This window comes from Pinus tabuliformis, chromosome 6, assembly GCF_031772625.1.
Source record: "Pinus tabuliformis cultivar Carrire ecotype Pingquan chromosome 6, CPIR1, whole genome shotgun sequence".
Taxonomy (NCBI): Eukaryota; Viridiplantae; Streptophyta; class Pinopsida; order Pinales; family Pinaceae; genus Pinus; species Pinus tabuliformis.
In genome coordinates this window covers 1,445,755,665-1,445,827,753 of record NC_142292.1, presented here as the reverse complement: position 1 = coordinate 1,445,827,753, position 72,089 = coordinate 1,445,755,665, and the positions used below count along the sequence as shown (strand labels likewise).

The 72,089-nt window shown below is 37.2% G+C and overlaps 1 long non-coding RNA gene across 4 annotated transcripts; it reads right to left on the bottom strand.

Moving 5' to 3' along the window:
* Positions 1–22,804: 22,804 nt before the first annotated feature.
* LOC149264060 (uncharacterized) lies at positions 22,805–27,567 on the bottom strand. 4 transcript variants are annotated; one of them, XR_016250027.1, is made up of 3 exons: positions 25,603–27,567; positions 24,556–24,722; positions 22,805–23,642 (listed from the first exon to the last, which is right to left on the bottom strand). It is a non-coding gene; the product is annotated as an uncharacterized LOC149264060 (long non-coding RNA). The 4 variants fall into 4 exon arrangements; XR_016250026.1 differs by having other exon boundaries at positions 24,556–24,760; positions 25,603–27,560; XR_016250025.1 differs by having other exon boundaries at positions 24,556–25,735; positions 25,873–27,559.
* Positions 27,568–72,089: the final 44,522 nt, after the last annotated feature.

Sequence of the window (72,089 nt, the reverse complement as noted above, 5' to 3'; positions counted from 1 at the left end):
CTTTGAAATCATCTACAAAAAAGGGAAGCAAAATGTGGTGGCAGATGCACTCTCAAGAAAGGATGAGGATGTGGAAGCATTATTGTGTGCCATTTCTATTATCCAACCAGATTGGATAAATGAAGCAAGGGAGGAGTGGAAGAATGACGAAGAAGTGTGGGCACTTATTTGAAAGTTACAACAAGATTCCAGTACGTCTGATACATTTAGCTGGCAAAATGATTCATTATGGTACAAAGATCGCTTATACCTCTGCAAGAATTCCCAGCTAAAACAAAAGATTCTTATGGAATTGCACACTTGTCCCTTAGGAGGGCACTCAGGATTTTTAAAAACTTACCACAGGGTTAAGAAGGAATTTTTTTGGGATGGCCTTAAATCAGATATTCAAAAGTTTGTGGTGGAATGTTTGGTTTGCCAACAAAATAAAGTTGAAACAATTAAGACACCAGGTCTATTACAACCTTTATCCATTCCAAGCCAACATTGGGAGGAGGTTTCAATCGATTTTATCACAGGTTTACCCAAGTCTGAGGGAAAGAGTGTCATCATGGTGCTAGTTGAGAGACTTACCAAGTATGAACACTTTTGTGCATTATCACATCCATTTAAAGCCAGTATAGTTTCTACTGCATTTATGGAAACAATTCAAAAGCTACATGGAAACCCAAATATTATTGTAAGTGACAGATATCCCATTTTCACTAGAAATTTTTGGATAGAATTATTTTCTTGTCTTGGTACTCAGTTAGCTCATAACTCATCTTATCATCCCCTATCTGATGGGCAAAATGAGATAGTAAACAAATGTTTGGAAGGATATCTTCATTGCTTTGTATCTGATAAACAGACACAAGGGGTCAAATGGTTGCCTCTGGCTAAATGGTGGTATAACACTTCCTTCCATACAGCAACAAAAATGACCCCATTTATGGCACTTTATGGGTATCAACCACCATCCATCACATCATATTTAAGATAAAATTCTAAGGTTCAGGCAATGGAACATCACATTAAACATCAACAACAAGTCCTCCAACTCTTAAAGGATAACCTCATGTTGGCACAGAATAGAATGAAACAACAGGAAGATCAACATCGCAATGAAAGAAGTTTTGATGTAGGTGATTGGGTATTCCTACGGCTACAACCATATAAGCAAATGTCCCTCAAGAAAGCTAAGAAGGATAATAAATTATCACCAAAGTATTATGGTCCATACAAGGTGTTGCAAAATATTGGTACTATGGCATACAAATTGGAGCTTCCTGCAGCTTCTCGATTGCACCTAGTTTTCCATGTTTCATGTTTAAAGAAGGTTATAGGCGAAAAGATCCCAGTTCAAACAATATTTCCAAAACTTGATGAGGAAGGAAAAATTATATTGGAACCTGAAGCAGTCACAGAAACAAGAAATCGACAGCTATGAAATCAATCAATTTCAAAGTATCTTATCAAGTGGAAGAACTTATCCGCTGAAGATGCCACATGGGAGGATGAGAATTTTATGCAGAAGTATCCAGAACTACTCAAGCATTGAGGACAACACTTTTTTGAAGGAGAGGGGCATGTTGGGTCCCCATAATACTAGTGATTACCCCATTACTATTGTATTTGTACCCCTTACTAATATCGTTGTGCCCCTATTGCCCCCATATTGTTATTACTGTGCCCCATAGAATCCCTCTATTGTTACTTTTGTGGCTTTATGTTATCATTGTTAGGTCGGTTGGATTATATTTTGACTCCTTAGACTCCTATATATAGAAAGGAGGTTTTTTCATTTGAAGCATCCAAGAATTATTCATTTTATGTAATGTAAAGGAGGTTGCCCCCTCGAAGAGGCTGAATTCTAAGGCGTTGATCTATCTTTTCTATCTTTTCTTGAGCTAGTTTCATAACAAACTTCCTGAGTATCAGTATGTTTGTATCACGTCTTATCTTGACCATAATTTTATTTTATAATTGTTATCATAGAAACACGGGGTGAATCAAAAGTCAATTCGATGTTCAAAACATGGATTTTTTCCTATTGGGTTTAGTCAAATGTCCTTGGTCCTATGCCTATGATGAACTTCCATTTTATATGTCAAGTTTCTGTGGAGTCGATCGTTTATGTTCTTGTATCTACTGAACTACCATCATTTTCTATGTTATTTTTTCAATTAACATATCTTTTCCATGTCCAACAAACTACAACGCATCAGGCTGAATAGATTATGCTAGAAGTTGTTGTGATTACTAGGCTTTTTTTTGTCGACTCTTTTCTGTGGTATGCTAGAAATATTTTGATGCAATCGAGTGTATATTCTAATGTTGTTGTGGGTCTTACAGTTGGGTGCAAGGATTTCAAACCCATTGATTGTAGATGTTTATGTCCTCATTGTTTTTGAACTCCATGAATATTTGCTTTTCATATTTTTGGGAGATTATGTCACAAGTACGGAGAGGTCAAATGTAAAGGGCCTTCTAAAATTATGTTTCATTGTCTTCTTCTTGATCAACATATGGAAGGAGTAAAAGTATATCCCCTTGTTCTTCTCGATATCATGGGGAAAATGGGAATATTATGTTAGATTATTATCTGACTCTATAAATATCTGTTTAGTTGTAGGCTGATACAGAACCTCTTCCGGGTCCACATCTAAAGAGTCGACATACAAAACCTCAGATATTTTGAGGGACATATGAGTGTGAAACGATGGAGGAAACATGTTTTGTATGTGTTGAGGTACCCTCTATCTATTGGAATATTTCTAAATATTTCCTAGGGGCTAACTTGTCAATTTTCCTTCTTGGCTAGTGAAATTACTAAGGAGGGAAATGGAATGGAGTTATTTGAATTTTTACATCCATACCGATTCATATTCAACATGTCACCAATGTGTTTTGACCAGTTGTAGATTTTTGTCATCATGGTCATTTGACTAATTTATTCTAGCATAGTGAGTTTAATGTTAGAGACTCTGCTTATTCATGCAAAATGAGAATGGTAACCTATCCTTTTGAATGGAGGTTTATTTTAATGAGTTTTTTAATTATATTTATTAATTTGAAAGTATGAATGTAAATTCTTATTTTGATGTTAACATTTTATTTTCAATGGCATACCTAAAAACTTAATTGTTCACATTATGCTATAGAATTGTGAAAAAATAACAAAAAAACATAACATTGTTCCAATAAGCTTAATGGAGAAGTAATATTTATACTATCATCCCATTTTGTTGTATTTTGTTTCCTTTCAATTCCATTGGTAAATAAAGAAATGAGATTGCATACATGTTTTATATAATGTTATTAGAATAGATATCCCTACTAGTTGACATATCAGTGGAAGTAGTAGAACAACAAGCCTTCATCTTAGATTTGACTCAAAACTCAACATTTAATTTAATGCTCAGTAGGAAAAAAATTAGAAATAAGAAAAAAAAGTGAGATATGAAAAACTTATTTTAACAATATATGTTTAAACCAATAATATAAAGATAAATAAATAGAAATTGAATAGAGAATATGTATCATTCATATTGCATATAACACTGAAAATAGGAGAACACCATATAGAAATACATAATTTAGAAATTTAGAAATCTTTTAATTTTGAAAGAAATAAAAGTAAATTTAGAAACACTTATCTATACTTGGTTAATTTTAATGCATGGAAGGATAAAATAGAAAAAAAGTATAATTATTTATAAAATTAGATTGTGAAGAAATAATAGCTGAAATGAACTTCAACACTAACATTAAGACCTTAAATGGTCTAAAAAATGTACACCATCATTGTATCATGTAATGGGTTAAATATTAGTCAAGGTCATACCATATGTTGACTCTAATGATCTTGACTCACCAAAAATGCTTGTGTCAATATCAATAATCGAAATATTATCTCCAAAATTCTCAACATTTCTTAAATTCCTTCCTAATGGGATTGGATTTTGAATTACACTTCATTCATCTTTATCTTAAATATGTTAGGCCATTTAAGTACATACAAGCTATAGCTTTAATGTTATAGTTAATGTGTTCAATATTAAAATTGATGTGTGTTGTAACATTTCAAGAGTTACAATGTCTTGATCTTGAAGTGTAGTATGGGTCATACCTTTTAGAATTCATTGTGCTAAAGGTCATATGATTTAATTAATTTTAGGGTTAGTCCCTTGAGAATAATCAAGTGATCAATGTCATTTTTTCTTAATGGTAATAGTGCTTAGAGGTTGCATTATGGAAAGGTTTGTATTTCTCTAAGAGTATGAATGATCACAATAAGTTAGCCTTATGAGTCATATCAATGATTTGACATTGATAATGGTTTTTGGTTAAGTGAAACATATTGTATGAGATATTATAGTTTTCATAGTGTTCAAATGTTACATTAAATAAGGCGAACAATTTGTGGAGGCTAATATATAATGAAATATATAGAAATATCTAACAAAAAATTCATTAGAATTAGTGAATTTATAAATACATGTATTAATATATATTTTTTGAAACCAAAATATCAATGGGAAACCCAATTAGTGTTTCCTTATAATTGTCCTCATTGTTTTAATTCAATAACTAATTGGTTGTACTTAAAAAACCCCTTAGTGATTTCGTATCTAGAGTTTTTGAGATTACTAGAGTTTTGCAAAGCTCTTAAAAATATTGAAAAAATAGATTATTTGAAATTTTGAAATAAATATTTTATTTATTTATTTATCATTTAAAATTTCTTAAAAAAAATTATAAACTAGTTTTTTTAATTCCTATTAAAAAATAATTAGTGCATATAAATTCATTTATTAATAAAAAAATATTTAATGAGAAATTTTCTATGACTTTTATTAATGAAAGTTATTTTATTAATATAACTTTTATCTTATTAAATTTGCTTCTGAAATATAAATACAAATAACAACAAAACCTGAATGGCTATAGAGCATTCCATGTGCATTGTCGTAATGAACCAATACATTAGAAATACATCTTAGCCACAAAGGTATTGAAGGCATGGTGCTATTTTGGTAATCTTGTGTTTCAGCCACCCTAACCTGATTTGGTCCAATGACAAGAAAGATATTTGTAGTTCCATTTGAGAACACATGAAGCCATAGAATATGTGAGATTACATTATTATTATTATTACAGAATATGCATGGTGGTATTCCATCGTGATTATAATATTATTATTAGTATTATTATAGAATATGCGTGGTGGTATTCCATCGAGGTATTCTAAATTTTCGTTGTGTTTGTATGTTACTTATATTTGGGGTTTCCTAATTTTATTTGGTGTTTCCAGAAATTGTTTATGGTAATTGTGTGCTTTTGTTTATTTTATTTTGTAAAGGATTTAAATAATTTTATTTATTGATTTTAAAAATAGTTCTTGATATTAGGAATAAACACTGAATCTTGTACAATCTCTTTCAACTCACATAGTTCGATACTATTTTTATAAGGGGGATGAGAAGGCAGAGGTGCAGAGGTGGTGGGGGAAGTGGGGGAGGTGGAGGTGTGGGGGTGGTGGAGGAGAAGGAGGAGAAGGAGGAAGAGGGGGAAGGGGAGGTGGAGGAGGTGACAGAGGAAGAGGAGGAGGAGGTGGAGGTGGAGAAGGGGGAGGAAGAGGGGGTGGAGGAGGAGGGGGAGGAGGCGGAGGAGTTGAAAGGGGAGGAGGATGAGGTCGAGGTGGAGGCGAAGGAGATGGTGGTGGAGGTGGAGTTGGAGGAGGAGGAGGTGGTTGTGGAGGTGGAGTTGGAGGAGGATGTGTGGGTGGAGGAGGAGGAGGAGGTGGATGTGTAGGAGGAGGAGGAGGAGGAGGTGGTGGGTTAGTGGAGGAGGGGGTGGTGGAAGAGGAGGCAGTGGAGGCAGAGGTGGAGGGTGAGGAGGAGGAGAAGGGGGAGTGGCAGAGGTGGTAGAGAAGGTGGAGGAGGTGGAGGTACGAAGGTGGTGGAGGAGGTAGAGGAGGAGGAGGAAGAGGAGGAGGGGGAGGGTAGGGGGAATAGGAGTAAGAGGAGGTGCAGGCGGAGGAGGCAAACATGGGGGAAGTGGAGGTGAAGGAGGTGGTGTTTGAGGTGGAGGAGGAGGATGAGGAGGAGGTGGAGATAGAGGTGGAGGTGGTGGTATAGGAGGAGGTACTAGAAGACGAGGTGTCAGAGGAGGATGAGGTGGTGGAGGCAAAGGAGGAGGAAGAGGAGGAGGAAGAGGGAGAGCTAGTGGAGGAGGTGGAGGAGGAGATGGTTGTAAAGGTGGAGGTGGAAGTGGAGGAGGTGGTGGAAGTGGGGGGGAGGTGGAGTAGGTGGTGGAGGTGGAAGTGGAGGAGGAGGAATAGGGGAGGAAGCGGGGGTGGTGGAGAATGACGATGATGTTGAGGAGGAGGAGGAGGAAGAGGAGGAGGACGTGGTTGCCTAGGAGGTGGAGGCAAAAGCAGAGGAGGTGGAGCGTAGGTGGAGGCGGAGGAGGTGGTGGTGGAGGTGGTGGAGGTGGTGGAGGTGGAGGTGGAGGAGGTGATGGAGTTGGAGTCTCTCTCTCTCCCCTGCTCCTTTTTCCATCACTCCCTTTCCCACTATCTTCCCTCTCCAACTCCCATATCTCGCTCCTCTCCCTCTTTACTTCTCCCTACTCCCTCTGTTTCTCTTCCCTTCCCACCTTATCTCTCTCCTATGCTTCCTCCCTATCTCCACCTCTGTCTCCCTCTAGATTCCTCCCTCTCCCTCTTTCTCCATATCGCTCTATATTTGTCTCTCTATCTATATTTCTCCCTCCATTCCTCCCTCTCTCACCCTCTCCTTCACGCTCGTCCTCATCTTCTCACTCATTCTTTTCCACCCCCTTCTCTCTATCTCTAACAACATCATTTTATCTTATGAATATCACTATCTCTAAAAGGCATTCCCTTTCTTTGTCTCTTCCTTCCTCCTTTGTCACCCTCTCCTTCATGTCTTTCCCATCTACTTATCCCTCTCTTCCTCTTTTTGGATCTCTCTGTCTCTTAATTTCCCCTCTCTCTCCCTCTCTCACTCTCACTTTACCCATCACCAATGTTCTCTATCTCCCTCCCTCCCACCCTTCTCTCTTTCTCTATATTTGTTTCTACCTTTCTAAGTTTTCCTCTATCTCTCTCTCTCTCTCCCTCTATCTCTATATATTTGACACCTGATCTCTCATGTTATATTATTTCCCCCCCTATCTCTCCCTATCTCCCTCCCCCTCCCCCTCTATATCTCCCTCACTCTTCCCCCCCTACCTCTATCCCTCTTTCCATCCCTTCCCCCCTCCCTCTCTACCTATCACCCTCTCTCTCCCTCCCTTTTTTTCTCCCACCTCCCTGTTTCTCTCCCATACTCATTTCCCTTCCTTTATCTCTATCTCTTCCTCTCTCTCCCTCTCCCTTTATCTCCCCCTCCATACCTCCCTATCTCCTTATCTCTCCTTACATAACACTCTCACCCTCTCCCTCCCTCCCCTGGACCCCCTCCTCACCCTTCCTCCCTACTCTCTCCCTTCACCTCCATCCCCATATACCTCACTCTCTCATTGTTACTTTGTAACCTCTGTATCTCTTCTAAAATATGCATCTCTGAACCCCCTCCATTATTTTGTCTGCCCCCTCCTTCTATCACACTTTCTTGTTTATCCTTCCCTCTATCCCTTCCATTCATTGCCTTCCTTTTGATCACTCTCACTCTCTCCCTCTATCATTCTTTCTTGCTCCACCACTGTCCCCGCCATCTTTTTCTGTCTCCATTTACCTATTTTTATCTTTGACTTTGGCACTTTATACCTCCCTCCCTCTGTCCTCCCCTCTCTCTCTCTCTCTCTCTCTCTCTCTCTCTCTCCCCCTCCCTGCATCTCCCTCTTTCTACCGCTCCCACTTCCTCCGTCTGTCTCTCCCAACACCCCTTCTCCCTCTTTCTTCCCCTCTAAATTCCTCCCTCTCTTTCTATCCCTCTCCTACTCTCCCCCTCCCCCTCCTTATATGAATATCTCTCTCTCTCCATCTCTCAATCACTCTCTCTTTTATTGTTCTTGTTAACTTTTATGTTATGGTCTATTCTTGCAACAATTACTTCAATTTCTTATTAGCCCAATATGAAATTTACTTAAGATTACAATAACAAACACATTAAAACAACAATAGCATTCACTTTAGATCATCATTGACAGTAACTGTAGATAGAACGTCACAATAAGTATAATAAGTTATGAGATTTGATGGTAGGGTTAACCCCACCTATACCCACAATGGTTAAGGCCCTATCCATCAGTTCCTTTATGTCGGAACTCAATCAACCTGCGTAAACCTCCTATCGGGTCTTTAAACCTCCTCATAACCTTCATTATCCCTTTGACCACTTATATATGTAACCTTCCCTCTTTAAACATTGGCTACACATATATTTAACCCACAAAAGCTTTTATCGAGGCTATTTTCCTTATAAAACCATTTACAAAGGAAAACATATGCAAACACACATTTTTCCTTCTTGGTACAGCCTTTGCACAGATATCGATGCCACCTTTATCGCAATCGGGTATCGCTCCTTTGCGGCACACCACATATATATATCATCACCCCTTCCCCTCCGATATGTGACTATCAGAATGATAGTTTATGTTTTAGCCTTAAAAAGGCTCAACCAACACATCAATCGCAAATACATGGAAATACGTTGAATCCCGCTCCAAACACATACGGTGGATTTCAAATTCTATTTACCACATATATAATTATTGTCGGTTCCGTCTTCTACTTCCCCTCACACAACACTCTCCTCGAAAGTCTGATCGACCAGATCTCCTATCACCGATTTATCGCTATCACATTTTGGCTATCGCTTGATCTTTATGCTTGACTCCTCCACTTTAAAACTTCGATCTGACATATGTTTCGAACTCGATAGGGTTCTAGGCTACATTCGATAAGGTTTTGGGTCCATCTATCCATTACATATTGCAATCATACTTCGCTTCTTCCCTTTGAAAGATTGTTATGCGATCCCGATTATTCTACTCCTATGATTTACTCCTAGCCGTTGATCTATGAGATCTAATGGCTACTGTGAATTAATGCTCACTCCTCCACTACTCTGTTACTTATGTTTTTCTACCATTTTCAATGGCATTCTGTGGTTTATTTTTTGTTTGTTCAAAGGTTCTTCCCCCTTCACTGTTCCGCTATGACTCCCTCTTGAGCTTGACTTCTTTGATTTTTATCACTAACTCTGGACTTTACTTGATCTTTCGAATGGATTCAAAGATCCATTACGAGCCTTTGGCTCATTCTTCTCCTTTGTACTCTGCCTCGAATCTGCCTGCAACATCTGTTACAGAACCTATGAGTTCACACAATAATCAATCGTAAAATACTATATTCACACGTTGCACACTCGGAATCAAATTCATATGTATAAAAACATATAAACAGTTGATTACATAACAAGACTCTTTTTCTCGTGGCCTGATCTTCTACTATCAGTGCCCTCCTCCTTACACTCTGCCTGTAGGCTTACATTTATACCAGAAAGGTTCATTGAACTAATCCTGGTTCAACTCCTAAATCTACTGAGCTGACTCCTAAATCCTCTATCCTCTACGTCCACTTCTAATCTCCATTTAACTCCTAAGAGCTCTCGTTATTTCCTCAAATCATGGAATTGTTTTAAGAGTCGTAATTGACATTTAACTCTTTTGTCATTAATAACCACTCATGTTCTCGTTTATTCAAAAGCATTTACAAACATCTCATATTGTTTAATTAAATCACTTAAAAGCCTAAATACTACATTAAATTGAGACTTAGGAAACTAACTTCCTAAAAATACATGACCCCCTATGTCTACTTAATTACAATGACTTTCTCTTGGGTTGAATGCTCCTACATCAAACTGCCAAAGTAGAAAATATTCATGACCTCCTAATCATGTGTCTCCTAATCTTTGTCTTCCTGGATCCCATACTTTGTTTTCTAATTGCCCAAATGTCTTGTTTCTTTGCTATTGTTATACTTCGGCTATCTTCTACTCCATCTTCTTCTCCTTGTCAATCAGGTTCATACTCTGATTAATCATCCTTCCTGTTGTCATCAACTTTCTCCCTATGGCTTGTTTCATCATCAGCTACCACAAATCCTCAATTTCATTTTCCAGCATATCTTTGGGTTGGTCCATACGCTGCCACTTATTGTTACCTCTTTCTCTTACTTTAGGTTGTTGCTATTGTCTACTAACTCTTCAAATTACTATTTATTTTCTTCTACTTTTTCTCTTGCTATCATTGTAGACATTGCCTCCACCCAAACTTACTGAACATATTTAAGGATATATCCCTCTACAACATCTAATTTCTACATTGAATTCTAACTTTCTAGCATTCTCTCCAACAATTGAACATTTCATTTCCATGGATTAAATACTTCCACTGAATCTTCTTCTTTCATTTTTATTTGTCTGCTCATCTGTGCCAAATTTCCTCCAGCATCTATAACTAAACCTACACTCACAAAACAATCGTTAAAATCATAAACATAAGGCTTCTATGCCTTATTTTCCTTTGGAAACAATTTAGTTTGTTGCTCTGTTTCTTTCACCTCTGTTAGCACATCACTATGTTGTTTTGAATTTTCAACAAAATTCATGAGACTGTCAGCTAATCTCTTCTCCAAACCATCTTCTTCAATGATATCTCTCTGCTTTTGTTCATAGTAGTGAACTTCTTCTTCCTTAGCCTGTTGTTGGTTAACTCTTCTTTGAAATTGTTTGATTCTTACTGCCTCCCTTTCATCCTTACCCTTTTGTTCTTTAAGAACCTCCATATCATCTTTAAAAATCTTTGTCCTTCGCCAATTACATTCATTGGATCATTTCTTTGGGACAACATTTCTTTAGTCTTCATTGAAATAAGACTGCCATCCTCCTCCTCTATGACAGCTCTATCATTCTGCTGCCTACTCCCAGGTGATTCTTCTGTCTCCTTCTGATTCTGAGATCTTGCCATCTCAGTCTTGATTTGAACAGATTTTAGATTCTGCTCCTTCTCTCTGACAAACTCTAAAGTTTGTTCATTCTCCTGTGATATACCTGCAATCATCCACAAATTATTAATTCTAAAATCATAAGACCTAGTGGTCTTTCTTGACTCTTCAGTCATCACATTTCCTTGTTGCTCGAAATATTCTACGTGATTCAACTCCTCAGGATGAACTTCATATCCTTCATTCCCAAGGAATCGTTCTTGTCTTGTAAGAGCTCCAATTATTAATTTGTCAATGAGTTCTTTTTGCTGTAACAACTCAATACTTTCCTCATTTCAGAGGTATTCTTCATCATAATCTGCTTCTTTAGAGTACCTTTTATCCCCTAAAACACATTTCTCATCATACTTCAGTTTAAAACCTCTATTCAACATCACTTCAGAGTATTCATCTTCTGTAAGATACTCCTCCATTCTTTCAACAGCTTCACAATATTGTCTACCCTCTCCTATGCATCTCGCAAGTACACCAAAACTATTAGGTTCAAAAAAACAAGGCTTGATGGCCTTATACATCAACTCTTCATCTTAAGTCAACATCTCTTCATGTTGTTTTGAACTATTCCAATAGTGGCATAGTCCATGAGATATTCACTTGTTCTCCATTCTTTATCTTTAGTGTAGTCTTCACATTCTCCCAGAATTTCTCGCTATTCTGGTTCACAAATGTACTCTTTCATTTCCAACTCAATTTCCTTGAGTTTTTCCCTCAGCCACTTTACCTGCTTTTGTTGTAGCCTTCTCTGCATCTCATTCCATTCCACTAGCTTCTTCCTTAATACCCAACCTTATCTCTAGATTTCCTCAAGTATTTTCTTTAATTCATCAAGCTGTTCTTTTAACTCAGAAATATCATTGTCAATTTCCTCTTGACTCATCCTCTTGCCATTTTCCTTGGCATCCTCTTTCTTCATCTTTCTTCTAATGTGGCTTCTCTCTAAACCTCTGCTATGAGTACTAGTAGTCATCTTATTCTTCTCTTCTTTGATGAGCTCCTCACTCATTTGCAACAAGCCTCTGCAATAGATAGTACTCCTCGCTACAATCTTACCTCACTAAGCTCTCCTCACTCAGTCTTTTCGTAAGCACGGGTCCTTTGTATGGAACCTCCTTTTGAGCAACACCTTTTCTCCTTCTAGGCTTCTGTAATCTCTTACTCTCTCTTGAGAACACTTTGGTTGTCCTCTCTGTCCAACCTCTTGTTGGATTCATTAGGTTCTCTACCACTTCTCCTTCAGAGTGTTTTCCTTACTCTGCCTTCAATAACACATCTTTTTCTCCTCTCACAGCTTCTCTTGCTATCCTTTGCTGAGATGTTTCATCTACAACAACAATATTCAATTTCAATTTGAAATAAAACAAACTATTTTACCTCCAAGATCTATGTATGATCTTGTTCTCCCATTCTTCTGCACTTTGAATTGATTGTCCTTTGTTTGGTCTCCAAATCCTTTTTCCTTCAGAACTTGTACTAATTAATCTTGCTCTCACTTTTCTTCAAGGAATCCTTTGTTCCTGTCTACTCCAAGCCTCTGCTAGAACTTCTACAATTTCCCAGGAACTTCAAAAGTTCCCCTACAATCCTTTGTTGTAGCCTTTATCATTCATCAATTAACTTATTCGGACTACCTTCTTCTATGTGTAAACTCATTTTCATAGGAAATCTTTCCCCGCTCTGATTACAATTCTACTCTGATACCACTAATGATGGCAGGGTTAACCCTGCCTACACCCACAATATGCATGTACAATGCATAAACACATCAATCCCAGGTGTTCAACTCTCAAAGGAGTTAAAAATTCAACCATAAGTGGTTAAGGCCCTATTCATTAGCTCCTTTATATCGGAACTCAATCACCCTACTTAAACCTCCTATCATATCTTTAAACCTCCTCATAACCTTCATTATCCCTTTGACCACTTATATATGTAACCTTACCTCTTTAAACATTGGCTACACATATATTTAACCCGCAAAACCTTTTATCAGCGCTATTTTCCTTATAAAACCTCTTATAAAGGAAAACACACACAAACACATCTTTTTCCTCCTCAGTATGGCCTCTGCACAGATATTGGTGCCACCTTTATTGTAATCAGGTATCGCTCCTCTGTAGCACATCAGATATATATATCATCACCCCTTCCCCTGTGATATACGATTATCGAAATGATAATATACGTTCTAGCCTTAAAAAGGCTCAGCTAACACATCTATCGCAAATATGTGGAAATACATTGAAATCCTACTCAGAACACATTGGGTGGATTTCAAATTCTATGCATCGCATATATAATTATCTTTGGTTTTGTCTTCTACTTCCCCTTCCACAACACTCTCCTCTGAAATCCGATCGGCCCGATCTCTGATCACCGATTTATCGCTATCGAGTATCGGTTATTGCTTGATCTTTATGCTTGACTCCTCCTCTTTAAAACTCTGATCCAACATATGTTTCAGACCTGATGGAGTTCTAGGCTACATTCGATAAGGTTTTGAGTCTGGATATCCATTACATGTCGTAATCATACTTCGCTTCTTCCCTTTAAAGGATTTTGATGCGATCCCAATTCTTCCATTCTTGTGATTTAATCCTGGCCATTCATATATGAGATCTAACAGCTTCTGTGCATTAACACATACTCCTCCGCTACTCTGTGACTTATCTATTTCCACCATTTTCAATGGTTTTGTATGGTTTTTTCTTCAAAGGTTCCTCCCCCTAAGTTGTTCTACTACAACTCCCTCCTGAGCTTGACTTCTATGATTTTCATCACTAACTCTAGACTTTACTTGACCTCTCGAATGGATTCAAAGATCCATTACGAACCTCTGGCTCATTCTTCTCCTCTGTACTCCACTTGGACTCTGCTTGCAACCTCTGTTACAGAACCTACGAGTTCACACAATAATCAATCATAAAATACTCGATTCACACATTGCACACTCTAAATCAAATTCCTCTATATATAAACATATAAATAGTTGATTACATAACAGGACTCTCTGTCTCATGGCCTGATCTTCTGCTACCAGTGGCCTCCTCCTCGCACTCTACCCATAGGCTTACATTTATACCATAGAGGTTCGTTGAACTAATCCCGGTTCAACTCCTAAATCTATTGAACTAACTCCTAAATCCTCTATCCTTTATGTCTGCTTCTAATCTCCATTTAATTCCTAAGAGCTCTCTTTAGTTCTTCGAATCATGGAACTGTTTTAAGAGTCCTAATTGACTTTTAACTCTTTTTTCATTAATAACCACTCATGTTCTCATTTATTCGAGAGCATTTACAAAAATCTCACATTGTCTAATTAAATCACTTAAAAGCCTAAATATTACATTAACTTGAGACTTAGGAAAATAACTTCCTAAAAATACATAACCCCCTATTTCTACTTAATTACAATGATTTTCTCTTGGGTTGAATGCTCCTACATCAAGATTATATGTGAATTGTGTAAAATGAAAAGTTTTTTGTGAATTTTATACTCAAGATACCCAAGTGACATGTTTCTTTGTAAACTGGATCACATATATTTGTAAATTAAATTTCAGTAAATTTTCACATTTACATTTTTACCCATTTTTATTAAAGTGTTAAAGAACATGTAAATAATAGTGGAAAATAAAATATAATTATTTACATCTTTTTCCTTATCCCATCTTTTATGAAAATACTTTCTTAAATTATGGTGAATAATAACTTATGGTAAATATGTTATTTACAGGAGTATGATCTACTTTCAATGAATGGTCATGTCCTTAGAGACATTACTCCCCAACACTAATTATTAGTTTATTATTCATTGTATATATATATATATATATATATATATATATATATATATATATATATATATATAAGGCTTCTAGGAAGTGGAATTAGCCCCTAGTTGTACTCTTTAATAATTCTCCCCCCTCTTTCTGTCACGTCACACTTTCTCCCTACCCTTGTCCCATACCTCTAATATATCTCCCCCTATCTACCATCTTTCCCTCTCTCCGGCCCTTCACTCTACCTCTCCCTCTCACCCGAACTTTGGCTCCCTCTCCTCCCTCTATCTCTCTCTATTTCACTCACTCTCTCCATCTCTTCATCTTCCTCTCTCTATACCATCTCCCTCTCCAACTAGCCATTCTATTTGTCCCCCCCTTCTGCATCCCTCTCCTCTATTTCCATCTCTCACTCTCATTTGGCCCCTCAATATCTCACTCTCTGCCTCCATTTATCTATCAATATTTATTTATTTGTCACACATTCTCTCTCTCTCTCTCTCTCTCTCCCACTCCTACTCTCTCTCCCTCTCCCATTCCTACACTCTCTCTCCCTCTCTCCATCACGCCTTCTTGCATTCCTACCCTCTTTCTCTTCCTCCCTCTCCTCTCTCTCTCTCTCTCTCTCTCTCTAACCCCTTCCTCCCTCTTCATCCCCCTCTCTCTATCATTTCATCTCTCTATCCCACTCCCTCTCTGCGCTTCTCTCTCTCCCTCTATCTATCTATATCCCCATTATCTATCTTTCTTTGTATATCCTCTCTCTCTCTCTCCCTCTATATCTCTATATCCCCATTATCTATCTTTCTTTGTCTATCCTCCCTCTCTCTCCCCTACTCTCTTGCACTCTTCCCCTCTGTGTCATTCCTTCACACTCCCCCCTCTCTCCCCCTTCCCTACTTACTCTCCTTCCTTTTATCCCTATCTCTTTCCCTCTCACTCCCTCCCTCTCTTTCCATTTCTCATACTACCTCCCTCTCTCTCCTTTTCTCACATTCACTACCACTCTCTCCCCCGCCCTCTCCCTCCATATTTTTCTTCTCCATATCTCTCTCTCCCCATCCCCCTCCCCCTCTCTCTTATCCCCCCGCTCTTTATATCTCCCTCCATCCCTCCTTCTCTCTCACCCTCCCTAACCCCTTCTCCCTCCCCTAACATCCACTTGCCTCCTCTCTCTCTCCCTCCCAACCTCTTTCCCCTCCTACACACCTCTCTCTCTCTCTCTCGCCTTGTCTATAACTCTATCTCCATGACTCACACCCACTCCCTGTTCCTGCCCCCCTATCTTTCTCCCAATCCATCCTCTTATTTGTCTCTCCCATTCTCCCTAGCCCTCTATTTCTCTCCCCTTCTCTCCCGTCCCCATTTCTCTCCCTCCATGTCACCCTCTAGTAATATCCCTCACTCTCTCCCTCCCCCTGTATTTTTCTTTCTCCCTCACCCTATCCTCTTACTCTATTTAACCTCCCTCTCTCTCTCACTCTCCCTCCCTTCCTCTCTCACTCTTTTCCTCACTCTCTCCACCTCACTCCATCTCCCCCCCCCCCTCTCTCTCTCTCTCTCTCTCTCTCTCCTCCTCCTCCTCCTCCTCCTCCTCCCCTTTCACCACCCACCTCCTCCACCTACTCACATCCTCCCCCCACCTCTAGCTCCTCCCCCTTTGCCTCCTCCTCTTGTTCCTCCTCCCCTCCCCGCTTCCTCCACTCCAACCTCCTCCTCCACCCCTTCCTCCCCCACCTCCTCTCCCTCCTCTACCACTCTACAACCTCCTCCCCCCTCCCTCCCCTACCTACACCCCTCCTTTGTCTCCTCCTCCACCTCCTCCTCCTTCTACTCCTCCCCCTCATCTCCCACCCTCCCTGCATCTTCCCCCTCCTCCTCTGCCTCCCCATATTACCTACCCCACTCGTCGCCCATCCTTCACCTCCTACCCTCCTCCCTTCTCCTCTGCCTCCTCCCATTCTCCTCTCCCTCACACTCTCCCTCCCTCTTTCCTTTTTCCCTCTCTTTCTTCCTCTCCCCTACTCACCCTCTCTCCCTTACTCAACCACCCCTACCCAACTCTCCTTCTCCCTCCCTTTGCAACTCCCTTCCTCTATCCCTCTTTATCTCCTCCTCCCTCCTCCTCTCACCTCCCACACCCTGTAACTCCATCTACATCTCTCTACATCTCCCTTGCTACGTCTTCCCCCTATCTACCTCTCCCTCCTCTCTTCCCATTCCTCGCCCCCTCTCCATCTCTTAGTCTCACTCTCACCATTATCTCTCTTTCTATCTCCCTCCCACTCTCTCCCCCATCTCCACTATCCCTCTCCTCCTCCCTTTCTATCCCTCTCCCTCACTCCCTCCCCCTCTTTCTCTCCCCCACTCTCTCTCTCCCTCATTTCCCCCTTACTTTTCTAGCCATCTCCTCCCTGCTTTCCCAACTACCCCCCTCATTCCCCACCCTCTCTCTCTCCCTTCCTCTCTCACTCCTCTCTCCTTCTCTAAATCTATCTCTATGTCTCTCTTTCTCTAAGTCTCTTTCTCTGCCTCCTTCCCTTGCCTCCTCCCCCCACCTCCTCCCCCTCACCTCTTCCTCCTCTGTCTCTTTCACCTCCTCCTCCACCTCCCCCTCTGACCTTCTTGACAGCCCCGGACCCTACGCTTCCTACCCTACCCCCCTCTCCTACGCCTCCTCCCCTTCTCCCCCTTCTCCCCCTCTCACACTCTGTCTCCCTCTTTCCCTCTCTTTCTTCCTCTCCCCACTCACCCTATCTCATTTCCTCAACCACCCCTTCTCCAACTCTACCCTACCCAATTCTTCCTCTCCCTCCCTTCGCAACTCCCTCCTTCTCTCCCCTCCCACGCCCTCTAACTCCCTCTACCTCTCTCTACATGTCCCTTGCTACCTATTCCCCCTATCTCCCTCTCCCTCCTCTCTTCCCTTTCTTCCCCCCTCTCTCTATCTCTTACTCTCACTCTCGTCATTATCTCTCATTCTCTCTCCCTCCTACTGTCTCCCCCATCTCCGCTATCCCTCTCCTCCTTCCCTTTCTATTCCTCTCCTTCCCCAATCACTCTCCCTACCTCCCCCTCTTTCTCTCTCCCACTCTCTCTCGCCATCCTTTGCCCATCTACTTTTCTAGCAATTCCCTCCCCTCTCCCTCCTCTCCCCATTGCCCCCCCCCCCATTCCCCACTCTCTCTCTCTCTCTCTCTCTCGATCTCTTCTTTGCTTATTCCTTCCCTCTTTCCCTCTCTCTCTTTCTCCATTACTCCTATACCCACTCCTATCACCACATTCTCTCCCTTGCTCTCTCACTCCTCTCTCCTTCTCTAAGTCTAACTCTATGTCTCTTTTTCGCTAACTCTCTTTACTCTTACTCTCTCACTAACTGTATCTCTCTCTACTCTATATTTCTACCCTATCCCCTGCATTTAACCCTCTCCTACCACTCTGTATCCCTCGATCTCACTCTAACTCTCTCCTATACTGCCAACCATTATATTTCTACCACAAATTTCACCCCTTCTCTCTTTCTCTCTCTTTAGACTCTCTTCTTTTATTTTGCAATTAAATTTCTAAACATATTTATTGTAAAATAAAAAATTATTGTCATATATTATTAGTTGAAATAAGTGTAATTATAATTTTTTATTTTATTTTGAAAATATATTCACTTTAATGGCTAAAGTAAGAACAACTCACTTTGAAAAAAATCTATAATTTATAAAATTTGTAACGAGATATTTTAATAAATTTATGATAAGACACATTTTATATATATCATAATAAATTTTGATTTGACTTGACCTCACCATATGTATAAAAAATCATATATCATAAATTAAATCTAATTTAAATATAAACTTGTTAATTAAATAATGTTCGTCATATTTAAAATCATCTTTGCATGCATTGTTTTAATTAGATTATACTAGTCTATGTTTTGGTATAATTTATGTTTTCCTATAATTTATTATATTTTTTTTCTTCACATTGAAACATAAAATAGATTTGAATAAACTACCCGTTGCTAAAATCTAGTGTACATTTTAGTTTAAACATATAAAAACCTTATAAAAGAGTGGATAAAAGTCACACTTAATTGAGTTTAAAACTATAATAATATGTGCTTTTGGCCACGGGTAAAATGCTCTTAAACCGAACCATCTTCCAAAATATAATCTTATATTTTTATACTTATAGTTTTGCCACTTGTGCTAAGAGCGTTGAAGAGCTTTTCCGTGGTATTGGTGGACACATCTCACTAATCGATAGAAAGAAATGCAAATACAATGTGGAGAAATGTGAAAGGAAGATATTAGGAAGGTGGAGGGAGGGCATTAGTTGGAGCCCTGACCAATCCTTTGAGGGCTTTGTTTTATGTGCAAATTGATCAACCCCAGAGACAGTTGGAAAATTTCAAAATAGATATGGGTCGGATAGTTGGAAAATTTCAAAAAAAAATCAAATTGATCAACCCCAGAGAAGTTTGCGATTATTATCGGTCGGATAATGCTAGCGATATCATATCTAACGAAGCTTGTTATTTCATCTCCCCCAATAATATCGACCTACAAACAAGATCGCTGTCATTATTCATTTATCCGTTTCAATCCCAACTTCCATGAATTGCAGAGACCATATAGCTAGGGTCGACATCTTAACTTGAGATCCATTAAAATTATTACATACCATGCATACCAAGTTGGTTGTGGAAATAAAATTATTATGGATCGCGATAAAATGACTCTACCTTTTGACAGACGTAAATTTCAAAAGCAACCGATGGCAAAAGTAAATAAAAATGTAGGCATACGCAAATCCTCAACAAGATATATATCTTACATTGGTTTTCCAGAGCGAAAAAGGCTTCAACCAAGGACCTTAACCCGACCCAGAACCATGCACAATGACTTGGCTGAGAATATTTTAAATGACTCGGCTGAGAATATTAGTAGACAATTATCGTGTATGACCAAAGGAAGAATAGTGTGTGACAATTTTAGTGTGTCACCAAGCGAAAAACTGATCTCGTGTGGGTTTGACTGGAAACTAGACGAGTTATATGAAGATGGGAGTTTATGTCCAAAGATGAGATGAGGTGCCAAAATTGGTGGTCTACTGCAGTTTCCTTGAAATCTATCGAAAATGGCGATGAAGGATAGTATTGGACAGCCTCTCAAGTAATTGAAGCGTTTTCTCTTGATCTTGGGCTTCAGATTTCGATCCTTGGTCGTCTCGTTGAAATTGTTACGAAGAACTCAATGAATTTTACACTAAATGATATTAAAAGCAAGTGATATGGAAAAATGAGTTCCGGAAGCCGAGCCTCAAAATCCAAGTACAAATGATTCTTGTTGCAACCAACACAAATCTGAAAACGGACACGTAGAATCTGACAACCGACACATAGATGAAACCTAAATTGAACAGGATAAACTAATTATCAAAATCAACAACAACGGGAGGCAGGTTTAAAGAGACTAAATTAACGCGAGTTGTTAAAAAAAATAAAGAATAAATGAGAAGAAGAAGTGTATATTAAAAATAAATTACATTAAATTTAAATAAGCACAGCAGAAATAAACAGAGTACCTGGAACCAATTTGGAGTAGTCAAAGAAAATAGATGAACAAGGGTCAGGGTAGCAGCAGCAACAAGAGCGCATTGGAACATATCAACTGGCCCCTTCCTGTGCATGAAATCATAGCAAAAAGACAAGCACAAGGCGGAAGTGAATTTACTCAAAGATATAGAAAATGCAGTTACTCATCTCAAAGATATACAAAGAGACAGAGTGGATATCTAAATGATTAACGCAATACATACCTCAATAATTAACGCAATGCATACCATAAGTGATCGTTTCGAAAAGGCGAAAGAGAATTCATCAAAATTGCGTCCAATAGAGGATCTTCTGGAACGGACTAGAGGTCCAAATCCATCCTCCTCCTCTTCTGTCAACGGACAAATATTACATGGACAACATAATTTGAAAGATTAAATTTTGGACGGGGAAAATCTAATTTGAAACATTGAATTTTACACAGAAGGAAACCCAAAGACAAATGCACGAAAATCAGACACTCAGATGGAAGTCCTTCCCACAAAAACATAGCACAAACAAAGACTCAATCTGAAATTTATAGGTGTTCACGATGCCCTTTTGTTCAAAATAAAAGATATGCCTCATCCGTTCTCTTTGGCTTTTTCCAGATCAACGGATATACTTTAGTGACGTCTACCACTCCTGGCCAACTCATTCTTGATAATTATTTTTATTTTATGCACCTCTCTCACTCTCAATTCTTCCAACGGCTAGGTTTTTTCAGCCCACTTGTCAATAATTTCAAAAAATGTTTACCGCTTGCGCTTGTGTTACTGCCTTTTTCTAAGTGAAAAGATTAGGTACCAATCAAATTGTTTCCCATTTGAAATCCCATTATCCTGGAGTTAATTTGTTTGAATCATTTTAGTTTTAATTACATGGTAAGATTTTTAAAGCGCTATATGTAATAAGTAAGAATTCAAGATTCAAAATATAAAAAATAAAATAACATAAAAATTTATTAAAAATTTATACTTTATAGAAAATTCTTTTTAATATACATTAGTAGGGTAATCTTCATGTCTCATATGCAGTTGCCAATTATAGTATGTCATCAAACGAAGCAATCCCCTTTTCAATTGAAGTTCGCATGTTTACCCATAATTTGATTTGATTTCGTGGAAATCAACAAAGGGGCAGAGAGAATATCTAAAAAAAATAATCCAATCAAGAAATAGCATTGATCTCAATCAATTGCATGTAACAGAAGATCTTCTGGAAAGGCCATACGTAATGGAAATCCATTCTTCTGAAAATTGAGCTGGAAATTTTCAAAATCCAAATGCAAATGATTCTTGATTTCAGCCACACAAATCTGAAACGCAGTACAGAAATGAAACCTAAATGTAATAAGATACACTAATTATCAAAATCAACAAGGAGGGGAGACCGGTTTAAAAAGACTAAACTAACACAAGGGAGGTTAAACTAATTAAAGAATTCATCAAAATTGCATCCAACAGAGGATTATCGAGAACAGAAACGAAGGGAGACCGGTTTAAAAAGACTAAACTAAACTAACATGGAGGAGGTTAAACTAATTAAAGAATTCATCAAAATTGCATCCAACAAAGGATCATCGGGAACAGACTAAAAATCTAAATCCAGTGTCGTCCTCCTATCAACAGACAAATTCAGGACATTAAATTTTACACACAGTGTCTGATTTGGAACATTAATCTCTCCACAAAAGTACAAAAACCAGACACCCAAATTGAACTTCCCACAAAACATGCCACAGACAAATTGTGAATGTAGCAGGAACCCCAAAAAGCCAAATATTTGAAATTTACAGGTGTCTCTACCGGAAACTCCTATTCATAGACCATAGAAACTTAAATGCTGCCTGACATGCAAGGCAGATAGCTTTCGCCCTCTCTTTCTAGGCTGCTATCTCGATTCGCGTGCTGTCACTAAAAAGGCGAAAGCTATCTACCTTACATGTCGGGCAACATTTACTTTTCTATGGTCTATGAGTTGCGGTTTCTACCTCCTTTTCCTTTATCATTTAAAAAAAATACATGATTCTCTGTAACCTCTTCGGTTTTCTTTGGCTTTTCAGATCAACAGAAATAGTTTAGGCACACGCCCACTTCTTCCCATACATACGCGTTTCCGGCCTACTCATCCATTATAATTATGCCATAAGGCATTCCCTCTGAGAAAGACATCCCTAAAATGTGACGTGTGCGATCCTGAGCCACTGATTCTGTGTGTTAGATGATTGGAGTGTTTTCTGCCGTTTGTTTTATTTGTTTTTTCATAAGAAAATGGTTTTTTTCCATGGTAATGGGGCATGAAAGGCCAGGCCTGGCCTGCTGGCGATGAGACTCTTCTGCTGGCGATGAGACTGCCTGCTGGCAATGAGACTCTTCTACTGGCCATGATACTCTTCGCAGAGACTCTTCATGTCTTTCTTCCCTACTCTTTGTACCTATATTGTTAACGCTGTGGCTGCGTTATGTTTTGTATTTGAAGGCTATGTGGAAAATCTGATGCATTGTTTTTTCTTATTCCCACCGGCTCTCTCTCAACAAGGTCTCCGCTATCCTTGCATGCCTGACAAGCTGCCAGATCTGAGAGGTCGCCTTTGCAAGCAGAGTCCAGTTGAGTAATGCCCAGTTTGCGCATCCAGTCCTGCTTGGTTTGTATGCCAGCGCAAACATTTCAAGTTCTCAGGGTTACCTTGGGTATTCCAAAATTCCGTATATGTAATCAATGGTTACTGTTTTATTTCAATCGCTAAAGGTTTTCAGTTTACATGTTTTATTTCTTTTAATGATAAAATAAATTAGAAATTGATGTATATACAGACAAGCTTCTTACTCTGGTTCGGAATCCCACATCGTTTGACACACCACAACATCCTCGGATTCATCAGCATTTCAAGGTCTAAAATCCCCCAAGAATAGCGTTATCATCTACTAAAGTTCTGGAAAACATTCTTACTCAAGAAACATGATTTATTTTCATATTAGATTTTGAAAATACACGAAAGTCACTAATGCTATGATGATACAACAATAGTTCCAGTATCTGCTGCAATTCATTACATATGTTTCAGTTGATCTTTCAATTGAACTTGTTCTTATAAATGTGGTTGACAAGTTCCGTAACATCAGTCCCACAGCTTTGGAAATTTCTATTTTCAGGTCACCAACGCTTCGACGCCTTTACTTCTGCCAGTGTAAATGAGACCTTGATTCTTAGCCATACTGGCAAGGGCTTCAATTTTTTCTCCCTGTACAGTAATAACAATTTTTAGTTAGTAAGGGTAACAAATATCTAATGGTTTTAACAGATTTTAGAAATCAGGACATTGCCCAAACTGAATGCTATTTCCATATGTATTATAGAATCACTATTTCCATATGTATTATAGAATCACTGTAGGAAAAACGGTGTATTTTCTTAAAAGGAATGCTGTGATGTACCATTAAAGCTGTTACAACCAACATTATCTGAGCGAAAAACTTTGTTAAAAAAATAACAGAAACTCTCCATGAACAGTGATAACGTAATAGGAAAGCAAATCAACCACAGTATAGAATAAGTATAAGATTATCACTGAGTTGTTCCTCAGATCTCATTGACCAGTTCTTTTTCTTCACCAAATTCAGTGCCAAATAGGGAGATGAGGTGCTTATTTATATTAGTTCAATCCACCGTGAACCGTCATGACTATAGGAGGAGGTCAACTTGAGTTTAGTTTGAGCTGACTCCTGCAATTGATAGTAAATCCATGCTTTTGATATTGCTCTTCAAGGGTTACTGAGAGTCATTCCAAGTACATCACTCGACATCACTGGTTTGAGATCATCTTGCATGCAGTTTAATCTCTGTTCTGTTATTGAATTTGGATGCTATGCGTAATTTGGAAAAGGCTTACAAGGTAACATTTCCCCAATTTTTTTTGAAATCATGGTATATATTCTGAGATTTTGAGGAGCCATTTACCTGAGGCATTGTGGCTGTTTGTGTTCTTACTGTTACTGCTAATCTAGATAGTATCATAAGGAGAATCCTCACTAGTGCCTAATGAGTAAATAACCGATAAGAAACTGTAACCTTCAAAACATTTTAAACATCAGAAATAAATTTGCAGTATTGTCTTACACTAGAGAATTTAGTTCTAAAGGATATTGTGATGTTACCTTGGGGATTACTTGAGAAGGTTTCTCAATATCACTATCACATTTCTCAAATATTGGACTTGCTTCAGATGATATGAACTTCAATGATTGTGGCAGACTTTCAGGAGGTGCTCTTTTAACTAAATTGACGACTTCAATGGACTTCATATTGATACATATTTCAGGATCTGTAAAATTCATCTTGTGTGTCATGTTAATGTATTACCTGATGTTAAAGCAATTGCCACAACAGAACTTTTAGCAACAGTCATAACCAAAAGGTAAACTATATTTACCACCATAAAACAAGGATTGCTACAAAATTGCTGCATGAAACATTTGCTGCTAAAAGAAATCGGGAAACAGAAAAGACTATAATATCCCTACTAACAAAATAGTGATTGTGTAAACTGCAACATACAGGAACATCCCAGGACTTCGAAAAAGTTCAAAGCATTTTATTTATTTCCCTTTTAATTGTTAATTGCTAGTATTATCTCTCTGGTAGTGACCACAGTGGCCAATCTTATATGGTTACCGCCCATTTCAGTAGGTCCTCTCAGCCTCTCATGGTAGCCCTAGAGCAATCTCATTCTGATTTGCACATTGTAAGTCAGATAGTCTCATGAAGCTCTAAGAATGGACAAGCTTAATGGAATCATAATACAAAATTGCAAGCCATGGACAGGACAAGCCTCTATAACTAAGTGGCTATTGCCATAAATGCTGGTGTAAGAGAAAGGGCACTTGGACTAGGACTAACTGTAATAGCCACTCTCAAAGTTATCAACGAAGTTGGAGTTTTTATTTCCCTTGAGACTAGCTTTTCTCTGTTATCAAAGCATTCAAGAATTTGAATTATCTGACCAATAAGCTCGGAATGCAGAAATCCAAGTATGATTCTGAGTCTAGGATAATTTGCAGCAAGCTGAGAACCTCAGCAGTGACCCTTAGAAATATCCATGGAACACCCAACGGTGCAAGAATTGAGCAAAAATAAGAAACTGATAAGCCATATGAATTTGAGAAACAAAATTCCAAGGTAGCTTCTCCACTGTGGAACATTACATGGAGAATTTGGAAAATCAGTTGTTGAACTCTGTATTAAATTCAGAAAGAGAAATGGACTCCAATGGAGAGGTAGAATATCAAGATTCTCTCGCAATTGGATGGGTTAATACAACCCCAGCTTATGCCAAACCTGCAACACATGTACCACCATGTAGTGAAAGTCATAAAGCTTAGCAACTCGCAAGTCAGATAGTCTCATGAAGCTCTAAGAATGGACAAGCTTAATGGAATCATAATACAAAATGACAAACCATGGACAGGACAAACCTCTATAACTAAGTGGCTATTGCCATAAATGCTGGTGTAAGAAAAAGGGCACTTGGACTAGGACTAACTGTAATAGCCACTCTCAAAGTTATCAACGAAGTTGGAGTTTGGAGTTTTTATTTCTCTTGAGACTAGCTTTTCCCTGGTTATCAAAGCATTCAAGAATTTGAATTATCTGACCAATAAGCTCGCACTTCAGAAATCCGAGTGTGATCCAGAGTCTAGGATAATTTGCAGCAAGCTGAGAACCTCAGCAGTGATCCTTAGAAATATCCATGGAACACCCAACGGTGCAAGAATAGAGCAAAAATAAGAAACTGATAAGCCATATGAATTTGAGAAACAAGAATTCCAAGATAGCTTCTCCACAGTGGAACAGAACATGAAGAATTTGGCGAATCAGTTGTTGAACTCTGTATTAAAATCAGAAAGAGAAATGGACTCCAATGGAGAGGTAGAATATGAAGATTCTCCCACAATTGGATGGGTTAATACAACCCCAGCTTATGCCAAACCTGCAACGCATGTACCACCATGTAGTGAAAGTCATAAAGCTTAGCAACTTGTAAGTCAGATAGTCTCATGAAGCTCTAAGAATGGACAAGCTTAATGGAATCATAATACAAAATGACAAGCCATCAACAGGACAAGCCTCTATAACTAAGTGGCTATTGCCATAAATGCTGGTGTAAGAGAAAGGGCACTTGGACTAGGACTAACTGTAATAGCAGCACCTTCTAGGGGACAGTTTGTTCCTTTATACAAAAGATTGATATTACAAAGAGTTGAGAGCTGCATAAGAGCATCAGCCATAGGCCCCAAACCATTTTCATCAGCTGCAGATATATTGTCAGATTGTAGATTTTCCAATTCTTCATTTGCCACTGCTGTGATGCATTGGAAGATTGCAAGCAGCCTCTCCAGAGGGAAATTCCCTGGACCTTTAAGGAACTTTTCTTGCTCCTCATGTTCCTTTCTCTCTGAGGATTTTACACTCCTATTCACAAACCAACAAAAGAGAGTATACAATAATTACTCCCAAAGTGATGATTGGGATTGCATAATTATATGGAGGAAATGTTAACTTCTTGCTGCCATGAAATGGGAAAGAGGGCATAGTATTCAGATGAGCTGGAACTTCTAGATAAAAGAAATCAGATCCTTCCTTCTCTTGATATCGTTTTGCACACCTTTAGATTAGTCATCCTTTGGTGATTCACCAACATTCATTTTAACTAATTCCAGGAGCTTACTTCTCATTGAATCAAAATGTACAGTTTGGGCATAGTCTTGTACTATAAGCCTTGATCATTGTAAAAGAGGCATCTCTGTTTAGCTGGGAATTTTTTTTTGTTTATTTAGTTGCCTAATACCAAATATTCAATAAGAACTTTTCTTGCAAGGTGTGCTTCTAGTTAGTATAACTTGAATCCCCTGTTGTCAATTAATTTGCTGATTCATTGTGGTCAAAATTTTCTTGGGCAGAATTTGGCAAAAGAAATTGTAAGATTGAGGTAAGCTATTCAACGCCTTTATGAGAACAGGGCACACCTGAATTCAATATTCTACACACCTTGGAGGAAGTGTTGGTAATTTTTTCTTTACTACTTGTTCTCGGATCATCTTGCATGCAGTTTAATCTCTGTTCTGTTATTGAATTTGCAGTTGTTTCTCCCTACCTTTATTTGACAATAGCCATTTTTTACTCTATAGCACGCAGTTGCAAGCTAAATGTGATATTAACTAATTTGTAGTTGCTATTTTTTTTCCCTTTTACAATAGTTGGATGCTAAGTTAACACTATCACGATACATCTATGGGTTGTCTCGGAAACATTAGACAGAATGGAGTTTCATGTTTTCATGTTAGAATGTGTATCTAGCTCATAAGGTTAGCATTCTAGATCTTTTTTGCGTCTATGCTATATTTCATAACTTTTCAACCAAGCAAAATATATAAAAGTGGATAGAAGCTCTTCATTTGCTGATCAGAATTCTTGCATCACTTTAAAAATTGGGAAATTTCACCAAGTACTCCCTTAATGCTTTTCAACTATTATGATATAATAATCACTTCTTAATTTGCATAACACTGTGCAACTTATGTTGGTTAATCACTTCTTAATTTGCATAGCACGGTGCAGCTTATGTTGGTTACTCACACAGTAATGTTAAATACAGATACTTTGCCTTTGCCTACTCTATTTTCTCACTAGGCAATTCAACTTTCAGCATTGAAGGACATTTCTGGACGTTCTCTGTATTTCTTCGTCTCCGGTAATAGCCTTAATCTCCTTTCCGAGTTTTTGCTTCATTCCTATTTCATCCATGGACCATGATAGAAAATCCTCTTCCATCAATTGTACATTAGCCACTGAGTAGCTACAGAGCCTTATAAATTTGATTCAAAATTATTTCCTAGTTGAAATGATTTAGTTATATATATGCTTTCTTGATAATTTAAACTTTATCCCTTTCTGTTAAACTAATGCAAAGTGGTGCCATTGTGTCTGTCTTCTTTCTAGTGAACAAACTCTGGAAAATCTTAGATACAAACTTCAATAGCTTTGCTTATGTCTGTCAGAATTCTTGATTAGTCATATCCCTGTATTGATATTATATTCCACTTGGCAATTTTTTTGTCATGCACACATTAAGAAAGCGGAAAACAAATACATGCATGTACATTTACATTTAGAATGCATGCATAAATTGATTTATGGAACAATTTCACTTCTCTTTCCTTAGTAGCTAGGATTTTCACTGCAAAAAGAAAGTAAATGATTGTTTATCATCTTAGATTGCATATTTAGGAATTGTATATGTATATCACGTGATCAACCTTAAAGGCAAACTTCTTAAGAAAGATCAACTGTAAAATACATTTCAATAAACATAAAAACGCTTTGGAGCCTAACGCACACCATTTAGAAGTCTAGGCTAGAGACGTGTTCCGGCGTCATTAAGCCTGGTAACTATCACTTTCATCGTAGGTTGGGTGATTCCTCCTCTTTGAAATGACAAGTGCCAGTACGGACTTGTGCTCCCACGTACCGTCGAGTATATATTGGGAGACCACAGTAGGCTATATCCTTTATCCTTAGGAAGCCGTGTCTGCCACCCTATCGATCGCAATGCACTGAACACAGCATTCGGGAAGATTGACTGCCGTACCATAAAAAGTATTCTGCGGTTTTGCGATTGGTTTGGTAATCCCCTTGTCTAGATATCCAGAGTAGTCACTTTCGTTCCTTTTTGGACTCCTTAAAAGAAAAGGACCATCTGAGCACTTGTCACTTCAGGCTCATTAAAAATCGAAGGCGACTAGAGTCATCTTTAGCTTTTTTCTTGACTCTTAAAAAATGAAAAAGCAAATTGTGTCAAAGCGTCATAAAATTTATTTAAATCGAAATAAACTCACTTTTCCCTCGTTGGTCTTAGGGTGAGAAAATGGAGTCCGCCAATCAAGGATTTCCCCTTGGGAGAATCCTACTCCCTTTTCCTCTAGGGGGAGATGTTGGTGCACCTCATATGGCTACATTGTTCCTTCCAGGGCTTGCAATTGGCCTGCCAGTATCCCTTTTCTCGCCCTCTGCCGTTCAAAACACCGTGACTCTTGAACAGTCAACTTAGCAACCAGATAATACTAGAGTTACCCAAATCGAAGACGACTAGAGTCATCTTTAGCTTTTTCTTGACTCTTACAAGTTGAAAAAGCAAGTTGTGTCAAAGCATCATAAAATTTATTCTAATCAGAATAACATCATTCCTCCCTCATTGGTCTCAGTTTGAGAAAATGGAGTCCACCAACCAAGGATTTCCCCTTGGGGGAATACTACTCCCTTTTCCTCTAGGGGAGATGTTGTTGTATCTCATATGGCTACATTGTCCCTTCCAGGGCTTGCACTTCGCCCGCCGGTATTTCATTTGCTTCTCCCTCTCCTTCTTCCTCTTCCCTTGGTGGAACTATGCTTCAAAAAAAATGGCCATATAAAAGTTGTTGTAATAAATATCTTTTTTCATTATGTTTTCAACCTTAGATGGCCACTCATTTAGAAAAAAACTGAACATGCTTCTTTCCCTTTGCCCTTTAATTCATATTTTTTCAAGTAATGCTATAAGAATGTAATGAATTTTAAACATCTTACGCGAAGAATCCAACATTTTTTTTGTTTTGTTTTGTACCAGAAAATGACAACAAACCTTACTGAAAATGCAATTTCCTCAATGTTATCTGGACCAACTCATATTCAACCATACCTACAAATTGTTGAACTTGACCCAATACACTCAATCCAAATAACATTCTTCTTTTCCCCTCTCTTGCTATAGGTACCATAAATTTTGCGAATGGCTTCTTCTTCTAATAATGAATGTGCTCGGAGATACTATGCAACAAATAAAGAACGAATAAATGCACGGCGCCGTGAGCTTTACCAAGAAAAAAAAAACACCACAGAATGTCAAAAACACAAAAAACAAAAGGTTGACCAACCTTCCTCGTCTACAATGGCCCTCCCTGAAAACAATCCTCCCTTGCAATTATCAGACTCTTTATCTTCTCAACAAACCTCTCAAACAAATGCATCCATGCCTCATTGCCCTAACCCCTCCTTCGCACATGCTTTCAACAACGTTTATACTAATCAAGCACATCGAGATTTCCGTGCAAAGCTTGATAAACTTCCACCTAAATGCCCATGCTCCATTTGTCTTGAATCATATCCTGGAATACATATCCGCAATTCCAACCACATGTATTGTTGCTCCAGATGCGCCTCTGAAACAAAGGGTCATCGCTTCTCATTATCAAACAACATGGACCCTGGTCCTCAGCCAGCTGCCCTTACATCTCTTTCACAAATAGAAGAAATGCTCATTGCTAGGGTTAACCCTATACTGCAAGTAACACATGCACGCGGTGGCCAGTATAAATACAGTGGCCACACAATTTGTTTTCCTCAAGACATTACAAAAATCGCAGACATGTTGCCACGTCGTGTTGAACACTTGGACATCCTAATTGTCACGCGTCATAGTAATGACCATAAGGCTTATGATTTCATTGTCAGTAGACATCGCGTTCTCACTGCATTGGAATACAAATTGGCAAATGACCCATACTATAAGAATGTTCGTATTGATACCAACGCACTGGCATCCTTACCAGCGATCCCCACCGATGTCTCCTCCTCCCTTCACCATTCCAATACTACAGAAACCGCTGTCCGCCTTCCACTTGAGCCAGCCCATGAGCCCACCGAAGATTTCACAGACCCATCCGTAGACCAAACATCATCGTTCGTACCCATCATACCTAATACAAATACAGAAATCCAAGAAATCCGCCATTATTTGCATGCTTACAACCACCAATCTGATACTAGAATTGAGTGGCCGACAATTGGTTTATCGCCAGTCAATGAATACAACACAGAAGGTCTACTCTCTATGGCTTTCCCCGCCCTCTTCCCGACAGGCGCTGCAATGCCAAATCAGCCAAGAATGAAAGCAGTGCAGCTACATGAATATGCACTTCATCTCATATGTTACTACGACAACAGATTTGGAAACCACCCACGCTTTCGTTATTACATATATAATCTCATGATGCGGCATCACAGTCAAGCAACAACGTCATTTTTTGTGAAAAAAAACATCTCAGATAGCTTTCCAATATCTATTCAAGATTTGAACATCCGATTAGAACAATTTCCAGATGAACAACTGGCAGAGCAAGTCATGCGATTCGGTAGCTCTTTACGTGGAACAAGGTCATTTTGGCACAAAGCTAAAAATGAACTAACTGACATGATATCTCAACTCGGTTGCCCGACGTTCTTCTTCACATTAAGTGCAGCTGATACAAAATGGCCTGATCTTCATGCAATCATGCCCGGATGTCTTCCTTCTGATATTGCAAAACAACAAAAGTGGAGAAATGATAACATTTTCTCTAACCCACATTTAACATCACTATATATGCACCATAGATTCACAACATTTCATGAGATTATCTTAGAGAAACACTTGAATACAAAAGATTACTGGTACAGGTACGCATTCTACCGCATTCTTTTTTTCTCCAATAACTCTAAACAACATTCCTCACCTATTGCAAAATTATCTTACAAAAACGCATATTTGATAGGTATGAATGGCAACATAGGGGATCTGCGCACATCCATGGTTTCCTTTGGATAGAAAATGCACCTGATATGGAAAACCTCAACTGGGAAGACACAGAAGCAGTTGATATTGCAAGGCAGTTCTTCGACAAATATATTTCTGCTTGGAACCCTCGTGCTCCTGCGACTTCAAACCAGCCAAATGCTTGGACAAATCACGAAGACCCTTGTCTGTTGTCCACACCGCAAATCTTCAGAACCAATCCTTTCAGTGACTATGAACAACTCGTCAATTGTGTTGAACGTCACACAAAATGCTCAGAAAGCACGTGCCTAAGAAAAAATGGATCCTCACTCCAATGTCGTTATAAAGCACCGTTGGAATTACATCCAAAATCGGCCTTATTCATTGATTCCAAAGGCCAAAAAACATACACCCCTGCTCGCAACGACGATCGACTCAATAGCCATAACCCTACCATCCTATCTATTTGGCGTGCAAATGTTGACTGCCAACCAGTACTGTCCATACACGCTGTACAAAAATATATCGCCAAATATGCATCCAAAGCAGAAAAAAAATCTGAAAGCTTCCACGACATGCTATGTAGAATTGTCCTCGCTTCACCCATTGTTGACCCAGCAACATCCACCTTTCGAAAATTTCTTGCAGAAACCCTTGTTGATCGTGACATTGGAGCACAAGAAACCTGCCATATGCTGCAAAAATTACCATTAACATTATGTAGTCGGCCATTCATTTCTTTAAATGTAAACCAAAAAATTCTTATGCGCCTTCCACAAACGAACACCACCTCCACTACATCCCCGCACATCATTGATACATATATCCAACGCCCTTCTACCCTAGAGTCCACATCACTAATACAATTGGCAAGATCCTGGTCATATGATCCTCGTCGCAAAACAAACAAATGGAAAAAAAGGCCTACAGAAGCAATTGTCCGGGTCGTACCACGTTACTCCTCCATACCATCCACAACAGAACCTTGCTACGCTGACTTTTGCAGGGTTGAGCTTATGCTATACAAACCTTTTCGCGATATCGTACAGGATATAGGAAATTCTGCTGCAGAATTCATCGCAAATTGGCAAACATTTCGTCCATTCTACAATCCTTGGCATCAACACCGCACACTATCTGATATTGAATCTGCCACAAATGATCCCTCAACTATACATGAAACCAGTCCAACAGACACCATGGAAATAAATGAATGGGAATTTCTTTCCTAATTATATCCTACAAATGAGCTTCTCATAAATGACCTTGACATGCTTGGTCTTCGTGGCTTTGATGACACCCATAACTGGAATCATACCACTATCCCATTCGATCTACAAAATAGTGCAATACAATTCATTGAGAATAGCCGCTCCATCCACCGCATTCTTCAAACAAATCAACATATCCTGCCGACCCTTACTACATTGTCTCCAATGCAAAGAAAAGCTCTAAATATTATTTCTAATCATTTTGCTAGGAAGGATTATTTACCCGCTCTCAGAATGATAATACAAGGCACTGCTGGTACGAGAAATCCCTCCTTATAAATTGCATCAAAGATATGCTCATACGCCTTGCAAGCCTGGAACCTTCGCCGATCATGCTCCTCGCCCCTACAGGGGTTGCTGCCTTCAACATACAAGCATCAACAATCCATTCTGCTTTACACCTTCCTATAAAGGATCTTATGCCCTTAGAAGGTAATGCTCTTGCAAAATTCCAGGAAGAACTCAGGCATATAAGATACATACTAATCGATGAAATGAGCTTCATTGGGCCAAAGCTTCTCAGCCATATTGATGAACGTCTTCGCGAGGCATTTCCCCACCAAAGAAACACTCCTTTCGGTGGCTGTTCCATAATATTGGTTGGTGATCTCGGTCAGCTACCACCCGTCAAAGACATACCTCTATATGCAGGGACGAGCCACGGAAGCGCACTATGGAACACCTTCAACACAGTCATCACATTAGACACATTATTTTGTTAACAAGGCGACGATATCGCACAGGTTACTTTCAGGAACATTCTCCAGAACATTAGAGATGCACATCCAACAATCGCCGACTACAACATACTCATGTCGCGCACAGATTCCTTTTTATCAGAAGAAGAAATATGTTCATTCCATGATTCCATGCATCTATTTCCAACAAATGCTCAAACAATGGTCCATAATAAGCAAATGATGAAATCTCTAAACACTCCTATCGCACGGTCCATTGCTGAAGATGACAACACATATTCCAATAATTCCTTTGAAGACGAGCAACTTGAACGAATTGTATTACTATGCAATGGCGAAAAAGTTATGTTGACTTCCAACCTTTGGGTTTGAGCCGGCCTTGTTAATGGTTCCCTCGGAAAAATTGTGACCATCTTTTACAAAGATTCAACTGCACCACCCCAAATTCCAACATTTGTAGTTGTAGATTTCCCCAAATACATTGGGCCTCCTTGGGATGAAAGAAACCCCACTCACTTGCCTATTCCAGCAGTAAAAAGAAATGGTCGTACACAAATTCCACTGAAGATGGCTTGGACTTTAACCATACATAAATCTCAAGGTATGACGCTTCCAAAAGCAACAATTGACATTGGAAAAACAGAACGTCAAGGTCTCACATTCACAACTATTTCAAGAGTGCCTTCTCTACAAGATCTTCGGATTAACCCCGCATTCAGTTTCGATCGTTACAATAAAATGAAGGACAACAAAAACATTGCTCGCAGAAAAAACGCCGAAGAAATTCTCCGTTCAATGCCGCCCCCAGATAATCTGCTCCAGCCCATACTTTGACTTCACCAAAAGGTTTCCTCCATTTATTTACCTCATTCTATTTCATAACATACTTTTCATATCTCTTAACAACAACCAACTTTAATGAATATTAGTAAATAAGCAAATATTTGAATGTCTTTATATTGTCTGTACATCTCATTCTAGCCTTTTCTTTCTTTTGCAATAGGCCACATGGCCTCAGAAATAACATACCTGCACAACTACAGGTCGCCTGGCAAGCAAAAAAATTGCATCTCCAGCTACGCATTAACCTCCAATGGTGTTCAATATGCCATTATTCTCCATGCATCTTCCACTAACAATATATAAATCCCCATAGCAAAGGTAACTTCATTTCCATTCATTCCAGATTCATTTTAACACAACTCACCTGCAAAGTATTGCTAATAAATTTCCGCAACTGATTTACATATTGCTAATTCTAACTAAATATACATTTTGCAGGTCCATTACTGCTTCTTCAGGTCTTCACTACCTCCACCATTTTTTCATACAACTTCAAATATGGAATGACAAGCACAGTGTTCTTTAGACTATTATATTCCTTCTCGAACCTCTTTTGTTACAATTCACTATTTGTATTTTCCATTTCAAACTTGAAAAAGGATGTTCCGAACCTCTTTTGTTACAATTCACTGTTTGTATTTTCCATTTCAAGCTTGAAAAAGGATGTTTCAAGATCAAATACCATTTTCATGGTTTGTTTCCTCACAACTATTTGTGTTTTCCATTTCAAACTTTAAAAAGGATGTTACAATACACTATTTGTATTTTCCATTTCAAACTTTAAAAAGGATGTTACAATACACTATTTGTATTTTCCATTACACACTTAGAAAATGATGTTTCAACATCAAATACCATTTTCATAGTTTGTGTCTTCACAACTATTTCTGTTTTCCATTTCAAACTTAAGAAGGGATGTTTCAAGATCAATACCATTTTGATAGTTTATGTCCTCACAACCAATTCATTGTCAATGGGTTTTAACATATTTTGTTGACAAAGTCAATTCATTTTAACGAATATAATACATGTTTTCAATATATCTTCATATTAATTTAATTTTCCATTTGAATAATGATTTCTTAACTAGCCCTTTCCAAATCAATATGGCTTCCTGGTTGTTGTTCGCATATTAACTTAATTTCCCATTTGAATATTGATGCATATTTATGGCTACTTACATTCCATTTCAATGGTTTTGGGCATGGCTTCCTCAAATTAAAACTCGAAATCATCGACCCTTGCTTTCAAAAAAGCCCGCAAAAGCCTATTCACATTTCAATATTCTTCCACACGCTAAGCCTTACGGCGTCTCCTTTGCAACATTGGGTGCAAATGCTAGTTATTTCTGTTTTCATTATTCATAGTTATTCCTTTTTTACACACGTCTCGGTTCCCCACGCCGTCGCACGGATAGGCTTTTTCAGTCAACTCATCTTTATTATTTTAGTTTTTAATTATTTAAAAAGAGACTTAGCCTTATGTTTCCTGTCTTTTAAATAAGCGTCAACTTCTTTTACATTTGAATTTCCATTATTTCGTAATTATTTCTTGTGCTTTTTAATTATTATTAATAATTTTGCTATTCAGCCAGCCCTCCTTTCTTATTAATCAATCAATTATATTGTTAATTATTTCAGAAAGGAACTTACTTTTTTGAGTGTTTTTTTAAATGTAATTGTCAACTTCTTTCATATTTGAATTTCTATTATTTTGAAGTTTTTTTTGTTTTAATTGTTTTTTAATTATTATTATTAATTACATTTATTTTAGTTTTTTTATAGTTATTATCATTAATTAAAATTAATTATATGGCAAGATTTTTATTTAAGTTGGTTTTTTATTTGAATTATTATTATTAATTAAGTGTCATTAATAAAATATTTTTAAAATATTATTAATAAAAATAAAAATTTAAAAATCAAAATAGGAATATAGGGAAAATTTAAAATAAAAAATAACCTTACTTCAAAAAGCTTAAACTAGTCCCGAGCTACTGGGAAGGAGCTACAGGAGCCAGTAACTTATTTCCTAGAAGCATGAGATGAGGTTCAGCTTGACAAACATTTCCTAGAAGCATGAGGTGAGGTTCAACTTGACAGACACAGGGTTTATGACTAAGATAACATAAAAATTTAAGAAAATTTTATAAGCTAGAAATTTCTTTAATATTGTTTGCATTTCATATGTAGTTGCCAAAAAAATTGAGTGATAAAATTTGTAGTATTTATAGATATAATGATGATATATTAATTAAAATAGGGAGTTGAAAGTATTACATTTCAATTTCAAGCTAAAATTTAAAGATATATATAAAGATTATATATTGAATACACAATATTTATTTTTATATTTAAATTATTTTTTCTACAATATAATATAATTTTTGATATGATTAAATGATAATATTGAAAGTTTAAAAAATATATTTGATCTTAAATAGTGAGATATTATTTTCTTTTATGAAATTGAAACGTACTAAAAATAGTTTTATGAATTATTTCTTTTATACACAAAAGAAAAAAAAAACATTTTTAAAACATCTTTAACATACAATTTTTTTTGTAACTCTGTCAAGAGTATATCTTTATCGTTTCTTATGGCGACTTCACATCAAGGAGTGACTTCACAAAGCACCCCATCACCTTCTATCCAAGACCCCGTGAAAATTTTTAACATACAATTAACTTAAGTGTTTTTATCCTATATAAAATACTTTTTGTAACATAAAAATATATGACCATAATTAAAATTTAAGATACAATGTTAAAAGAAATGTTGACAATAATAAAAACGATTTTAATCATAATTATAAATAAAGTATGCACTCTTATTAACCATCAACAATGTAATTAGAGGGGTTGGTTTTCCTTCAATAATAGTTATGAGTCAACATGCATTAGGAGATGGCATTCAATAATGGTTGTCCACACTGTTGGTTTGACAACTAAAATATGATAAGTTATCCCACAATTTAACGAAATAGTTTTAATGTTTATTTTTAATAATGTGATTCGATATAAAAGAAAACAAAAATATTGATAGTAAAGAAAATCTATTTCATCTATAACTAATTTTTTTTGTCTTATAATTTTAAAGAAATGTACAATCCTTTTTATATGTTGATATAAAAATGACATTTAACATAGTAAAAAATATTTCAATGTTGATCATAAATAAATAATATATTGGTATCTTTTAGATAGGTATTAAAAAAGAAAAAGTAAATTTAAAAAAAAAAAAAAAAATATATATATATATATATATATATATATATATATATATATATATATATATATATATATATTTCCTTTTTTTGTTTTTTAATATAAATATATATATATATATATATAGAAAAGCATGTGAATTTTTTTATTCTTTCTATGTTCAATACAAAGCTCACATATGTCATTTTGAGAAATATTGTAAATTTATCTCGAATAAATATATCATGTTTTGGAAATATCAAAATTTGAGAAAACATTTGCACCTCTAATAAATATACATGTTTGGTAAAACCTTTTAATAATATGTGGCATAACATGAGGAAGAGGTATGCATCGTTTTGTGCTTGAAAGAGAATTGGCAGAAGGTATAAATCTATATTAACTCTAGATTTATTCTGCACTAAAAATGGTAAGGAGAATTGCAAACATTTCATATCCCTTTTAGCTCATAATAAATTTAAAGATAAAATATTTGTATACTAGTAATAATAATATTTTTAAAAAATGATATAGAATTATTCCATTATATTTATAACATCCTTTCCATCTGAAATAAATTTCATTTTTCTATCTAGTTTTAAATATATTATTTTTATTCTTGAAGACATCAAGCGGATATTTCTAATAATAATTTAATTATTTAATATAAACTTCAGAAGTATGATAGTTTTAATAATAGTGTGTTTAGATATTTTATGTTTATCTTTTTTATAACTATATTGTTACATTTCAAAAATTAATTTAGAATATAAATGTTTTTCTCTTTCCCGCTAGATTAGATCATATATTCTTAAGTAAGATTGAGATTTCTTCACTTTTAAAATGAATTTTTGAATATATAAGTGAATTAAACCATTCATATTGCATAAAATATTTATCATATTTCAATCAAAATTGACTTAAAATGTTCTAGGAAAACATACCAAAACGTGGTCCAATTATAATATATTTTAACATGTTAATTGATAATATATTCTCATAAAGATAGTTATTTGTTACCTAAAAAGCAAATTTGTTCTTTGCTAGCTAAATTCACCACAATAATCTTGAGGGTATTCCTAGCAAAATCTACCAAATTTGTTTTTACTTTAATAAGGACTATATACATCAATTCACTTATATGATGTCCATTAATATTACAAACAAAAATAATAAAATTATTTACATTTAACCAAAAAAACGTTAATAATGATGAAAAAATTAAATCTCATTTTACTAAAAAGGAAGATATGTAATTGGATGAAATTGAGACATGACATTTAAAATAATAATTATATTCTAATTATAAACAAACAAAATACTTCAATGTACATAATAATTAACATAATTTTTGTCAATTTGTGTGGTATAAAATAATTTGATAGAAATTATTATCTTTCTTCCTTCTTTTTTTTAAACTGAAACGATTGTGATTTTTATTTATTGCCAAAAGGGATGGTGGGTCTTTGCCGTAGCGACCCCTTTTACATAGTTGTTTTCCTTTTTTACAGCCTTTTAGCTATTACAATTTCACATTTTTTGGAAGAATCTTTCCCCATTTGTAGTTAAGCTCCCTTTCCTGAGAGTGCATCCAATGTTCGCCATCCGATCCGCTTCACTGTTGGAGTTTTTGAGTATGTGGTAGAGCTTGAATGAGTTGAATTCCTGTAATACTCTCTTCAATCTGTCCATAATTTTATTGAGACCAGCGTTGTTGAAGAGTTCCCCTTTTATTAAATTTTTAATTATAATTTCTGAGTCTCCGAAAACTTGGAGATCTTTGATGCCTTTCTCCCTTGCAATAAGACAAGCTTTGAGTAACCCAAGGATCTCAGCTTGATTGTTAGTTTTCAGGCCAAGTCCCCATGCAAATGAGTCTCTTTCTGTCCCATCCGTGGAATAGATGACCCCACCAACACCGGCTACTCCGGGGTTCCCTTTGGATGCCCCGTCAAAGAATATGGAAGTTAATTTTTGGGTCCTCCACCATTTCTGGAAGATGTCATCTGGTTTTCTTATTTGCCAGTCTGATTTAGCTTTCAGGGGAGGCAATAGATACTTTCAGGGGTGTGGTTCTAGGGCCAACCACCTCTTTTCTTCCAGCGTGAGCAGAGGATCATCTTTGTGGTATTGTTGTTGGGCCATTTCCAAGAGGAGAGACTTTGCTTTTGCTGCAACTTGAAGCGGGGAATGATGTATGTCTTTGAATATCTGCTGGTTACGCGCCAGCCAAAGCTGCCAGCAAACATATTTTGGTATCGCTATCCATACCATGCGCCAAAAAGACATGGGAGGGATACGCTGGGGGTAGCGAGCATTCCATGTGGCAATGAAGTCCGGGACAGAAATCTGTGATGGTATAGAGATCTGAAAATCTTACAGGATGAGTCCCCACACCTCTTCGACGAAGAGGCATTCCAGAAATAGGTGTTGGGCAGTTTCAAGGTTTCTTTGGCATAGATCGCATCTATGAGGCCCTTCAATCTTCCTCTTTACGAGATTATCTCCTGTTAAAAGTTTATTGTGTGCTAAAGTCCAGAAGAAAAAAATTATTTTTGGAAGTGCCAGCGGCTCCCAAAACTGCTTCCAAAACGTGGGCGGATGATTACTTTTCTTCGAACCTTGAAGTGCTCTATAGCCTTCAGCTGAAGTGTAGTTACCTGTCCGCCCCCATCCCCAACTATCTCCCGTGGTTCTGTTGATCGGCGTGGCCTCTTCGAGGAGCTCCTCCAGATAGTTTTGTTGGCCAGTTAAATGTGCAGGGGCTCTGTGGAAGTTCCAGCTTGCCCATTCATCGCGTCTGTCCTAGTTTGACAAGTCATGAACGTTGTTTATGTTTGCTCTTTCTAACCATTCCCTGAGCTCTGCGATTTCCTCATTCTCAGCTAAAGGTTCACACCCCATTATGTGATCTTGCCACAGGTGTGTGCGCTTGCCATTTCCAGGGATTCTGTACAAATGTTGCTTGAAAAAATTGATGCTTTTGCAGCAGAGTCTCCAGACCTGTGTGCATGGAATTGTGATGTCTAGATGCATTGTCTTGAGAGCAGCATTGTCTGTGTATTTTGACCGCAGAGTGATGCTGACGGGGTGAGAAGGGTCGTGGATCATTTTCCACAGAAGCTTGCCTCCCAACGCTGTGTTGACGAGGGAAGGGTCGCGAATTTGCAGTCCGCCCTCAGTGATCGGTCTCTTGACCAGATCCCAGTTTACAAGGTGAATTTTTTTTTCGTTTCCTTTCCCTCCTTGCCATAAAAAGTCCCTGAGGAGTGAAGAGGTCTATTCCATTACATGTTTAGAAGCCAAGAGGAAAGCTGCTTGATAAATAGGAAGAGCTGACAGCTGGGATTTGATAAGAATGGTTTTTCCACCTTTTGTTAACCAGTGACCTCCCAAATCTTTGATTTTAGATTTAATTTTACTGATGATGTCAGTCCAGAGTGACCTCTTGTTCATACCTAAGATTATTGGAAGTCCAAGATACCTGAACATGTCCCATTGTGCATGCTCTTTGAATCCTAAGATCTTCGTCATGTTGTTGATCTCCTGCTGATCTGTGTTCCAGCTGAAGATTTCACTTTTGTTCTCATTGACTAGAGCACCAGATACCCTGCAATAACTTCTCAGGACATTGTCAAAGGCTTTCGCTATTATGGAGGAAGCGCCTCCCAGGAATAGGGAGTCATCCGCAAAGAGAGCATGATTCAGGGGGGCTGATCCATGGGAAGGTTTGAGACCGGGAAGGGAGCCAACATTTCTTTCAGATGATAGTTTTCTGCTAAGGGAGTCCGCCATGAGGATGTACAGAAAGGGAGAGAGGGGGCATCCCTGCCGGATGCCTCTCCGAGCTTGGAAAAAATTGGTTGGGCGACCGTTGATAAGGGGAGCGATCCACGGGGAATCAATACATGCTTTTATGAGCTGAATAAATTGCTGAGAGAAGCCAAAAGACTGCAACACTTTGCAAAGGAACAAACGATTAACTCTATCAAATGCGTTTGCCATATCAAGTTTGATCAACATACCTTTCTCCCCACGCTGTTTGCTTGTATGGATGGTCTCCTGTACCTGTATGACATTGTCCAAAATGTTTCTGCCTTCCACAAATCCTCCTTGAGAGCTGGAGATCAATCTTTTGAGCAGAGGCTTGATTCGATTGGCTAAGATCTTGGCTATAATTTTGTAAGAAGCATTGCACAGCGAAATAGGCCTAAATCTTGCAAAAGATTCTGGGTTGGTTTCTTTGGGGATTAGGGCTAAATAGGTGGAGTTGGTTCCTCCTCCTATCTTAGCTTTTTTCATGAAGCCTCTTATCATTTTAAGGAGATCCACTTTTATAACTTCCCAACAAGCTTTATAAAAATGGATTGTGAATCCTTCTGGCTCAGGGGCCTTGTCAGCTTCCATGGACCATATTACATTGATGATCTCCTCCTCTGAGATCGGTCTGCAGAGAGCTATGTTATCTTCAGCGTTGACAAGGAGAGGGATTTTGGTGAGGAAGTCAACAGTTTCCTCATTGCTACCTTGGGTTCCATCGTTGAATAAGTTCCTGAAATGATTTTTAGCAGCGTCTTTAACCTTGTTGAACCCTTTGCAAACTTGGCCCTCCGTAGTTTTGATTTCAGCTATATAGTTATTATCTTTCTTGCTTTTGAATATTATGAAGATGTGTAATTTTTTTATCTAAAAGCATTTCAACACAAAAGATGATATATTTGAATATTCATATCAACTAATATATTTCAATATTAGTTGTATACATATTTATATTGAGATAGAAATAAATAAATTTAATGTTGATAATATATAACATATTTTAATGTGCACCTTATGTTATCAATCAGGTTGTCCTTAAGCTCCAGAAAAGGATACGGCCGAGGTAACCACAGACCAACTTTGGACTGCAGGTTCTAGCCTACCTGCAATCAGAGAGGGCTCTCTCTTTTAGATTTAGCTTTGTTGAAAAGGATCTTAGGCTAGTTATTGAGTTCAGGGGTTTTTGTTCTAATTTTGGTGGGAAAATTGATGTTCTCAGGTAGAGAGGTAGAGCATAGTTTGAAGTTTCAAACCATTGGGCATGGAGTCGAAAAGGAGGACTGCTGGTGCGTTTTCTTGGTCCCAAGAGAGAAAATGGAGCAAGGTAGCTGCAAATGAAACAATGTTTCAGGTTTAAAGGATGGGATGAATGCTAAGTAATGAGGGGCAGTTAAGAATCCCTCAATCAACTTAACAGTGGAAGATAACAGAGCTCTACCTCGGGGCAGTAAAGAATCCCTAGATAATCGGCACACACAGGTGAATCGGGGTAAATATGAGCCAAAGGAATTCATATTCATTACCAATTCATTCAGAGGAAAACATAAAGAAACAACAGAAATTGAGCATAGAGTGTATTTAAACAAATTCTAAGCTAATCTTTCTTTCTGCTATTTATATAATGGTAAACAGTAAACAGAGGTAAGAAGCACTTATTGTACCAGGTTGCAGCACAAGAATTCCACCTTCAGTCTCCAAAAAAACATTAACAACACATCAAACAGCCTCTTCTCAGAACTTTCGGCAATCTTTGATTACAGAAACAATTTCAAGTATACAGTGCGAGTCTCTAGTGAAAAATACCAATTTACCAACCCTTGAAACAATGCTGAGGGCGGTATATATAGGGAGAACTCTCTACAACTTGTTTATTACATCTTGACCTAAACAGGTCCTAGAGAATAATTAATTTGACCTAATCCTATCTGAAATAAATGCATGAAAATATCTTTGGCTGCGCTGAGGGCTGCCGTATCAAAATGAAGTGAATGTGCTTGTCCTCGGTGGCTTGGTGCAATTGCCTCTACAATAACTGTGCATGGGTTTTTGTTCTTTGCTGCTCGGTGGCCTTAAATGCTTCAACTGCGATTTGAGAGCTGGGATGGGCTTCCACTGCCTGATTTAACTTTGTTGGCGACCATTCAATGTTAACCTAGTTTGAGAACTGAAGGTTTCCATTAAACAATTTAACTGGTACACTTTGCTGCTTCTCTTTCCTCTGATACTCTCTGACAAATGAATTCGGTTGCTTTTCTCCTTTGCTGTGGGTCTAATCACAAGTTAATGGTCATTGTTTGGCCTCTATTTCATCTAGAACTATCTTATGCTCCTTTCTCCATGCTTCGCAAAGAAAATGGGTCATTTGGCGCCTTTCGGGCTTTCTGGGGGTTGCGCGATAAGAAGATTCCCCACTTTGGCCTAATTTATTCAAAAATTGCCTCAAAAACTAATTCCGGGGCTCCAGAGTGCGATTTTCGCCCTTCGCGCAAAAAATTGCTGATGACGTCAGCGTGATGACGTCAGCACGTACAGAGGTGACGTGGCAGTACGGTAGAGGGACACGGTGGCAGGGGTGACTTGGCGGTGCGGTGGCGGGGGGCCACGCAGGCAAGTGACATGGGGCTTACGTCATGGGGGGGGGGGGGGGGGGGTAAACGGTTTGTAGGTGCACCGCCTTTGAGGAAGGGTGGTTTTGTCGGGGGGGCTCCGCCACAGCCCAGGAGATGACGCGTGGCAGGAGTACAGCAGGAATACCACCCATCTCCTGGATGCTAACCTTCAAGCGCCTCGAAGATGGGACGGACCCGCCAACCATTGATCTGGGCGCAAAACGATCGGACGGCTGGCGGTAAGGATGAGTCAGCGGAGGGGTAAGGGGCGGGAATATACAAGGTATATTTTAAATTTAATAAAGCGCGGCAGGACTTCGAAACTTTGGTTTATGTGGGTTTTGGGGGTTATAAATGGGCGCGGGTTCATATATTTACACTTGGGACTTAGGCATAGGGGCGCAATATGGGTTTTTTGAAGGTTTTGGGGCTAGGGGAGAGGTTGTTAGCATGACCAGGTGTCATCTAACTCCTGCTATGACACGGATGGGCTAAAAAAAGCCCCAGATAGACTGCTTTTTCCCTGACTTAGAAGAAATATGGCTATATTGCCAGGGAGGGGATATTTACATAGGGGAGTATTATGTACATTGTTTAGTAGGGGAAGGGAAAAAATGATAGGGAGTTATATACTAGAGTTAGTAGTTAATATGGATATGATAAGCAGGTGCTAAGGTAGGGGACCTTAGCCTAATTTTTTAGGGAAAAGTGACTCATAGATGAGAAATAAAGGATCCTTGAGTGAAGCAGATCTTCACCAAGACAAATGACATGGAAAATGGTGAAAGTAAGAGGAATCAAACAGATCTTGACCTCTTTGGGGAAATTAGTAAGTGACTTAGGGAATTAGAAGAAGGGGGAGTTAGTGATGTCCAGCTTGAGCTCCTCCAGATGAAAATTGCCTAATAACTGTGATCTGGAAAGATAAAACACATTGTAACACAAAAACTGATCATGAATCATTCTGCAACCTCACAGCTACCTACCCAGCCTACCTTCCTAACATTTTTTCTTCTTTTTGGGTGTGTACACTTAGACTTGCAGACCCTGATTTACAATTTTTCTTTTGAATGCTTTCCTATCTAAATCTACACTTATTTCTGCCAAGGGCCCAGATTAAGCAGTTGGGTCCCTTTGATTCTCTACCTATCTACAAATCTGCCAAGATTAAACTGTTTGGAAAGATACATTCTCTATATTCTAAACAGGAAATTGAAACCTAGGGAGACCAACATTAGACTGTTTGGACCTCCCTTAAATGAAAACTCTTCAAAACTGGAACAACTCATAAAAATTGGAATAGAGCAGTGCCATTTGGACTAGCACAATTCATGGCATCTTGTGGAAATATGAAACACTGCAGCCTGCAAAGTATGACATATTTGGCATGTAAAAATGTCAATCATGAAAGATGAAACCCTGTTGCAGCAGGAAGCTAACAGTGGCTCCACTTGGGGATGGCTTTTCCTTGTGAAAAGCCAAGAACAGCAGGTCAGACTGCCTTGATTTTCTATTTTTTGTTGTAGACTGGGAACTCTTCTTTGTTCTGGCTGCTAAAAATGTGAAACTTTGAAATCTGAAACATTCTCTCCTCAACTGAGTTATTGTGAACTGTATAGCATCGCCTGCTTTCTTCTGCGTGCTTGATAACTATGTACAATGCTGTTGGAACATGCCTTTGACTGCAAATAGTTCTTTTCTACCATGTATTGCTTGTAATGTGACAGTTTTCCTCTTGCTGTTTTGTTGAAATTGGTGTAGAGACAGAGACTTTAAAAATGGAATACTCGCATTGGCTGTGTCTTCATAAAACTTATTGCTGTTCCTTAAGCAATCGGCCTGCTTGTAAAAAATAAAAACAGAATGCTAATATATACAAATATTACTGTACAAAGATATATACAAAGCAACATTATGTCCCTTAAAAGGGGTCATGGTAATGTTTCAGCATATGGCCATTAACAGGGCCTTCTTCAACAGTGTTGTCCTCTATAGACTTGAGAAAGTAAGTGTTATTTCCCTGAACAACAGAGACAACAAATGGCCCTTTCCATAAAAAATCAAACTTAGCATGTTTGCCCTTGTCTTCTCTTCTTGAATCCCACCTTAGAAATTTGTCACCAATACTGAAATCCTCAGCCTTAACTCTCTTATCAAACACCTTTTTGAGCTTTTCTTGCAAAATTTGAGCTCTGTCGTAAACTTGTTCTCTGGTTTGCTGAAGATGAATTGTCTGATTGATTCTTCTTTGAATGTCATTTGGTTCAGCCTGAATCTCCTGTAACATCTTGATAGTAGGAATGCCCAAGGATGAAGGAAATCTGGCCTCCATGCCGTATACCAGCTCATAAGGGCTCATCGCAATTGATCTTTTGCTTGAAAGTCTGTCTGCCCATAGGGCATTTATCAGTTTTGTGTGCCAGTTCTTCTTGTTTTCTTCTAGCACCTTCTTTATGATGTTGATGAGACTTTTGTTTGAAGATTCTACCAGGCCATTACCTTGAGGGTAATAGGCTGTACAGTGGCCTAGGGTGATATGAAACTTATGGCAGAAACTGATAATCTTTTTGGACTTAAAGGCAGCGGCATTATCAGTGATGATTTTCTCAGGGCAGCCAAATCTAGAAAGGATATTGCACTCAAGGAATTGGATAATGATAGTGTCATTGGCTTGTCTACAGGGAATGGCTTCAACCCACTTAGTGAAATAGTCGGTGGCTGTTAGGATCCATTTGTGTTGGCCTGAGGAAGAGGGATGGATTTCTCCAATGAAGTCAAGACCCCATTGTTGAAAAGGTTGTTCGGTTGAGATGGGTTTAAGGGGTAGGGGTAACAACTTTCTCTTGCCCTCAAAAATTTTCCATTTGTGACATGACATGGAAAACTTCTTTACATCTGCAAAAAGAGTGGGCCAATAGAAACCAGCCCTTAAAATTTTATCAGCAGTGGACTTCCAATATAGATGTCCTCCACAATCACCTGCATGGAATTATTTCATGACATTGTTAATTTCATTCATGGTTAAACAATTAAGCAATATACCTTCATGATTTTTCCAAAATAATGCACCATCTATAACACAAAACTTTAAAACCTTCATTTTCAAGAATCTTTTCTTGGTCCTCGAAAATCCTGGGGGAGCACACAGGTTTAACAATACAAAGCATATATCATCGTACCAGGGGCATTGCAGAAATATTTCACTGATCTGTGGAGTCGCCAGCTCCTGTTCATTGTCTAGTTGGTTAATGTCTAAGGCTTGAAAGTTTGTTTCGGACAGCAGTTTAGCTAAACCTTGTCCCTTTATCAGCTTGGTTGGTTTTATTTCTATGTCATATTGAAGGATGTTTGAAATCCACTTGCCTCTTTTGCCTTCTAATCCTTCTTGTGTCAATATGTCTTTTACAGCAACGTGTGGAACATAGGAATCACATGTGAATATAATATATAGATTCTGAGATCCTTGATGGCCTTAACAAGTGCGTAGGCCTGCTTTTCCATTATTGGGTACTTCAAAGGAGCGTCTCTTAAGGCTCAGCTAAAAAAAGCGATTGGCTTTCCAGCTCCCTGTTCATCCTTTTGCAAAAGGACATCAGCTATTGTGTGATCAGATGCAAAGGAAAATATGATAAAATCTTTGTCAAACTGCGGGCTGGTGAGGACAGGGGTTTGGGTTAATGCAGTTTTGATACTTTCAAATGCTTGCTTGGTTTCCAGGGACCATCTTACCTTGGCATCCTTCTTTAACATGTTGCTTAACAGTCGTATTAGTTCAGCTAGATTTGGAATAAATCTTCTTAGGAAGTTGATTTTCCCAAGGAATGCTTGTAGCTCTTTAATGTTTCTTGGAAATGGAATCTGGAGGATGGCTTGGATTCTTTCAGGATCAATTCTAATCCCATCTTTTGATATAATGTGGCCAAGTAACTTGCCTTCTTCTAGGCCAAACAGAGATTTCTTTGGATTCAAGGAAATGCCATATCTCCTACATGTCATGAAAATTTGCCTAAGATGCTTGAGGTGTTATTTATTAGATTTGGAAAATGGGGTTAAGTCATCAAGGTAGACAACTAGGAAATCATGTATTTCCTTGGCGAATGCAATATCCATTGCTCGTTGAAAGGTAGCACCAACGTTTTTAAGACCGAATGGCATCTTCACATACTTAAATGTTCCCCACGGTGTGGTAAAGGCCGTCTTGTCTTGGTCATCCGGGTGAACAAGTATTTGGTTGAAACCTGAAAAGCCATCTAGCAAAGAGATTCTAGATGACCCCACTACCCTTTGTAGGATGTGATCCATTTTGGGCAAAGGATAGTGGTCTTTTAAGGAGACTTGATTTAAATTTCTGAGATCTACACAAATTCTGATTTCACCTGTCTTTTTTCTTGTAGGAACAAGATTGGACACCCACTCAGAAAATTTGATAGGTGCTATGATGCCTGCTTCAAACATCCTCTTTACTTCCTTCTCAATCGGGGGAAGAAGCATAGGGTTAATTCTTCTAAGTTTCTGCTTGAAGGGTTTCTGGTTTGGTTTTAAAGGAATGGTGTGTTGGATCACTGTGGTATCATAGGATTTCAAATCCTCATAACTCCAAACGAATACATCTTGGAAATCTTTGAATAAATCAATGTACTTGGGCTTTTGATCAAGAGGCAAATTTTTGGACAGTTTGATCATTTTTGGATTTTCTGCTGTCCCAATGTTTTGTTCTTCTATATCAGTGTTTATGGGTTGCAATTTTGGTTTTTGGGAACATCATTGGTGTCAAACATGTCTTCTAGTGGGGTTAGGGCAGCAGGCATAAAGTTGTCTTTCAGTTCAATGATTTATGCCTCTGTTTTGTCTATTTCTTCCAAGTGCATTAGTTTCAGCTGTTTAATGTTTTCTTTGTCAAAAACTGTGGGTTTCAGGATTTGTTTGGCTATTGTAGCTGTTACAGCTTGCTGATCTTCATTTGTTTGTTGTTCTGAATCTTTCATAGCATCCATATCTATGTTAATATTTGAGAATTCATGTTCAAGGGTAAGAAAATTATTAATTTCGGCATCGTTTTCGAACACTTGCCAATCTCTGATGTTATTTGGGACAGCGGGCCTATGTTTTATTTTGACTGTGAAGTGGTGGTTTGGGTCAAAGGGAAGCTTACATGTACTTGCAAAAGTGGCTACGCTGTGAGCGTGAATGTTGTGATTTCTTGAAATCTTATCAAGCTTGAATTCTGTGAATGCATTGAGTATATCAGTGGCAATAGTCCTATAGGCTCTCATTCTATTGTTGTTTGTAACAAAATTACCTTTCATCTGTTGTATGATTAAATCAGAGTCACCTAGGATAGACACCTTTGCAGCTCCTAGAGCTTTGAGGAGTTTAAGGCCTAACAGCAGAGCCTCATACTCTGCCATGTTGTTGGTGCATTTGAAATTCAGTCTATAGGCATGGCCTTGTGCATGATTGTTATATGTATTGTGAATCCAAACACCTGCCCCTGCCCCTAACTTGTTGACAGAGCCATCAAACTCTAAATACCATGTGATTTCTTGCTTGTGGTTTGTGTTGAGAGTTTCAGCTACTGTAGGATTGGGCAGATTTCAAATTTTTGTTTGAGGAGGTTTTTCTAGTATGTTGGCTGTGTTGACTGTAGTGATAGTTTCATTAATATGTGCAACCGATTCTTCATTGATGTGGGCTTGTTGTTCTAGAGCCAAAGGCTCATCCTCAGTTGGAGAATTTGTGTCATCATTAAACAAAATAAAGGAATCCATGTCAGAATGTATTGAGTAAATGGGAAAATTTTCAGGCTTGCTCTCACTACTCACCACATATTTCATCAGCGTTTCTCTGTACAGTCTCTTTGGTTGCCCAAAGACAGAAATGGTGGCATAGGAGAGGTCCAGTTGAAGGGATCCTTGCAGCTTTGCTCCCCATGATCTTGATAGGAGCATACCGTACTTTGGTGGGATGTCAGCCACCACCACATCCATGAGGATGGTCTTATTGGGATATTGGACTAAGGAGACACACAAGTCTTTGATGAGGCCTAGACATTTCACTTGACTTGAGTCAAATGAGTATAAATCTTTGTACGGTCTTGTAACATCAAGATTCAGTTTTTCCATAACTGCTTTGAGCATAAGATTGTGTGATGCCCCTGAGTCAATGTTATGAAACCAGCTCAAGAAAAGATAGAAAAGATAGATCAACGCCTTAGAATTCAGCCTCTTCGAGGGGGCAACCTCCTTTACATTACATAAATGAACAATTCTTGGATGATTCAAATGACAAAACCTCCTTTCTATATATAGGAGTCTAAAGAGTCACAATATAATCCAGCCGACCTAACAATAATAATATAAAGCCACAAAAATAACAATAGAGGGATTCTATGGGGCACAGAAATAACAATATGGGGGTAATAGGGGCACAACAAAATAAATAACGGGTATAACTATAATAGTAATGGGGTAATCACTAGTATTATAGGGACCCAACATGCCCCTCTCCTTCAAAAAAGTGTTGTCCTCAACGCTTGAGTAATTCTGGATACTTATGTATAAAATTCTCATCCTCCCATGTGGAATCTTCAGCGGATAAGTTCTTCCACTTGATAAGATACTCTGAAATTGATCGATTTCGTAGCTGTCGAGTTCTTGTTTCTATGACTGCTTCCGGTTCCAATATAATTTTTCCTTCCTCGTCAAGTTCTGGAAATATTGTTTGAATTGGGAGCTTGTCGCCTATAACCTTCTTTAAACATGAAACATGGAAAACTGGGTGCAATCGAGAAGCTGCAGGAAGCTCCAATTTGTATGCCATAGTACCAATCTTTTGCAACACCTTGTACGGACCATAATACTTTGGTGATATTTTATTATCCTTCTTAACTTGCTTTAGGGACATTTGCTTATATGGTTGTAGCCGTAGGAATACCCAATCACCTACATCAAAACTTCTTTCACTGCGATGTTGATCTGCCTGTTGTTTCATTCTATTTTTTGCCAACACGAGGTTATCCTTTAAGAGTTGGAGGACTTGTTGTTGATGTTCGATGTGTTGTTCCACTGCCTGAACCTTAGAATTTTCTCGTAAATATGATGTGATGGATGGTGGTTGATACCCATAAAGTGCCATAAATGGGGTCATTTTTGTTGTTATATGGAAGGAAGTGTTATACCACCATTCAGCCATAGGCAACCATTTGACCCATTGTGTCTATTTATCAGATACAAAGCAATGAAGATATCCTTCCAAACATTTGTTTACTATCTCAGTTTGCCCATCAGATTGAGGATGATAAGATGAGCTATGAGCTAACTGAGTACCAAGACAAGATAATTTTGTCGAAAAATTTCCAGTGAAAATGGGATCTCTGTCACTTACAATAATCTTTGGGTTTCCATGTAGCTTTTGAACTGTTTCCATAAATGCAGTAGAAACTGTACTGGCTTTAAATGGGTGTGATAATGCACAAAAGTGTGCATACTTGGTAAGTCTGTCAACTACCACCATGATGACTGATGAGCCCCAATTTTTGGTAACAAATTGGGCTCATTTGGCCTACTTACCTTGCTCAACCCTTCATCTTTTATCACTTATGCATTCATTTCTTGGTATATTCGTGTTATTTGTAGGAAGAAGGGCAGGAATTATATCAATGTGGCTAATACATGATGATTTCAGGTTTTTTGGCATTAAAGGGAGCAAAGACCATGCAGAAGGAGACAAGGAGATAGCAAAGGTGGCATTGCAGGTTTATAGGGAGGTTGTCTACAGCCTTAAATAACCTCCCTCGTGATCTCCACCCAAACTCCGAGCTCCAACAACTCTCCCCACCGAGCTTAAAGGCAGCCAACATGATTCTACAGGGACAGCAGTTTACAGCAGTTTAACTCTTAGTTGGACAGTCGAGATCCATTAATTGAGGAAGCTAGCTTGATCCTCATCTTGTATAAATATTAAGGCCGTAGCCTTTGATAGGAGCTTTTTTGAACTTTTGAACTATTGTTGCAATTTCTAAGCACGAGCTACAGCTCGGTTTTTTCTCTTTGTAAGCCAGTTTTGGCATGTCATTAGACTCATGATTATTCAATAAAGATAGGCAGCTTTTGATCCAATTCTGAGTTTCTAAGGGAGCTATAGCTCTCAGGTTAGGGCCCAACCTGAGAGCAATAGACCTCCTCTTCTTTGTATTGTTACTTGTTTCCTTGCAGCACTTTATTTCCTCTGTTTTGACATGCATTTATAATTTACAGTCTGTTGATTTGATTTCTTGTATGTGATTGAGTAGGATTCATTTACAGTTCAAGTGCTTTCAGTTGCTTAGACTAGAGTAGGAGGATTGTAATTCATTAGAGCTCCAAAAAAGGTTGATAGTGCACTCGCTGCCATCTTTGTCTAGAGATTGGGGGTGTGGGCTGTACCAACCACCAAAAACGCAGTCTTATGCTTTCATGCAAGCTGCCACACAGTCATTGCAATTGTAGATCCATCCATGCATTTTGCTCCTGAGCATTACTGCTTCGTTCCAACACCATGCACGATTTTTCTCCACACTTTACATTGCTGATCATTGGTTTAATAACACAGTTAGAATAGGTTAATGGAATTCTCGGTTTTGTGCAAGATATAGAGGATTTGTTTCTTTTACACTGCATAGCATCACGTTATTGTGTTCTTCTTCTTCTCAACCATGCCTAAAGCCACCTGCTCGACCTCTTTTCAGCTCGTTAGCCTTCCAACCCTTCTACTTCTCACGTAGCTCCATCTTTTTAACTTTTCCTTGCTTCCACCCTTCTATTCACCAACCAACTGTACTCACTCTTTCCTCACCTTAGATCTCTGTCCCTGAGCCACCACAAACTCCTCCTTCACCTTACCCATCCACTCATACCACTCCTCCACTCTTCCATCACCCAAAACTCCAACTACAGCACATCCTGTAGAAGTTAGCAGACTTCCTGTAGAAATCCCAAGCTTCCTGTAGGATCCCCTGTAGACATCCTATAGAAACCTGTAACCTCGGTTGCCGAGCACCTGAACGTTGTGGACTTCTATGAAATGATGTTTTGGATCCTCTGGAACCTCTCCTAGCCCTCCTGACCTTTCCCAAGCTTTCTTTCCTTCGAACCACCTCTGCACAACCAAACCCTAATAAGAAACAAAATCATAATCACTCCATCCACTTAAGCAAAAATACAAAAACAATGTTCTTTTCAATGGAAGTAGTTTGAGTTCATGCATTTCACATCACTAGAAGTAATGGCATCATTTGTAGACATTTTCACTCTCACTATTGCATCATAGAGGTTAAACTAGTCAGATTAGGGTTTACTAGGGTTTCCATGTTTTGGTTGGCTTTCAGTTTATTTTTGCAAAGTAGATTAATTTCCTTTGAGATAGCCTTCATCCATCATTTAGAAAGCTTCTTCTGAGAACATATAGAAGTTGGCTTGAGCCCTAGCGGACTTGTGCCAGTTGACCAAGTGACAGCTGCGACAAGAGCTAGTACTTGTGCATACAGCACCGTCGCTTCCAAGTTTGTACGAACTACCAGTTGATAAAATTAGAGATAGGAAGCTCCAGGATTTGTAGCATTATTGCTACAATACTGGAGCCCACCAATGACACTCTTTCCCTCAGACTTCGGTAAACCTGTGATAAAATCCATTGAAACCTCCTCCCAACGTTGGCTTGGAATGGATAAAGGTTATAATAGACCCGGTGTCTTAATTGTTTCAACTTTATTTTGTTGGCAAACCAAACATTCCGCCACAAACTTTTGAATATCTGATTTAAGGCCATCCCAAAAAAATTCCTTCTTAACCTTGTGGTAAGTTTTTAAAAATCCTGAGTGCCCTCCTAAGGGAGAAGTGTGCAATTCCATAAGGATCTTTTGTTTTAGCTGGGAATTCTTACAGAGGTATAAGCGATCTTTGTACCACAACGAATCATTTTGCCAGCTAAATGTATAGAAGTACTGGAATCTTGTTGTAGCTTTCGAATAAGTGCCCACACTTCTTTGCCATTCTTCCATTCCTCCCTTGCTTCGATTATCCAATCTGGTTGGATAATAGAAATGGCACACAACAATGCTTCCACATCCTCATCCTTTCTTGAGAGTGCATCTGCCACCACATTTTGCTTCCCTTTTTTGTAGATGATTTCAAAGTCATAACCCAACATCTTTGTGACCCACTTTTGTTGCTCTTCAAAGGATAATCTTTGTTCTAAAAAGTATTTAAGGCTATCATGATCTGTTTTTACCTTGAAGTGTCTTCCCATTAGGTAGGGTCGCCATTTCTTAAGTGCATGGAGTATTGCCAACATTTCCTTCTCATAAATAGCTTTTCTTAAAAACTTTCCCTTGATTGGACGACTTTCAAAAGCAATGGGTCTTTCATCTTGCATTAGAATAGCACTAATTCCATTTCCCGAAGCATCACATTCCACAATAAAGGTTTTTGTGAAGTCCGGTGTAGCTAAGACCGATGCTTGGCACATTGCCTCTTTAAGATGTTCAAAGGCCTTTGTTGCTTCCGGAGTCCATGAAAATGAATCTTTCTTCAATAACGTTGTTAGAGGTGCTGCTATTCTCCCATAATTCTTAACAAACTTGCGATAATACCCTGTCAACCCAAGAAATCCTCGCAGATGCTTTATGGATGTGGGGATTTTCCATTCCTTAATGGCTTTAATTTTGCTAGGGTCTACCTTAACTCCTTCATGAGATACAATATGACCCAAATATTCCACCTCCTGGACTCCAAAGAAACATTTGGATCTTTTTGCATATAATTGTTTCTCCTCCAATAGTTGTAGCACCCTGTCAACATGTTCAACATGATCCTTCCAAGACTTGCTGTAGATTAGTATATCATCAAAAAATACTAACACAAATTTTCTAAGGAATGGTTTGAAAATTGAATTCATCAAACCTTGAAATGTTGAAGGTGCATTGGTAAGGCCAAAAGGCATGACCAAAAATTCATAATGACCCTCATGAGTTCTAAATGCCATTTTCGGAATGTCTTCAATCTTCATTCTGATTTGATGATATCCCGAACGAAGATCCAACTTGGTGAAGTAAATTGATCCATGCAATTCATCCAGTAATTCATCAATGACAGGAATGGGGAACTTATCTTTAATAGTGAGCTTGTTGAGCTCCCTATAATCCGAACACATGCGCCATGATCCATCCTTCTTGTGCACCAATACCACTGGAGCTAAGAAAGAACTTTGACTCGGTTGAATTATACCAGCCTCTAGCATTTCTACAACCATACGTTCAATTTCACTTTTTTGGACATAGGGATATCTGTACGGCCTGATGTTTGGAGGAACACTTCCTGGAATCAGATGAATAGCATGATCATGATCATGCATAGGTGGGAGACCTTTGGGAGTCTCAAATACCTTGGAATGATTGTCCAGGACTTTTTGGAGATCTAGAGAAATAGATGATTCCAATGTGGAAACATCTAGCGAACATAATTGTGCAATTACACCTCTTTGCTCCTTTTTTAGAAGCTTAGTCATGCCATTAGAGCTGATTATCTTTCCTGGTTTCCTTGCAATACCCCTTAATTCAACTTCCTTTCCTTCCGTAGAAAATTTGATGAAAAGTTCTTGAAAATTAAAAGCTATTGTACCCAAGGATTGTAGCCATTGGACTCCTAGTACAACATCGGCACCTCCCATTGGAATGGAAAGCATTGGGCTAGTCAAAACATATTCTCCCATGGATAGCTTGATATTATGGCACTTTCCAGAGCAATTTATTGTTCCTCCATTTGCAATCATCACTTGATACTCTGGTGCTGGATATAGGAAGCAATTCAATTCTTTTGCTACCCTACAATAAATAAAATTGTGGGTGCTTCCTGAATCAATCAACACTATTACCTTTTTCTTCTTGATTTGTCCTTCTATCTTGATGGTTTGAGGAGTGGTAATTTTCGCCAATGCATTACAAGATATGGTCGGATTTATTTGTTCTTCATCTAGGCTTTGTTCCTGGAATATATCATCTTCTTTTGACCTTTCTTGCTCCTTTTCTTCTTCCTCTTCACAATCTATGTAGAATAATTTCTTCTCAGCACACTTATGACCTTTTGTGTATTTGCTATCACAATTGTAACAATTGTTGTGGTGTCAACCTTGTAGGTTGTGGAAGACTATGGGCAACAACACTTCCGTCTTTATAGTTGTGAGTGGTATGCTTCCTAGTTGCCATAATTTTGCTTTCCATTTTTCTTGCTAACCTGAATGCCTTCTCTAATGAATCAGGTTCCCAAAGGCGAACATCATGTTGGATATTATCCTTTAAAGACCCTATGAACACATCAACCCTATGTTCCTCTGGAATTTCTTTTACCCTTATGTTCAATTTTTGGAACTCCTCAATGTGCTCCATTATTGAACCCTTTTGTTTGAGACTTATCAATTGGCTAAAAAAAGTGTTGCTTTTTGTATCCTCATAATGTGCTATCAATTCTTCCGTAAAAATTGCCCAAGTAATAAATTGTTTACAAGAACAAAGCCATTGATACCATACAAACTGATTTGGTTCCAAATATACAGTTGCCATACGTACCTTTTGTGCGTTTTGCACATTATTGAGATCGAAGAATTGCTCCATCTGTAATATCCATGTGGCGGGATCCTTGCCATCAAACTTCCTCATATCGATTTTTGGAATATGGTGATTCTTCGATCCAACATTAGCATCTATGGAATCATGATTAACATTTCTTTTGTTCTCATCATGAGTTTCGTTTACTACCTTTTCACCATTAGTAAGTATTTCTTGTAGAAAATTTGTCAAATCTGTCTTCAAATTTGCCATGCCTGTCTTCAAATTTGTGTTCAAATCTATCTTCAAAGTGTCCACCTTAGCTTCCATGCCATTTATCTTAGCTTCCACGCCATTTATCTTAGCATCTGTTAACTTTTGTGAGCGTGACATTTGTTGCACTTGTTCTTGTAATTTTGATATATCATGTAGCATTTCTTCCTCTTCTTCATGAGTCATGCTAGAGATTTCAGGTTCCTTACTAGGTGTTTGCATTTTCTTTCCTCGGGGCATCAGTTACCGATAATAATGCTCTACTATTCCCTTTGAATTCCTTCAAAATAAATTTTCCAACCAAGCTTAAGCAAACATTTAAAAAAATCTACACACCTTTTTTCACTTTGTAGGAGCTCGATATTGCCTCTGATGTATCTCTGTACTTTCCAATCATCTAGTTCTGAATTTGTGATCTGTAGTAGCTCTCTGTGTCCTCTTTCCAATGCCACCAGTCTGATCCAAATTGGATTCTCCAAGAAAGAGTTATGCACAATCTCCCAAGATGACCTGATTATAGACCTTTCCAGAAGAGCGAAGTTGTATGAAGTGCCACGTGTACAATTTTCGATATTTGGTTCTGCAAAAGATATACAAGAAACTGCAGTCCGTCCTCTTTATATACCTTCTTACAAAATTTCAATATGATTCCCATAGAGAAAGTTATGACAATTTTCCCTAGGTCACCTGTTTTGAATGTAATTCAGGAGTCTGCAAAAAGACCAACTTCCTCAGACCATATCTCCGAAAATATCATGCAAAAAGCTCTGAAATTTGGACCCAAGGTTCAGCACGATTTCTTCTCAAATGGGTTTTTTTTGCGACTTCTGAAACATCACAGAAAAAAATCTATAGCGAAAATTCCACGATGACCTGTTTGGAGCAGCGAAACCCTAGAATCCAAAGCTCCGATACCAAATGTTATGAAACCAGCTCAAGAAAAGATAGAAAAGATAGATCAACGCCTTAGAATTCAGCCTCTTCGAGGGGGCAACCTCCTTTACATTACATAAATGAACAATTCTTGGATGATTCAAATGACAAAACCTCCTTTCTATATATAGGAGTGTAAGGAGTCACAATATAATCCAGCCGACCTAACAATAATAATATAAAGCCACAAAAATAACAATAGAGGGATTCTATGGGGCACAGAAATAACAATATGGGGGTAATAGGGGCACAACAATATAAATAAGGGGTATAACTATAATAGTAATGGGGTAATCACTAGTATTATAGGGACCCAACAGTCAAACATAGCGTTGTGCAAAACTTTGTCATGTATATGCAAACTGACATAAAAGGGTGGAATAGGTCCATGTGTCGATTTTCCATTGACTTCTGGACCGAATAGCAGTTCAGGAGAATCATCCAAAACATTTACATCGTCTTTGTTTTCTGGAATCTGAAGCGACCTTTGAATTTGTTGCCTATATACATCGTGTTTGGGAAGTTCTGAAAGAGGAACAGGTATTTTCAATTTACCTATTTCTGCCTCTAAATTAAATGGTTTTTCCAATGGAATATTGGTGTTGATAATGGCAGTTTTTTCTGTTTCATTTGAATTATCAGCAGTTCGCTCTTATTTATCGGTGTTATGGGGATTGACTACTTGCGGTTTTACAGTTTCAGGAGGGCTTTTTGGAACACTGTTCGAATTTTCTTTTGAGGAAGGAGGTGATAGAGGCTGCTCAACAGAAGGCTGTGTGTCTGTTATGTCTTCTACAGTTACTTGTTGCGAGTTTGGGATAGTTGTATCAGCTGGTTCTGTCATGACAACTTTGTTTTTACTCTTGTTGGGTTGTTTGCCTTCCTTTGTTTTACCAGGTTCAGAGATGTCAATGGTCCTAGTTCTCAGCTTATATTGTTTGTGTACTTCATACATAGCGGTATCATAGCCTTGTTTGAAATCAAAAGACTCACCAGACTTAGTCTGAAACTGATTGTAATCAAGTTCATTTTGGTCTTCTTGGCTCAGGAAAGTCTGATGCTGACCCTTTAGATCAATCAAATTCATGTGAGTGTCTTTTGTGGGTTGACTAGAAGTGGATCCTTCAACATAGTTATCTTGAAAAGGAGGTCTTATGTCACGGTCTTGGCTAGACCTACCGGCATTTGTGTTCTGCGTTTTCCTGAAATTTGGGTTCCTCATGGTATTGGACTGCTGTCCTTCCCATGATTCTTTTCTTTCAACGTTTTCTACTCTTTCTCCCAATCTTTGCAGGCCATTGATAATATCATCAAGCTTCTAGTCAAAGGCTGAGGGTTCTTCCTTAAAGGTGGTTCTTCTTTCCATCCTAGCTCTGTTTCTTTTGGCAATTAAGTTGGCCTCAACGCTGACAACAACATTTTTCATGTCTGCAAGGGTCTGAGGAGCTCTTTCTTTTAACTGGTATGCCATATCCGGGTCAAATCCATCAGGGAATTTGTACATGGCAAGGTTAGGGGGAGGCCTCAGATTCTGTGGTATTGCATTGTAAACATTATTGAACCTTGCACAGTACTCCAAAACAATTTCTTGAGGACCTCTTTTAATTGTATCGTATTCAGCTAGTATGTGCAAGGGTTCTTTCTTTTTCTCCCACCTGTTGGTAAAAGATTGGTACAGCTCATATGGAGTGGTTATGGAATTTGCAGTGAGTGATTTGAACCAACTTCTTACATCACCTGTTAAACTTTGAACAAAAATTCTCATTCTCATGCTATCGTCATCTATCTCGTAGTTTTCAAAATAGTCTTGCATCTTTTTGGTATGCTGAAGGGCTGTGAAAGGACCGGTGCTGTCAAAATAGGTAATTTTAGATTGGTACTCCTGAGGTAAAGCCCGAGCATTAGCAGGTAATTGCAGGGGTGCATATCTGTTGGCCATATTGGCAGGGATAAGTGGAAAACGGGGATAAATGGAACAACTGGGATGATAGGGATCACAGGAGTAACTGGAATGCTGGAAACAACAGTAGTGGTACTGGGAATACGTGCAGCGACTGGAGGTGTGGAAGGAGTGCTATGAGATGTGGATGATGAACCAGGGGAAGCAGGAGTTGAACAGAATAAAACTTTGACAGGAGTTGGAACACAACTTGGGTAAGCTGTTTCAGGAGTTTTATCAGCGAAATCTTCTTGTCTTTCTTGCTTCCTAAGGATCTTTGGGATTAGGTTCGGATTTTCAAAAATAGCTGGGGGATTAGGGTCTGGATTTGACCTTGTATGTCGAGTTTTTCTTTTGGGAGCCAGCTTTCGAATTTGTTTTTGGTATTTTTCTGGGAATGTTTTTAGAAATAGCAAAGAACTAATCAAAATTTGGGACAACTATTTGTAACTTGAAACTAGCATGAAGATTGACTGAAGCATCATTTATTTAGTCTTGTTAATGCAAAGCAAAGAATAGTTCCAAAGGCTTCCTGGCTGACATTCAGGCTTCATTTGTAGTTTTAAGAGGTAAACAGCAATTGAAAAGATTGATTTATGGTCTCAACGGAGCTTTCTTACCTTCTTCGTGAAACTATTTGAGGAAGTTCCCCAGTGGAGTCGCCATTGTGTTATCACTCAGGTTGTCGTTAAGCTCCGGAAAAGGATACGGCTGAGGTAACCATAGACCAACTTTGGACTGCAGGTTCTAGCCCACCTACAATCAGAGAGGGCTCTATCTTTCAGATTTAGCTTTGTTGAAAAGGATCTTAGGCTAGTTATTGAGTTCAGGGGTTTTTGTTCTGATTTTGGTGGGAAAATTGATGTTCTCAGGTAGAGAGGCAGAGCATAGTCCGAAGTTTCAAACCATTGGGCATGGAGTAGAAAAGGAGGACTGCTGGTGCATTTTCTTGGTCCCAAGAGAGAAAATGGAGCAAGGTAGCTGCAAATGAAACAATGTTTCAGGTTTAAAGGATGGGATGAATGCTAAGTAATGAGGGACAGTTAAGAATCCCTCAATCAGCTTAGCAGTGGAAGAAGATAAGGGGCAGTAAAGAATCCCTAGATAATCGGCACACACAGGTGAATCGGGGTAAATATGAGCCAGAAGGAATTCATATTCATTACCAATTCATTCAGAGGAAAACATAAAGAAACAGCAGAAATTGAGCATAGAGTATATTTAAACAAATTCTAAGCTAATCTTTCTTTCCGCTATTTAGATAATGGTAAACAGTAAACAGAGGTAAGAAGCACTTATTGTATCAGGTTGCAGCACAAGAATTCCATCTTCAGTCTCCAGAAAAACATTAACAACACATGAAACAACCTCTTCTCAGAAATTTCGACAATCTTTGATTACAGAAACAATTTCAGGTATACAGTGCGAGTCTCTAGTGAAAAATACCAATTTACCAACCCTTGAAACAATGCTGAGGGCGGTATATATAGGGAGAGCTCTCTACAACTTGTTTATTACATCTTGACCTAAACAGGTCCTAGAGAATAATTAATTTGACCTAATCCTATCTGAAATAAATGCATGAAAATATCTTTGGCTGCGCTGAGGGCTGCCGTATCAAAATGAAGTGAATGTGCTTGTCCTCGGTGGCTTGGTGCAATTGCCTCTGCAATAACTATGCATGGGTTTCTGTTCTTTGCTGTTCGGTGGCCTTAAATGCTTCAACTGTGATTTGAGAGCTGGGATGGGCTTCCACTGCCTGATTTGACTTTGTTGTCGGCCATTCAATGTTAACCTACTTTGAGAACTGAAGGTTTCCATTAAACAATTTAACTCGTACACTTTGCTGCTTCCCTTTCCTCTGATACTCTCTGACAAATGAATTGGGTTGCTTTTCTCCTTTGCTGTGGGTCTAATCACAAGTTAATGGTCGTTGTTCGACCTTTGTTTCCTCTAGAACTATCTTCTGCTCCTTTTTGCATGCTTCGCGAAGAAAAATGGGTAATTCGGCGCCTTTAGGGCTTGCTGGGGGCTATGCGATAAGAAGATTCCCCACTTTGGCGTAATTTATCCAGCGATGGTGCAAATCGCGCATCAAAAACTGCCTTAGAAACTGATTCCGGGGCTCCAAAGTGCGATTTTCGCCCTTCGCGCAAAAAATTGCTGATGATGTCAGCATGATGACGTGGCAGGATGACGTCAGCATGATGACATCAGCATGTACGGAGGTGACGTGGCAGTACAGTAGAGGGACATGGTGGCAGGGTGACTTGGCGGTGCGGTGGCGGGAGGCCACGCAGGTAGGTGACGTGGGGCTTACGTCACGGGGGGGCGGTAAGCGGTTTCTGGGCGCACCGCCTTTGAGGAAGGGTGGTTTTGTCAAGGGGGGCTCTGCCACAGCCCAGGAGGCGACGTGTGGTGGGAGTACGGCAGGAATACTGCCCATTTCCTGGACGCTAACCTTCGAGTGACTCGGAGATGGGACGGACCTGCCAACAGTTGATCTGGGCGCAGAATGATTGAACGGCTGGCGGTAAGGATGAGTCAGCGGAGGGGTAAGGGGTGGGAATATACAAGGAGTATTCTAAATTTAATAAAGTGCGGCAAGACTTCGAAACTTTGGTTTATGTGGGTTTTGGGGGTTATAAACAGGCGCGGGTTCATATATTTACACTTGGGACTTAGGGATAGGGGCACAATATGGGTTTTGTTGAAGGTTTTGGGGCTAGGGGAGAGGTTGTTAGCATGACCAGGTGTCATCTAACTCCTGCTATGACACATATGGGCTAAAAATAGCCCCAGATAGACTACTTTTTCCCTGACTTAGAAGAAATATGGCTATATTGCCAGGGAGGGGATATTTACATAGGGGAGTATTATGTACATAGTTTAGTAGGGGAAGGGAAAAACTGATAGGGAGTTATATACTAGAGTTAGTAGTTAATATGGAGATGATAAGAAGGCGCTAAGGTAGGGGACCTTAGGCTAATTTTCGAGGGAAAAGTGACTCATAGATGAGAAATAAAGGATCCTTGAGTGAAGCAGATCTTCACCAAGACAAATGACATGGAAAATGGTGAAACTAAGAGGAATCAAGAAGATCTTGAACTCTTTGGGGAAATTAGTAAGTGACTTGGGGAATTAGAAGAAGGGGGAGTTAGTGATGTCCAGCTTGATCTCCTCCAGATGAAAATTGCCTGATAACTATGATCTGGAAAGATAAAACACATTGTAACACAAAAATTGATCATGAATCATTCTGCAACCTCACAGCTACCTACCCAACCTACCTTCCTAACATTTTTTCTTCTTTTTGGGTGGGTGCACTTAGACTTGCAGACCCTGATTTACAATTTTTCTTTTGAATGCTTTCCTATCTAAATCTACACTTATTTCTGCCAAGGGCCCAGATTAAGCAGTTGGGTCCCTTTGATTCTCTACCTATCTACAAATCTACCAAGATTAAACTGTTTGGACAGATACATTCTCTATATTCTAAACAGGAAATTGAAACCTAGGGAGACCAAGATTAGACTATTTGGACCTCCCTTAAATGAAAACTCTTCAAAACTGGAACAACTCATAAAAATTGGAATACAGCAGTGCCATTTGGACTAGCACAGTTCATGGCATCTTGTGGAAATATGGAACACTACAGCCTGCAAAGTATGACATATTTGGCATGTAAAAATGTCAATCATGAAAGAAGAAACCCTGTTGCAGCAGCAGGCTAACACCTTAAATAAAAATAATTCTATACCAACTTGACATATATAAAGAGAAATTAATTAACTGTAAAATAATTTTTCTTGTGTTAATAATTAATTTGTATTTTATGAAATAAAGAAGATGTGAAATTTGTTTAATCCTCAAAGCAATGTTTACACATGGCATTTAGAAAATTTGCTAGGAAAGCATACCAAAACATGGTTCTATTATAATATATTTTAGACATGTTAATTGATAATATATTCTCATAAAGATAGTTATTTGTTACCTAAAAAGCAAATTTGTTCTTTGCTAGCTAAATTCATCACAATAATCTTGAGGGTATTCCTAACAAAATCTACCAAATTTATTTTTACTTTAATAAGGATTATATACATCAATATACGTGAGGATTATATACATCAATATACGTATATCCATTAATATTACAATTAAAAATAATAAAATTATTTACTTTTAACAAAAAATAAAGTTAATAATGATAGAAAACTTAAATCTCGTTTTACTAGAAAGGAAGATGTGTAATTGGATGAAATTGAGACATTAAATTTAAAATAATAACTATATCCTAATTATAAACAAACAAAATACTTCAATGTACATAATAATTAACATAATTTTATGTCAATTTGCGTGATAGAAAATAATTTGATAGAAATTATTATCTTTCTTCCTTCTCAATACTATGAAGATGTTTAATTTTGAATATTATGAAGATGTGTAATTATTTTTATCTAAAACCATTCCAACACAAAAGATGAGATATTTTAATATTCATATCAACTAATATATTTAAATATCATCTCTATACATATTTATATTGAGATAGAAATAAAGAAATTTAATGTTGATAATATATAACATATTTTAATGTGCACCTTAAATAAAAATAATTCTATATCAACTTGACATATATAAAGAGAGACTAATTGAATGTAAAATATTTTTTCTTGTGTTAATAATTAATTTGCATTTTATGATATAAAGAATATGTGAAATTTGTTTAATCCTCAATGCAATGTTTACACATGGCATTTAGAAAATATTAACAGAAAAAATAAATTGACTGTGAACTATCAATAAATAAAACGAAGTATATTTCTCATTTAATTAATATTTTCTTCTTAATTTATGGCATCACGGGGATGTGTAATTCCTTCATCATTTAACAGTAACATTAAAAATAGATTAATACAAGAATAAGATTAGATGTGGATGGTGTATTAATTATATATAAGAATTGAAAAAATAATAACTTATGGTTAAAAGAAATAATGGTGTGTATCTCAAAATAAAGGAGATGTGTAATTCTTTATTTATTTATTTAACTTGGTGTTGACATATGACATATTTGTGTGTGGGAGTAGAATAAATTAATATCTCATTGTTAACTATATATATATTAGAGAGGTAATTGAAAATGAAAATTATTATTAAAACATTTTTAATGGTGTGTTAATAAAAAAAGAAAGAGATGTCCAATTCCTTATTTAGTTTGGAGTTGACACATGGCATATCTATGTGGAATTATGATAAATCTACTTTAATCTCATACCCTCTCAAAGGCCAAGAAAGGGAGTTGCAAACTTTATTTTTCTAAGTTTAAAATGACATTTCTAGGTAGTAGCCAGATGGTGATTCCAGGTAGTAGCCTAATGACATAATTCCGTGTAGTAGCCATTGGCATACTTACAAGGATTATCGTATTTACTGATATTCCAAGTAGTATCCCGCTGACAGATACTCTTGGTAGTATCTCGCTGATAGATATTTAAGGTCATAGCTTGATGAATAGTGGGTGGTAGCTTAAGCTCCCCTCTCGTGGAAAATTATAATTTTTCTAGATTTGAGAATATTCAACATATGAGAAGGAATAGTCGAGAAGCGGGAATTATAAAGAGATGCACATTGATGATTAAAGTTGATGAGATACTTGAGATGGGATGTATGTCACATTTATCAATGGTTAGATATTGGCAGGTGGAATTCTCCCCAATTGAGAGGGAGTGTTAAAATATGAAACTGCAGTCAAATTCCACTTTGGACTACTCATTTTATGGAGATGATGATGGCATCAACTTCCTCCTTCGAGAGGACCAAAATTGACCTAAATATCGCCTAATTTGGACAAGAAGAAGTTGAGTTATGAATTATTTTATTCATACATATAATTTGGCTCAAGTTTGCCCTATGCACATGTACCAATGGACATGTCAAGTGAACCCTCATTGAAGCCTTTAAATAGATTATACCTCAAGTTCTTTTGGACACACATCAATCTCAAAAATTTAGGATGATCCTCGCACTAAACTAGGGTTTTCTAATTCAAAGTCGACGGCATAGAACTGAGCATTTAGGTCCTTGGACACTGGCACACAATGATCATGAGAGTGAATTTGGGTCCTTAGACACAGACACAGAGTCTTCATGAGAGAAATAGGGAGTCTGGGTCAGTTTGGTACCCGGTTGTTCACACATAATGGTATGGGAGCAACTGAGATGCCACAATCAATATCATGCAGTTCAAAAAGAGTGACCTTCTTTGCCATAGTAGCTTGCACAACTCCTCCTCCCTCTGATCAAGACTCCAATATGTGATTTCATTATTTGGAACATTTTTTCTCACTGATAGAGGTGTTCAATAGTAGGCCACATGCAGTGACAGTACATTACAATTATCTGAATCAGCGTTTCGATGTTTAGATGCATTCCATGGATATTCTAGTTTGTGTGAAGATATCGATCATCGTACTATATTTTACAGGATCATTTGATGACAATATATTAGAAGAATATTTGCAAAGGTTTTCCCCATAGTGGGTTTTTCCTTGATCTCTAACTAATCCTGATGTTTCTATGTGTGCATGGTTTTCTTCACTTGTTCCTTTATTTTGCATTGCATTGTTGATGATGTTGTTTTTATTTCTATATTTTTTCATATGTTGATGAATAATAATGAAAAACTTAATAATGTTATGATGCCCTAAGTAATAGGTTTCCAATATCTTTCTTGTCACCAGAAAAAATGGTACAATTCATGTTTTTGTCATCTAAAGGACCTCAATAGGGAATTACCAAACAATAACTATCCAACACCATCGATTGACCAAATCATTAATGAATGCACTTGTACTGATATATTCTCATTCATGGATTTTTTCTCGGCTATAATTGTATTCAAATAAAACCATAAGATCAATATAAATCGATTTAACTTCTCCTTAGGGTACATTCATGTATCAGAAATTGTCATCGGGTTTTAAAATCATTGGACCCACCTTTTAGAATTCCATGCCTTATGATTTTCATTATATCACATGAATTATAGAGGCATATATGGATGATCTCCCCTCTAACTCTCACATACATACTAACAATCCAATGCATGTTTTTTGTTGTCTCTAAGTGATTGCAAGGCTTCAATATGCCAAATTAGATGATCATAGTCCTTAATGAACTAACTAAAAGATGGCAACAAGTCTTGTAATAATTCTTGAAATTATCTTTCATACATTTTCACAAACACTTTGCATAAAAACATTTCTCCAAACACCTTTTATTCAAAGAAGAGAAATTGATTATAGAGAGATTTACTGAAACATTTTCATGGTTCCAAATATGAAACCCTTACTCAAAGTATGAAAAACGATAAATTAGAAAATTTATTTATTAATTTCGAGAATAAAAATACATGGCAATCACTCCATTAATACAAAAATTTGGAAATTATGAGTAAATATGAAATTTGGCATGTGTTAGCTATAAGTGTGGCTAATAGGGTTAATGCAAAGTGAGGAATGTAGAATAATTATATCCTTTATAAAGTATCTTGGTCCTTCTATAGCAAATCACTCCTCACTAGACAAACTCAACTTCTATATAAATAAACTCATTTGTTTTAATAAGATTTTCCTCTCCATAAATAAACTCAATTGATTCAATAACACAACGTATCCACAAATAAAATTAGTTTCTAAGGTAATTCAACCTCTCCACAAATAAACTCAGACACTATAAAAAACTTTGTCTTTTCACAAAAGAAGGATTTGAGCTCTTCAAAAGATGAAACTTGAACTTCAATGGTAAGTACCATTGAGAAATATGAACGATCCCTCATCTTAACCATATAGGGTGGTTGGTTTTAGCACTAAATAAAAATCCTTAATCAAGTTCTCATCCTTACACCTAAGCTTTGAGAGCTCTCAAATAAAGTATGAAATATAATAACCAATATAGGTTCAAAATGAGCACATGATTTTTTTTTTATTCTTTCCATTCTCAATACAAAGCTCACATATTTCATTTTAAGAAATATAGTAAATCTATCTCAAACGAATATATCATGCTTTGAAAATATCAAAATTCTAGAAACCTTTTGCACCTTTAAAAAAAATATAATTTTTGGTAAAAACATTTTAATAATATGTTGCATAACATGAGGAAGAGGTATGCAATGTTTTGTGCTAAAAAAAAATGGGTACAAGGTATATTTAGGACCATCATAAATATATATTAATTCTATATTTATTGTGCAGTAAAAATGATAAGGAAAAATACAAACATTTATCCCTTTTAGCCCATAATATATAAAGATAAAATATATGTATATTGGTAATAACAATTTCATTTTCCTTTCTACTATTAAATATATTATTTTTATTCTTGAAGACATTAAGCCAATATTTCTACTATTAAATGTATTATTTTTATTCTTGAAGACATTAAGCCAATATTTCTAATAGTGATTTCATTATTTAATATAAAGTTCAGAAGTATGATAGTTTTACTAACAATGTGTTCAGATAGTTTATGTTTATCTTACTTATAAGTATATTGTTACATTTTAAAAAATAATATTGTTACATTTTAAAAATTAATTTAGAATATAAGTGTTTTTTCTCTTTCTATCTAGCTTAGATCATATATTCTTAAGTAAGATTGAGATTTCTTGTTTTTTAAAATGAATTATTGAATATATAAGTGAATTAAACCTTTCATATTGTATAAAATATTTATCATATTTTAATCAAAATTTACTTAAAATTTTCTAGGAAAAATACCAAAACATGGTCCAATTATAATATATATTAGACATGTTAATTAATAATATATTCTCATAAAGATAGTTATTTGTTACCTCAAAATCAAATTGATTCTTGGCTAGCTAAACTTATCACAATAATCTTAATGATATTCCTAACAAAATCTACCAAATTTATTTTTTCCTTAATAAAGACTATATATATCAATATGCTTATATGTTATCCATTAATATTACAATAAAAAATAAAAAATTATTTACATTTAAGAAAAAATGTTAATAATGATAAAAAAATTAAATCTCATTTTACTAAAAAGGAAGATGTGTAATTGGATGAAATTGAGATATGACATTTAAAATAATAATTATATTATAATTTAAAAAAAAAAAAAATCAATGTAAATAATAATTAAAATAATTTTATGTCAATTTGTCTGATATAAAATAATTTAATAGAAATTATTATCTTTTTTTCCTTTTGAATATTATTAGGATGTTTAATTTTGGATATTATGAAGATGTGTAATTTCTTTATCTAAAGACATTTCAACATAAAACTTGGATGAGATATTTGAATATTCATATAAACTAATATATTGGGATAGAAATAAAGAAATATTTTAATGTTGATAATATACAATATATTTTAATGTGCACCTTAAATAAAAATAATTCTATAACAACTTGACATATATAAAGAGAAACTAATTCAATGTAAAATATTTTTTCTTGTGTTAATAATTAATTTGCATTCTATGATATAAAGAAGATGTGAAATTCCTTTAATCCTTAATACAATGTTTACACATGGCATTTAGAAAATATTAACAGCAAAAAAAAATTGAATGTGAACTATAAATAAAAAAGACTAATTATATTTCTCATTTAATTAATATGTTCTTGCTAATTTATGGCATCATGGGGATGTGTAATTCCTTCATCATTTAATAGTAGCATTCAAAACATATTAACAAAGGAATAAGATTAGATGTGGGCGGTGTATTTATTATATAAAATAATTGAAAAAATAACAACTTATGGTTAAAAAAATCTAATGGTGTGTATCTCAAAATAAAGGAAATGTGCAATTCTTTCTTTATTTGACTTGGCGTTGACATATGAAATATTTTTGTGTGGGCGTAGCATAAATATATATAACAATGTTAACTATATATCTATATATCTATCTATCTATATATATATATATATATATATATATATATATATATATATATATATATATATATATATATATATATATATATATATATATATATATATATATATATATATATATATATATATATATATTATTATTATTATTATAGACCTGTAATTGAAAATGAAAATTACGACTAAAACATTTTTAATGGTGTGTTGATAAAAAAATAAAGATATCTCCAATTCCTTTCTTATTTAGTTTGGAGTTTGACACATGACATATCTATGTGGAATTATCATAAATCTACTTTAATCTCGTACCCTCTCAAAGGCCAGGAAGCAGAGTTGCGAACTTTATTTTTCTAATTTTACAATGACATTTCCAATAAAGGAAATGTGTAATTCTTTCTTTATTTAACTTGGCATTGGCATATGACATATTTGTGTGTGGGAGTAGCATAAATATATATATCAATGTTAACTCTATATATATATATATATTATTATTATTATTATAGACCTGTAATTTAAAATGAATATTACGACTAAAACATTTTTAATGGTGTGTTAATAAAAAAATAAAGATATCTCCAATTCCTTTCTCATTTAGTTTGGAGTTGACACATGACATATCTATGTGAAATTATCATAAATCTACTTTAATCTCGTACCCTCTCAAAAACCAGGAAGCAGAGTTGCGAACTTTATTTTCCAAATTTTACAATGACATTTCCAATAAAGGAAATGTGTAATTCTTTCTTTATTTAACTTGGCATTGAGATATGACATATTTGTGTGTGGGAGTAGCATAAATATATATATATATATCAATGTTAACTATATATATATATATATATATATATATATAGACCTATAATTGAAAATGAAAATTATGATCAAAACATTATTAATACTGTGTTAATAAAAAAAAGATATGTCCAATTCCTTTCTTATTTAGTTTGGAGTTGACACATGGCATATCTAGGTGGAATTATCATAAATCTACTTTAATCTTGTACCCTCTCAAAGGTTGGGAACCGGAGATGCAAACTTTATTTTTTGAAGTTTACAATGACATTTCTAGGTAGTAGTTTAATGACTTATTTCTAGGTAGTAACCCAATGGTGATTCCAGGCAGTAGCCTAATGACATATTTCCGGGTAGTAGCTCGTTGACATATTTATGAGTATTATGATATTATGGGTAGTATCCCATCGATAGATATTTTGGGTAGTAGCTCGGTAATAGAGATTCACAGTCATGGCCAGATGAATAGAGGGTGGTAGCTTAAGATCCCCTCTGGTGGAAACTTCTTCTTCTTCTTCTAGATTCTCGAATATTGAACATATGAGAAGGAAAAATCGAGAAGTAATAGTTATAAAGAGATGTACATTGATGATTTGAGATGATTAGATACTTGAGATGGGACATATGTCATGTTTATCGATGGTCAGATATTGGCAGGTGGAATTCTCCCTATTTTAGAGGGAGTGTTAAAATATGAAACTGCAGTCAAATTCCACTTTTTATTACTCACTTGATGGAGATTATGATGACATCATATTCCTATATTCGAAAGGACCAAAATCAACCTAAATATTGCCTCATTTGGACACGCAAAAGTTGAGTTATGAATTATTTATTCATATATATAATTTTGATCAAGTTCGCCCTATGCACATGTACCAAATGATAGGCCAAGTGAGCCCTCATGGAAGCCTAGAAATAGAATATACCTCAAGTTCTATTGGACAGACATCAATCTCTCTTCTCCTCTTCTATTTTTGTCTTGGCTCGCACAGGTATGACAGAGGAATCTCTCTCAAGGGTTTGAAAATTCAAGGAGAAGCTCTCACTAAAATTGGGTTTTCTGATTGAAAGTCAACAACATAGAACTGATCATTTGTGTCTCTGTACATTGGCACACAATGGTCATGAGAGTGAATTTAGGTCCTTGGAAACTGGC